At 34.1% G+C, this 60,948-nt stretch overlaps 1 long non-coding RNA gene across 1 annotated transcript; it reads right to left on the reverse strand.

Moving 5' to 3' along the window:
* Positions 1–46,616: 46,616 nt before the first annotated feature.
* LOC145286050 (uncharacterized) lies at positions 46,617–55,046 on the reverse strand. Its single transcript, XR_013869093.1, has 2 exons — positions 54,780–55,046; positions 46,617–47,507 (listed from the first exon to the last, which is right to left on the reverse strand). It is a non-coding gene; the product is annotated as an uncharacterized LOC145286050 (long non-coding RNA).
* Between the last annotated feature and the right edge of the window lie 5,902 nt (positions 55,047–60,948).

The following is a 60,948-nucleotide window of genomic DNA, read 5'->3' on the forward strand; positions in this document are numbered from 1 at the left end:
AAGGATAAGACTAGTTGCACAGAGAATTATCTGTCACCGGGGTTGTATCAAGTTTAAATAACCAACTCCTTCATTGTTTCATGCTCTATGGCCAGACAGAGGTATGAAATGTACCAAGAAAAGCAAAAAGAGGGGAAAAAAAATCTCAAAAACGACATCTTGAACCGCTGGGACAATTAAATAAGAAAATGAGATTGAAAGTGATGTCATTGACTTCAGCAGATACTTTGCTCTGAAAGCAGAGAATTCTGGTAACTTTGACTATACTGTAGAACCTCAGGATACAACATCATAAATTTGTAACAAAATACAGTACAGTATATAATACCCATGTATATAATCTAATATCATAACACCGTAAGGTGGGGCAAATACTGTAACTTGGAGCCAGAAAAACGTATTCCACATTGTAACCTGAAAATAAAATATCCTGGGGTTCTACTGTATTGACAGTCAAATACTTTGAGAAGGTCAGTCTGCGAAAGAAAATTTGAATTGGCTTAGCTCAAAGAAAAGCTTTAAACCAAAGAAGGAAAACTAAAAATGATACAAAAAAATTGAAAAAGTAGTAGTGAGCTTAAATAGTTGAGTTTTCATGTGTGTTATTGTAGAGACTTTTGAAAGTATTTCATGAAATGAAAGTAATTTTTCCTGTTGTCGATTACTAAGTTTTTTCATTTATTATATTCTTTATGCATAAAATTGTTTTGAAAACTTGAATTTTGCCTGGAGGAAGCTTTGAAAATGAACATTGAAAACCTGTATGACTGGAAAATTCATCTATATATTAATAGGATAGCGTGTGTTATTTTGTGTGTCATCACACTTGCATCCGAGTGACTCATTAAATTATGGACTTCCATTTCTTGTAATAAATAATTTTACCAAGAATTCTTTATAAGTTTCGGTTTTGATTATAGTTGATGGCACTCCAGTAATTTTTTTAAATAATTTTATCAAGAATTCTTCATTGGTTTTGGTTTCGATTATAGCTGAAAGAACTTGAGTTATATATATTTACTAGCATTTCAGCCTGGCGTTGCCCGGGTGTTTGGATGTGTATGTTGAGCAAAAAAAAAAAAAAAAAGGTGGTAGTAGGAAAGCAGGCTTGAACCCATACCGCGAAGGAGGAAAAGAATGGGAACAAAACCCTGACGTCTTTACTGTTACAACCACTGCCAAACCAGAAGTAACTTATATTTTAATTAAAGCTAGACAATCTAAAGGAGAGGATGACTTTCAAAAATATCAGCGAAAAAAGCGACTCCAAGTGCCTAGTTGAAGGTGAAGATATTAATGTTGTTAGCCAATTTTTCGATATTTGTCATCTAAAAGGTTGAACTTCAAAACAATACTCATTTTGGTAAAATCCGTCGCCTCTGTCAAAAGTTTTAGGCAGACATGCAAACATACATACATTTATATATTGGTAACTAAAATTTTCAACCCAAACCGATTAAAAAGCTCGCCCTATCTCTGAATACCCTTTATGAAAATTTCAAATGTTTAGACCAGAAATTGTCTGAGTAATTTGGTAGAGACTGCACGGGTCTTTTTTTTTTTTTTACTTTGACCCCTATTATGACCTTAAGATTTATTGTTTTGGGCTCAAATCAAGTTAAGTTAGATCAATGCCCAAGGAACCTATATCTAAAATTTCAAGTGTTTAGACCCAAAATTGTCAGGAGTTTTGTAGAGTTTTCAACGGTCAAATCGTTAAACTTTGACCCCATAACAATCAAATTTCTGTCCCAAATCTCAGTACCCTGTATATCAAATTGAGTATGTAGACTTAAAATTGATAGTTATTGCATAGGGAAATGCACAGAAACGTTCACTTTTATAGATAAGTTTCAGTTTCGATTCCAGCTTATGCACTCTAGTTATATGGATATTTTTTTTCTTTTTTTGAAATCACAACTTTATTATGTATAAAAATCGATAAAACATTAATATATACAAAATCTGCAAAAAAATAAAATATATTTAAGCATACTTTACGATCGAGCTACACCAGGTGTCCCTGATAACTTGGATAAATACTTTTGCAGTTTTAACAAAAGAGCTACAATATCGGAGCGTTCCCATTTACGCTGAACATCTATAATGCCAACATCAATATATTACATATGAATGAATCTCTTGTGGAATTTCCACAGGTCCCACTAGTTTTGAATTCATAAAACTGCATTTTATGTGAGTTACATTGAATAGTGAACTGCAAATGAAGGTAAGCAAAAATTGTAAACTTTTGGCCTGCACAGTAGTTGTAGTGTTATATTTTAGTTTTCTCTTAATTTTTTTCTTTTTAATTCTGAAAAGCTTGACTAGCATGTAAAATTGTACTCCCCCTCCACACACACACACACACAAATAAAAGCTAGATAGTTCATGATTTCAGATTTGTTGACCCTGTAATTGTGAACGATTAAAGGGTAAATGACCTCTGCCTGGAAGTAATTACATAGGTTTAAATTTGATGGATCATGTTTTATGCAGTTTAGTTTTAGATCCGGATGAAGTATCACTGATGCTATACTTTTCTTGGGTCAAATGTAAGAGAATTACCTTTTTAAGAATGTGTATTTTGTTTTTGTGAATTTGGGAGAAAGAAAATAGAAATTATCAGCACATTTAGTGACGGCTTTAATGTTAAACTAATTATGTCATTATACTCTGAGTCCATTACTTTTCTGTAAAAGATGCTGATTTAGTGTTTTCCAGTGAAACAATGAAATGTTTCAGGCTTAAGAAATGCTATGGAAAGTAAGAAATCTCGTAGTGAAACTTACCAAAACTAAATCTGTCAGCTTATTTTATTTTTTTTATATATATAATACTTGCATTGCCTACACTCTGTAGCTTTTCGGTGTTTATGGGGGAAATGGATGTGAGGAATAGAAAAATAAGCTTAGGATTAACCATAGATATATTGATTGCAAGTGATATTTTCTAGAAAAGAAAACCATCTCGTTAAGTAGATTACCTGTTAATAAGGAAACTAATGTGAATGTAATACCTAGATGAGAAATAAATTTAAAAAAGAAAAATTACTTGAAATCTCATAAAACTAACAAAGTTCTATAAATTTTAATTTTTTTTTTTTTGTAGAATTGTTAGATGTTCAAATCCCAAATTCAACCTCAATCCCATTTGAAAATCGAAATAATTCTGATTTTCATAAAATTACGTATAGTTATCTCTCTATCTATCTATATATATATATATATTATATATATAAAAGTGAACGTGTGTCTGTACATTTCCCTACACTATTGTGTATATGTCAATTTTTAGTCTACAGACTCGAAATTTTATATACAGGGTACTGAGATTTGGGAAAATCGATGTGATCGGGTTTTTAGCCAGAAATTTGGCGATTAAGGGGTCAAAGTTCAACAATTTGACCTTTGAGAACTCTACCAAACTCCTCCGACAATTTTGGGTCTATGCACTTGTAATTTTAGATTTAGGTTCCTTGAACATGGATCTAACTTAATAACTTGATTTGAGCCCAAAACAATAAATTTTAAGCGGTCATAATAGGAGTCAAAGTTTTTAAAAAAATTTACCTCTGCGGTCTCTTCCAAATTACTCAGACAATTTCTGGTCTAAATATTTGAAATTTTACATAAAGGGTATTCAGAGATAGGGCAAGATTTTTCATCAGTTTGGGTCGAAAATTTTTAGTTCAATATATAAATGTATGTCTGTTTGCATGTCTGCCTTAAACTTTCAATAGAGGCGAAGGATTTTACCAAGATCAGTATCGTTTTAAAGTTCAATCTTTCATACGATAAATATCGAAAGATTGGCTAAAAACATTAATATCTTCCCCTTCAACTAGGCGCTTTTCTACAGGGGGGTGGGGTCACTTTTTTCGCCGATATTTTTTAAAGTTATCCTCTCCTTTAGATTGTGTAGCCTTAATTTTTAAAAATGTCGCTTCCGGTTTGGCAGTGGTCGTAACAGCATAAACGTTAGGTTTTACCTCGTTCTTTTCCTCCTTTGCGGTACGGGTTTGAGCCTGCCTTCCTACTACCATTTTTTTTTTTTTTTTTTTTTTTTTTTTTTTTTTGCTCAACATACACATCCAAACACCCAGGCAACGCCGGGCTGAAATGCTAGTCAATAATAGTAACTAAAATTTTTAATCAGATATTTGTTCCAAATTGAATACCCCAAAAAGGACATTAATTTTAAGTAAATTTCTTTGTGGTAATAAAGCCATTGTCAATTTATGGAAGGAGGTATTTTCAAGACAGACTTTATTGATCAAGGATCTTTAATCTTTTTAGCTAGGAGCAAAGTGTAGTGCGTTTTGATATTACCTTTTATATTTCCTGTCCTCTGTCAGTGGAGAAATCCTAGTCTGGGGCAATTTTTTTATTTTTGTGCTAATCCAGAATGCCCCATATTAAAAACTGACCTTGTGTCTAATTCTACCATTTACGGAGGGAAGTAAATACACACCAAGGAAAATGAAGTAGGCTTCTTTCAATTTCTTATTTGTCCCTCAGTCCTCATTTTTAATGAGTGATTTTTCTGACAGTTTTCTAGGTTGGCAGTATTTTGTGCGAACAGTTGGCAGAGATGGCGGAAATTTTCTGTTTCTATGTCTATCCTTGTAGCCATGTCACTAGTAAGGGTGCTGGAGGTAAACGTTTTGTCTGGGCTGACGTTATCCACCTGATAGTCAGGGACCCGAACCTTGGATTAACCACTAAGGAGGCTGTCCTATCAGCAGATGCAAAGTACTGGGGCTGTTGTATTGCCATTTGGTGAATGGATTCTGGACCATGCAGTAGCTTCTGGTGGGGCCTCTCGATGCCATACTAGTGGGTAATTGTTACGGCTTTACCTTATCATGTGCTACAAAAAAAGAAATTCTTCGTTTCTTTTTCTCTCTTAGTTTCCCCTCTCTGTCCTGCTCTAAGTAAATCTGTCGACCTAGTCCACAAATTCCAAAATTCCATCATGACAAGTTTCAAGAAAAAATACACGATTAAACCTGGTTCTCCAACTTCCAACGTAGACCCCTACTACCATGTCTCCTTCTCCAACATCAGGGGTCTTCGTTCTAACCTTCCAGAGGTTGAAACCCAATTACAGGAGACTAAACCAGACCTTTTATTTTTAAGTGAAACTGGCATTGGACAGGCTATTTCCCTAGATGAGTTTGCAATTTCAGGATACTCTAACTTAACTTCTAAATCTGACCCCCAAGATCGCCATGGGCATGGAATATGTGCCTATATTAAAGATAGCTTTCCATGTGGGAGGGACATCTCCAGGGAAGATCCTAACTTACCCTATATGTGCTTCCGGGTTGCTTTAGCTCACACTACTGCATTTATATTTACTCTCTATCGCCCCCACAACAGCGGAGTTACTATCTTTCAAAGCATATCTGAGAAAATTGACCAAGTCCTTTCTACTTATCCTTCAGCTAACATTCACGTATGTGGAGACTTCAATGTTCACAACGTCGAATGGTTGACCCACTCAAACAAGACCGATGATGAGGGGAGGTTCTGTCATGATTTCTCCATTGCCTATGACCTCACTCAGATTGTTCAGGAACCTACCCGTGTGCCCGATAATGACGGCCAGTATGCGAGCCTACTAGACCTTTTTCTCACAACTTGCCCTGAACTATGTTCAGTTTCTGTTCTGTCGCCTCTTGGATCTTCCGACCACTCTGTTGTATCAATTAAGATAAAAATGAAATGTAATAAGTCCCCAGACGTACCTCTTCATCGTACAGTATATCGATACACTAAGGCTGACTGGGATAGCTTCCGTACATTTATAACTGATCTACCTCTGCATTCCATATTTAAAAAGGATGTGTCCTCTATAGTATTAGACCTGACGGAATGGTTAATTGTAGGTATTGACCGTTTCATACCCTCGAAAAAGTTTCAGCAAAAACCTAACAGCCAGCCATGGTTCTCTCCAGAATGTGCTACTGCTATTGCGCACAGAAATCACTTTTTCCACTGTTTCCAACGTAATAGATGTATGGAAACTAAAGCCGTTTTCAGGACTGCCAGCAACCATTGTAAGAAAGTAATAAAGAGCGCAAGATGGTTGTATGCTCAATCTGTTAAGTCCAAAGTAGCTGAGCAGCGGCTTGGTTCCCACCAGTTTTGGCAAATAGCAAACAGAATTCTGAACAGAAGCGTGTGCTCCATTCCCAACTATCATCAATGGACCTGAGTTAATCTCGTCAGCATCAGACAAAGCCAAACTCTTTGTCAAGAACTTTGCAGCTAATTCTACCTTTTGCAATCAAGGCCGCCAACCCCCAATATTTCCTCCTGTATCTGAAAACACACTATGTGATATACGTATATCTGTACGTGATGTTGGCAAGCTAATCAAAAACCTTGATTCCAGTAAAGCAACTGGCCCGGACGGTATTCCAATTATAGTACTCAAAAAACTTCAACCTGAACTAGCGCCCATACTTACAAAACTATTTAAACGTTGTCTTAAGGAGAATAGTTTCCCATCTCCCTGGAAAATTTCATCAGTATGCCCTGTATTTAAGAATTCAGGTGATCACTCATCCCCCTCTCAGTACAGGCCAATAAGTCTCCTGTGCGTCATGAGTAAGTTGCTGGAATCTGTGTTAAATACAGAAGTAATCAACCATCTCAACAAAAATAACCTTCTTAGTGACACTCAATATGGTTTCTGTTCTGCTAGATCTATAGCAGATGTGCTTACAGTTATATCTCATAGGATTAGCAAATCTCTCGACGGAGGCAACCTTTCTAGGGCAATTGCTCTTGACATATCTAAGGCCTTTGATAGGGTATGGCATAAAGGTTTACTTCATAAGATCTCTAGCTATGGTATAGCTGGAAATGTCTTCTCAATTATTAAATCATTTTTTTCTGATAGGTTCATAAGAGTAGTGGTTGAGGGGCAAAAATCGGAAGCCCACAGTATTAATGCCGGTGTCCCTCAGGGGTCGATCCTGGGCCCAACTCTTTTCCTGATCTACATTAATGATCTTCCAAATCACATCCTTACATCATTTGTAGACATTTATGCTGACGACACTACCATTAATGGTAGCACATCTAAGACAGTAAACGACCAAGTTCTCTCCAATTCTCTCTCCTCTGATCTTGAGCATGTAGTTCAATGGGGAAAGGAGTGGCTGGTTACTTTTAATGCATCTAAAACCAAGCTTCTCTCTTTACATCATCAACATTCTGATCCCCATCTGGCATCAATTGAAATGAATGGCTCTCGTCTTCAGGAGGCCTCAAGTTTTGACAAGCTTCTGGGCTTGACCATTACTCCTGATCTTAAATGGAACACGTACATCAAATCTGTTGCCAAGGCCGCTGGAAAAATGGTGGGATCTTTCTATCGATCCAGTAGATATTTCACTGCTGATGCAATTCTCTATCTATATAAGAGCCAGGTACGTCCAAGGATGGAATACTGTTGCCACATCTGGGCAGGAGCTGCTAGAAAGGACTTGTCCTGCCTTGATAGAGTTCAAAATAGACTTCGTAGCCTCGTAGGAGATGTCCTTTTCTCTTCCTTGTGACCTCTATCTCACAGAAGAGATGTTGCGAGTTTGTCTCTGATGTATCGTTATTTTCATGGAAAGTGTTCGACTGAGCTTCAATCTATGGTCCCCCCTTGCCAAACTTTCACAAGAAACACTCGTCTAGCTGTAAACACTATCAATAATTCCCCCCACTCTTTATCTGTGCCTAAACCTAAATGTAGATTCCATGAACAAAGCTTTTTTATTAGAACTGCACGCCTATGGAATTGTCTTCCGTTTTCCTGCTTTCCAGCTGACTACAATATGGTTGTCTTCAAGTCTAACGTAAATAAGTTCTTGATGAGCCGTTCCATATAAGTTATCAAATTTACCAAATTTTCATTACTAATTATTATTATATTGTCCAATTTCTACTGTACACTCTTTAACCCTTATCCTTGAGTGGCCTCTTGGCCTTGATGTGTTGATACCTATGAAAAAAAAAAAAGAAAAAGTCCAATGTGAACAAGTTCTAATTGAATCGTCCCCCTAAGTAATCCGTTACAAAATTTCCACTGTTTACTATGCTAAAATCACAATGACTAATGTATACCTATTAACCCTTATCCTCAAGTGGCCTCTGGGCCTTGATAAGTGGTGACACCCATGTAAAAAAAAAAAAAAAAGAAAAGTGATTGAATTAGAAGATATCCTTAATGACATTTACAATGCTAGCTTAAAATGAACACTGAAATTGCCATAAAAATTCCAGTCACCGTGAAAATGTCAAAGTTGACACCTTCCTAGGAAAGAAGCAATGCTACTATCATGTCTGAAATCAAACGATGAATTGCACAGCCTTTTTTCAAAGTAGACAAAGTGAAGAGTAGAAAGTTCAATATAAATATTAATCAGAAACTATTCAATAGATTATTGCTGTTAGCATATGTAGGTAATGAAACCTAGCCAGTTAATGCAACAATAGGAAATCTAATATAAAAAGGAACACATGCTTGTCATCAGTTAATATTAAAGAAAAAGAATCACTTGGATCAGACGGAACACTGGAGCAAATAACATCATCATGTGAACGGCAAAACAGATGGGCAGGTCACCTTTCAAGATATACAGACAATGGGGAAAAACCAAGTCTGATTGAGAGACGATCTCAACAGTAATTTGTGTCCTATTTGGCCATGCTAAGAACAAAAGGTGGAAGGAAACTAGGAAAGAGTGATGAATGAGAAGAAATCTAATCCGATGCTTGTTGGCTTCTAACCATTGGTTATTATATTAAACAAAATTTTTTTTTTTTTAACGTAAAATTGCCATTGGTAAATATTCTTTAAGTAAAAACAAATGTCTTAAAAATTGTATCAATTTATCTTTAAAACAAATAATCTATTACCACGAAAAATAATTTGTCAATAAAATATTTTCTTTTAAACAAATAAAACAAAAATTTTAATTGTTTAATTTACATTATTTCAAGAGATGCTCTTTTCCTCATTGTAAAACTAATTGTTGGACAAACTTATCTTTAAAAAAAAAATGTCTGGTTATGACATAACATAATATAGATAATGCCCAAGTATAGGTGCCCATTTTTTTACCTTTGGATTTTCCCTTCATGTGGGGGCAACATTGCAATACATGGACAATTTTGCATCAATTAAATTTCTATTGACTCCACGTTGACGGATTGTTGTCAATACTACAAATTGTTGAATTAGATGTGCAAATCATGTAGTTTTGTGTTCGACTTGTAACATGATGAAAGGCCATTTAAAAAATTTTTTTTAACATTTTCTTCAAATGCATCAATATTATATAATACTAAACTACTCGTGACCCATTGGATCAGTATGTTAAACCTAGCTATGAAATAGTAAGTATACAGCATGTGTTATTTGTGATGGAAAGAAAATATTTTTAACAATTAAAATGGATCCAGAATATAGTTTTTGTTACATAATGCAAACATTCTGTGTAAAAGTATATTGAAATGAAAAAAAAATATAGATATATTTCTGAGTCATTTCAACATGAAACCTAATTATACGCCCAGTGTGTGTGATTATCTTCACTCAATTTCATATGCATAATTAAAAATTGTACAATTTATTTTTATTTTTTTTATAATAAGGTGCAGCAAACTAAGTATTATGGCATCCATTCAATGCATGGTTAGGAATTAATACAGATTAGTCAAAATAATACCACATTACTCTATAAGTATGGTGGCTTTGGTTAAGAGTTACATTTCTTTGTTTACAAAGCCATTTGGCAGAAGGACGTCAAACAAATTTTAAGGTACGGATGACCAACACTTTTTTTTTTTTTTTTTTTTTTATAGCAAATATAAAAATAGTTTTATTGAAACAGTTTTTATCTGAAGTTTCATGTAATTTTTTTTTTTTTTTCACATCAAACATAAAAATAAAGCTTATAAAAAATATTGAACTTTTTTTTCTTTTTCAATCAAAAAAAAAAACAGTTCATAAATATCTTTTTAAACAAAATCTCAAAAAAAAAAGGCAAATATTTTTTTTTATAAATCATATTTTCATATAAAAAATCACCCACACCTGATGTGATTTTAAAAATAAAACAGTTTAATTTTTATTATGAAAGTTATAATTTTGTTATAAAGGTTCAAATAAAGACAAACTAAAACTTGGGTAAATTTTTACTTGGTTTCCACCTTAACATTTTCCTTTAAAATGACATTTATAGGTTCTTGAACCCGAAGCCCTGAGGCGAAGTTTGAAAATAAAATCGGCCAGCCAGACTGAGTTAGTGAAAGATGTTTGAATTTATTTAAGTAAGAACGAAATTGACAGGTGTGCACCCGGAAGTTGTCGAGCGTTACGACGACGTCAATGACCAGGTTTGTTTGTTATAAGCGAAGTAAAAAAAAGAAAACAACGTTAAATGTAAGGCAAACGAATGATGAAAACAGAAAAACGAAAATGTGAAAAATGGCTTAAATAAGCCTGTTTCGATATTAAAATTTAAAAAATCGGTGGGTACCCGGATGTTTTTGGGTGTGTGGTCGGGGGTGGATAAGGAAGTAAAAAAAAAAAAAAACGTTACGTGAAAAATGGCTTAAATAACACTGGTTCAATATTTAAATTTAAAAAATCGAAAAAAAAAACACTTAGATAATGAACCAAGGCGCTAATCAACTAAGCTAACATGACGTACATGAAATATAGTCAGTTTTTCAACTATTTAAAGTAAATCAGGTCATGACGTCATCTGACGCATGTGTAGAACTGGTCGAAAGGGCCGTTTTTGTTGACCCCCGAGAGGGCCGTTTTTGTTGACAAAGTATATAATTATAGCATTGTCTATAGCATACTACCTTTTAGGTGTTGGCAAAGTAAAGACCAAATGACACTTATCAAACCATTTGCTTTGCTTGAATAGTCATTTTTCCAATCAGAAAGCAATGTTTTATTCAACACAAATTAAAAATTTTCCATTGTTTTGGAAATTTGCAATAGCAGTTCACTTAAATAACTAATTTGTTAACTAATAATCTGATTAGATTCAAATTTTCACATAATTTGAAGGTTAGTATTTTATAAAAATCATGGTTCCATCTATATGTAAGGCCAAGAACTTATTGAGTAATGTGTTATTCAGTAATTATCAAAATTAAAAAAATAAATAAATAACATGATTTAACCTTGTATGGATAAAAAAATAAAATTCAAGTTTTTATTTGTGAAATATTTTTTTAGCTGAGTTTTTTGTCATTTTCATCTCAAACAAGGCATATTGCCATTGGGAATGTACTATTTAGGATTGTGCTTAGGGAATTGAGCAACAAAATGACTGTTCACATTACATTTAAACTCCTGCAGGTTAGTTTAGTCAAGAAAGCACAAAGTTTGGAGGTAATTTCAAAGTCTGAGTGAAGAAGCTATTAGAGTAGAAGTCTTTCCAGCATCTACGGACTTCAACAATAAAGGAGAAGGATTTTACTGATTGTCAATTTAGTTGGAAGTATATACATTGAGGGGACACAAGTGCTATTAGTTCATCATAAGACTTTCTATAAAAGTACTTGTCGAACACACGGATGTGACATTGTGGCGATGAGACAGGGTCTGGAGCTTGGTTGATAGGGCACAACCTATTAGATTTGAGATTCTTTTTTTTTTATCCTGTCTAAGAGTGAAAGACTAATGGCAAATGTTTCAGCCCAGATGTAACAACAGTACTCCATGCATGAGTAAATTGTGGCTTTGTAAAAATAAAGAATACTCTCTGATGTAATTTTCCAGTTCTTTGCAGCACCCTTGGCAACATCCTCGATGTATTTGTTCCAATTCATGTTGCTTGTGAATGTCAAGAGTTTGAAATATGTGCGATTGCAATCTGGTTAAGTAAGAAGGCTTTTTGTAATTGATAAAGAAAAAAAAAGTCTTAGTAGAATTAAATGTTATCATCCACATCCGGACCCCAGATTGAAGGTCATTATCTAGGGTTTCTTCCATTCTCATTCATTTCAATGTTATGACTAATATAGAGTGTTGTGTCATCAGGAAATACACCCAGCTGAGACAATTTTATCATGGAGGTTTTTAATATAGCTAATATTTTAATAAATTCAGTACAAAATATCAAATGTGTTTTGATTGAAATTAATAGTATAATTTTTTATACTGGCAAACTTTTTTTTTTATGCTTACGTATCACATTTCTATTATCAAATAAAAAAAAAAAAAAATGATTCAAGGGAGATAATCAGAATGTTTCAAGAAAGATAATTTATGATCCTTGGAATAATTGGAGCAAGATAAATTTGTTTATATGGTAAAGTTCAGAACCTGTCAACTTTCTTCGGTTTGCAAAAATCAGAGTGCATATCTGACTTAACCATTTTAAATATTTCTTTGTCAAATGGAAAGACACTGTCCGGAAAACCAACCAGTGAGAAACACATCTTCGAGTTGCTGTTTTTTTTTTTTTTTTTTTTTTTTTTTTTTTTTTTTTTTCCAAAGATTCTGGAAATTTTCATATTAATTAATTCAGATTTATTTTAACTAAAATTTGGCACAATTTTAAATCTTAATTAAAGATTGTAAGCGTTTTTATATTATTTAATTGGATTTCATTATTGAGATGAGTATTATTTATTAATTTTTATAAGAATAATAGTCCGCAATAAATAAAAATTAGTAAGGGTTTTTATCTTATGGCACCTAAAATTCATACTGGAATTGTCTACTCGGTCATAGGTGACAGAACAAGTTACTCTGTGGATTAAAATAAAGAATTCTATTTGAAATGATGTGCTACATTGGATAAATGAGAACAGTAGTTTGTATTATACAAATTGGTTCACATATGAAAACAAAAAAATGAAATCCAATAAAAAGTTATTTTACAAATTACAACAGTTTTCATTACTTTTATGTTGAAAATAATTCGAGTAGGTTGTTAACATATCAAATTTGAAGTTTTTTGGGTTTTTTTAATGAAGATAATCTTTAATAACCAATTATTTGAAAACATCTTTTTTGTTTTAAACCAACACAATTATATTTTAGTCTTAAAAATCCATCTTCATCTAACAGGAATTTTTTATTTTCGTAAATTTTATAGCAAACAATATTTATAGTGAGTTGAATGTCAAGATGGATGATCACCATATTGTGGAGTTGGCCATGTAGGTAGAACAAAAAGGAGATCCTGAAGTTTCAAATTTCTACACAATTCTTAACATGCCTGAACTACAATTAAATATTATGCAAGAGGTTGTGTCTAGGTAGAAAAGAAATAGACCTTCATCATATAACTGCTACATTATCTCCTGCTTAACTTTTAGCCGATAAAAACGAGACAATAGGTTGTAGCAACACGAGAATAAAATGATCAAAAATGTCTATTTTGCTGCAAAGTGAAAAGTTTTCTTATAAAAATTAACGATAGAGATAAAATTTTCTAAAAAGTCCATTGTTATTGAAAAATGTTCAAATATACCCCCCTCCCCTCAATAAACAATAAAAATTAGAAGACATATTTTTCTGTCTCATTTTGTTCAGGAAAAATGAGTCTTTGACAAGTTTCTGGGACCGACCTTCATTCCTGTCCTGAAATGGAACACATACATCAAATCTGTTGCCATGATTGTTGGAAAAATGGTTGGATCATTCTACTTCTCCGGTAGGTATCTCACTGCTGCTGCAATCCTGTATCTCTATAAGAGTTAAGTACATCCTAGGATGGCGTACTGTTATCACATCTGGGCAAAATTACTTCGAAATCGAGTAAGTGATGCCCTTTTCTCTTCCCTGCAACCTCTTTCCCACAGAAGACATTGTGAGCACATCTCTGCTCTGTCATTATTTTAGTGCTTGTCTGAGTTCCAATCTATGGTCCCCTCGCCAAACCTTCACAAAAAAAAACTCAAGTACAATCACTGTATATGGTTTTCCCTTACTCTCTATCTGTGCCTTAAACTAAACGCAGATTCCATGAATAAAATTTCTTTCATAAAACTGCCCACCTGTGGAACACTGCCCCACTGGTCTGCTTCCCAGCTGATTACAATATGGTAGCCTTCAAGTCCAATGTAAACAAGTTCTTGTTGAGATGTCTCCTCAAATAATCCAAGTTCTACCCAATCTACACCAGTAACGATTACTACACTACCATCTTACATCCATTAACCCTTATCCTCGAGTGGTCTTCAGGCCTTGATAAGTGATGACTCCTTTGTTAAAAAAAAAATCCAATTGGGATAACTAATAGTTCTAGTTGAGGGTTTTGGATAGTTCATGAAATTTTATGCAGGATTTGAACTGCCTGCACAATTGGTATTATTTGTTGCTGGGACACCATAATGCAAAATCCAGCCAAATATGCACTACAATTTCAACAGAAATATCACTCAGTGGGATGACTTCAGAACACTGTGAAAAACGATCAATACAGGCCATTAAGTAGTAGTTGTCAAGACTGACCAGCCAGGGCCTAAACAAGTGGATGTAGTTAAATTATGCATCAGAGGTACTAAAAGTTCTGAGTTGGGGCTTATAGATGTGTATATACTTTTGATCTCTGGCAGCATATATTGGAACAGGTTTGGGCAGTAATTTTGCCTCTCATATTTATCCAGGTCCCTTAAAGGAGCCAGTATATCTATACGGTGTGGGACGAAGCATCTGTAGTAATTTAATAGTCCTAGAAAGTGTTGTAGCTGAGAAAGAGAATCTGATGGTCATAAATCAAGTATGGTTATAATCTTATCAGGAATTAGTGAAATACATGAAATTGAGCTTATGATATGACCTAGAAATATAAAACTTGTGCTACCAAAGATACACTTAACAGGGTTCATCCTGCCATGGTAATGTTGCGAATGTTTGAAAAGAATACAGAGACGTATTAAATGTTTCTAAATTCACTATCAAGATATCGTCTCTGTAGTTGTACACAAAGTCTAAATTACAAACTATGTTGTTGATAAAGTGCTGCATTATTTACTGCATACTGCATTGTTAAAAATTCAAAAGGAGTGGCAGACTAAGAATATCTGCAGACTTTGGTTGCAAATCTTTATAAAATCTAACTTTGAAAAACTATTACAAGCATGCAAAGATGAAGTGAAGTCTTGAGTAATGATTGGGAACAGTTGCGGAGTTCAGCTGGTGAAAATCGCTGATAGAATTACATCTCCAAATATTTTAAAATCATGAGAAATGAATAATATCTAGCGGGTGGAATGATAAAATTGTTGCCCTAAAGAAAACAACACTACAGCTTTATTTTAAAAGTTTTATTGAAAAAAGTCAATTCAGGTAAATTAATTATGTAGTAGAGCTGACATTTATTCAATGTAGCTGCTTTCAGTCTCAATCATCACCTTGATATGGGTCTGGTATTAGCAGCATGCCTTTTTCAGAAGCACCGGCGGGAGCTCAACGGATGATAGCGATCAGGCTGACTTTGGTGTTGTGGGAGGTCATGTTGGTGATGTTCTGGATGTATGACCAAATGAAGTCCAGCAAGTTCAGGTAAGGAAGGAGTGGGGCCAGTGAGAGAAGGGAACCATGTTTTATGACTCCTTCTCAATCCAAATCTTGGTCTCTGTCATTGGCACCGAGTCCTGCTGCCACATTCATGGTCTGTCAGCAGCCACCCAATTGAACCAGGAGATCTCCACACTCTTCACTACATCCAGGTACACTTTGATGTTGACTTTCACGGCGACTTTAAAGATGTGAGGTGGCATGATGTGGCCCTCACTTGAAACCACATCAAAGACGATAATCGTGGCCTGAAATTTCGTTGAGCTGTGCCCTCAAGTGTTGAACTATCCAGATTTGCATTTTGAGGGTGCTGGCAATGGTCCTGTTGTCATCTTGGATCGGTAGAGAACATGAGTTGTACAACGGTGCATCTCTGATCTCATTCGTTAAACATTGTGTCACTTTCAGACATGATAGAAGGCTCCTATCACTCTGGGAATTTGTACACAATTGGCCAGCTAGTAGATATCTGTAACAAAAAAAAGAAAACCGGGTTTTCATCAAACGGAAATGGAATCATGTCTTTTCTAGTGTGACAATCATCATTCCATCCTGTAGTTGGGGCATGTGATTAAATTCATGCTTAGCTACCATTAATGTCCCGGAGAAAGATGACAGAAAGTATAAAAGACATGGGCAGCGGCAGTTTCAATGAAATGAAGAGTAGAATGAACAAATTTAGATTGGTTGAATCTGGAATTTAGTAACAAACGATAAGGGTCGTCAACAGAAACTACAAATAATACAGGACTAGCAAGTTGATTAGAAGCATTCCTGCTAGATAATGATAGTTTAGTATTAATATCCATCAGCTTACATTTACACAATATCCACTATCAAGCAAAAATTGTGTAGAAAATCAAGTTGGGGGCATTTGTGACTATTGACATCCATATGAAATTGCTGCATAATTGTAACTTGACCGTACACGGATACAGGGAAACAATTTACAACCTGGGGTACAACAGTTGAGGTAGGAGGTTTCTCTTTGGGACCAAATGCTACATGCAGCATCCATGTTGACTAACATGTGAGAAATGAAATCATTAACATAGAATGCAGATGGGGAGGAAGTATTCTGCTCACTTCTGACCCCCATTTTTTATCGATTATTATCTGGACCTTGATTCTGTAGGATTTCTTTGCAACGATGGGCCCGATCACTAAAGTGCGTGTAGTACATGCAAAATTTGTAGGAATCAGTATTTTAAATAACTATAATACTTTTCTTCTTATATATCTAATAACCTTATTTGCCAAAGGTTTAAGCTGTTCAACGGTACCCATCTGCATTATAAAGGTGAGAATGGCCTTTATATTAGATGGTCATCAGCAACAAATACTTGTCTCAATAAGCCACCATAAGCTGACATATCCTGATGTTGTAGGAGCTGGTTGGGATCTCAGAGTACCTTATTGTTTATGAGTGTTCTAAAATGGTGCTCTACTGACAAAGATGTGTGTCGGATTTCACACTTTTATAAGAGGTTCTTCGCTGTATATCCATGATATTTCATGGTAGCCATTAAAGTTGTTGGAAATCTGCTTAGATTTAGTTGCTTAGATTCTGAATTTATACTAATAATGAATGGCAAAAGCTGGAATAGAACAATTGTTCATTGTTGTTAGAAATAAGTATGATTCTGGATGAACAATGTGGAGAGTTTATTAAACAAATAAATTGTAAATGAAATACGAAAAGAGACAGATTTCTGAAATAAAGAACAAAAATCTTGGAAATATTCGTAAAATACTGTCTTAACTTCCTTTAGGAAAAACACGTAAAAATTAAATTTGGTGTGAGCAGTAAATTTGAAATGAAACAGGAGCAGTGTGTAAAATTATTTATCAGGCTTGGAAGCATCTGCTTATTCCACTTTGTGTTGCCTGAGAATGCCAAGCCAAACAGTTTAAATGTTAGATTCTCAGAAATTATTAGAAAGGTTTGTTACAATTGATAAAGGAGAATAGCTTTGTCTTGGTGGCATTGAAAATAACCATCCATTTTTGGTCTGATTCTACTACAGACTGGAGGTCATTTTGTAAGCATTTAGCCATTGCATTGGATATGTGTGGATTCGATTTTTTTACGCGTCAAAATTAGATCACAGTGTCATTGGAAAATGTACCCATCTGAGATTACAGCAATTACAGCAAGAAGGATGTTTATAATTTGAGTATTATTGGCTGCTTAATTTATGTACATAAACATCCACTAACCAGAATGTCTATTATCTGGAGTGGACATTCATTCTGTAGAATTTCAAGTGGTCTGCTTTCTCGGTATGAACCTTCATTTTCAAGAAGCCATTATTTTTTTCAAAGAAACTATCCAATTTCTTAGGTGGTTATTTTAGCCAAATATGTTTTGCCATTGCAGGTTTGCCACATGCAAATATGCATTCCCATTAAACGTGAAACAATATGCGTGTTTACACAATTGCTAATTTTATCTGCCGGAGAAGTAGATACAACAATCTATCGCATTTATAGAGTGAAACCACATGTAACTGGTAAATTGAAAGTCTCCATTAGAAGATATAAAACACTGTGTTCAGCTTACATCTGGAGATATAGAAAATGGACACATTGACAGGAGGAGAAGGAAAAGATGGACATTTTATTAAAATGAAAGCCAATCAATGATAGAATGATGAAAGTCTACTTTGATTTGAAACTTTACAAGTATACCATCATTTATTATTGATTCATCAACAAGTGAAACTGGTAACGATTTGAAAGTTGAATCGTACAACTATCTAAACCAATTTATCATCCAAGTCACATGTCTTGATATCTAATTGGTCACTGAGGATCTGGATAAAGAAATAGAATCTGGTGATGTTAATAAACAGAAAGAAAAATATGTATATAATGTGATAAACAGTGAATGATAAACAATTGTGTCGTTGGAGATGTAACAGGCACGATTACAGACAACAACAGCGACACTTTGGTTTATGAGTTTGAATATCTTTGGTTTATAAGCTCAGTGTTGATTGATGCAAGCATTCAACTTCCCTTCTGGCTTGTCTAATCATAGGCCACCTTTCAGGCGAGCTGAGCACACGTGATAGAAATTAATAAAAGGAGTTTAATGCAACTCTCTCTTTTCTCTTCCCAGACACAGTACCGACAACAACTCTATGTGGCTTGGACCCACCTCCAAACTTCTCTCTTGTGGTGCAACAAAATCCCCGTAGGCCTTTGGCCTTGGTTTCGGATTCAACAAGAAGATGTATAATTTATATTAACAAGAAGATATATAATCCACCATAGCTACTTTCATACCTATGTTTCATACACATATGCAAACTTTTTTCTCTTTAGATAAAACTTCCTATCATTTTCCTCTTCATCCACATTCATGGATTCATTAACACTCTTCTCATTTCCATTCTCATTTCCACTTAATGGAGAAAATTAATAAAGTTTTTTTTTTTAAGTTTAGAATGAGATTTTGTCTTTCTTTTCTAGAGATTCCATCCTTTCAACAAAACATCCAAAAAATCATGTAGAAGTCACAAGATGGCAGACTATTTGCGTAGAGTGAACGTGCATCTGTGTGTTAGTTCACTGCACAGGCCATGATCGTTCACTTGTTGTCCTCATCTGAATTCGGTGCTGGATTCTGACATTGGTCGCAGTGCCAATCATGTGGTTTTGGTCAGTGATGCAACAAAAAGATACTTCTTCCAAACAAAACTTTGCAATTTAAAACGTTTTATTTTTTAGAGGTTACATTGATACTTCTCCACCAAACGACAGATTTACAATGAGAATTCTGAGACGACCAAATCTAAACATCTCCAGGAGCTATACCAGACAAAACAGGAACAGCAGACATATGGATATTGTCGCTTCAATGACTAAACCCAAAAGGGAGACAGAAAAGGAGAGAGTGAAACAGAATGAGAGAGATTTGTACAGCAGTCACCCCACATTATATCAATGACCATGTGTTTACATCAACCAATAGTTGATCGTCCCATGGTCATGTGATTTAGGACCCATGCACTAAGGAAAAATGACCCCAAAAAGTAAAACTTTGCATTTTGTGGTTTGTAAAAGAATGGTTATGTTGTTGGTCAGTGGATATGTAGTAATCTGTAGCATGTAATAGCTCATTGATGACGATTTATCGACTGGATGTTGAGGAGTATCTATTAGGTCGATGTTGTTGCATTGATTTGGTTGAGAGTTATATAAAAGCTGACTGGTCTTAATCCTATACAGATTTTGATAGGAAACGCATTTATTAAATTGGTGATTTAATAGTTTTATTGATTCTTGTTATTTCTTTAATTGTTTTTTTCATCCCAAACAAGGAATAGTGCCACTTGGATGCAAGAGGTTATTATTTACGATTGTGTCTAACAGGAGATTGTTGGGAGTTGAATAGCATCATGTCTGTTCACATAACATTTAAAATTCTACATGTCAGTACAGTAAGGGAAGCAGGAAACACCCAAAGTCGTAAGAGAATAAAATATTAGAAAGCTTTCTGGAATCTAAGGACCTCAACAGTGAATGTGTGTGATTTTGCTGGTTGTTAGATTAGTCGGAAGATTTTGCTGGTTGTTAGATTAGTTGGAAGATTTTGCTGGTTGTTACATGAGTCGGAAGACTTTGCTGGTTGTTACATTAGTCGGAAGATTTTGCTGGTTGTTAGAGTAGTTGGAAGATTTTGCTGGTTGTTACATTAATCGAAAGATTTTGCTGGTTGTTAGATTAGTCGAAAGATTTTGCTGGTTGTTACATTAGTCGAAAGATTTTGCTGGTTGTTAGATTAGTCAAAAGATTTTGCTGGTTGTTACATTGGTCGGAAGATTTTGCTGGTTGTTACATTAGTTGAAAGATTTTGCTGGTTGTTAGATTAGTCGAAAGATTTTGCTAGTTGTTAGATTAGTCAAAGGATTTTGCTGGTTGTAACATTAGTCGAAAGATTTTGCTGGTTGTTACATTAGTCGAAAGATTTTGCTTGTTGTTAGATTAATCGAAAGATTGTGCTTGTTGTTAGATTAATCGAAAGATTTTGCTTGTTGTTATATTAGTCGGAAGATTTTGCTGGTTGTTACATTAGTTGAAAGATTTTGCTGGTTGTTAGATTAGTTGGAAGATTTTGCTGGTTGTTACATTAGTGGAAAGATTTTGCTGGTTGTTAGATTAGTTGGAAGATTTTGCTTGTTGTTAGATTAGTTGGAAGATTTTGCTTGTTGCTAGAGAAGTCGGAAGATTTTGCTGGTTGTTACATTAGTCGGAACATTTTGCCGGTTGTTACATTAGTTGGAAGATTTTGCTGGTTGTTACATGAGTCAAAAGATTTTGCTGGTTGTAAGATTAGGTGGAAGATTTTGCTGGTTGTTAGATTAGTTGGAAGATTTTGCTTGTTGTTAGATTAGGTGAAAGATTTTGCTGGTTGTTAGATTAGTCGAAAGATTTTGCTGGTTGTTACATGAGTCGGAAGATTTTGCTCGTTGTTATATTAGTCGGAAGATTTTGCTGGTTGTTTCATTAGTTGAAAGATTTTGCTGGGAACTACATTAGTCGGAAGATTTTGCTGGTTGTTAGAGAAGTTGGAAGATTTTGCTGGTTGTTAGATTAGTTGGAAGATTTTGCTTATTGTTAGATAAGTCGGAAGATTTTGCTGGTTGTTACATTAGTCGGAAGATTTTGCTGGTTGTTACATTAGTTGGAAGATTTTGCTGGTTGTTAGATTAGTTGGAAGATTTTGCTGGTTGTTAGATTAGTTGAAAGATTTTGCTGGTTGTTACATTAGTTGAAAGATTTTGCTAATTTTGACATTAGTTGAAAGATTTTGCTAGTTGTTACATTAGTCGGACGATTTTGCTGGTTGTTACATTAGTCAAAAGATTTTGCTGGTTGTTAGAGTAGTTGGTAGCTTGTTGTTAGATAAGTCGGAAGATTTTGCTGGTTGTTACATTAGTTGGAAGATTTTGCTGGTTGTTTGATTAGTCGAAAGATTTTGCTTGTTGTTAGATAAGTCGGAAGATTTTGCTGGTTGTTTGATTAGTCGGAAGATTTTGCTAGTTGTTACATGAGTCGAAATATTTTGCTGGTTGTTAGATTAGTCAAAAGATTTTGCTGGTTGTTACATTAGTCGGAAGATTTTGCTGGTTTTTACATTAGTCGAAAGATTTTGCTGGTTTAGTTGGATGATTTTGCTGGTTGTTAGATTAGTTGGAAGATTTTGCTTGTTGTTACATTTGTGGAAATTTTTTGCTGGTTATTAGATAAGTCGAAAGATTTTGCTGGTTGTTACATTAGTTGGAAGATTTTGCTGGTTTTTACATTAGTCGAAAGATTTTGCTGGTTGTTACATTAGTCGAAAGATTATGCTGGTTGTTACATTATTCGAAACATTTTGCTGGTTGTTAGATTAGTCGAAAGATTTTGCTGGTTGTTACATTAGTCGAAAGATTTTGCTGGTTGTTAGATTAGTTGGAAGATTTTTCTTGTTGTTAGATTAGTCGGAAGATTTTGCTGGTTGTTAGATAAGTCGAAAGATTTCGCTGGTTGTAACATTAGTCGAAAGATTTTGCTGGTTGTTACATTAGTCGAAAGATTTTGCTGGTTGTTAGATTAGTCAAAAGATTTTGCTGGTTGTTACATAAGTTGGAAGATTTGCTAGTTGTTAGATTAGTCGAAAGATTTTACTGGTTGTTGGATTAGTCGAAAGATTTTGCTGGTTGTTACATTAGTTGGAAGATTTTGCTGGTTGTTAGATTAGTCGAAAGATTTTGCTTGTTGTTACATTAGTTGAAAGATTTTTCTAGTTGTTACATCAGTCTAAAGATTTTGCTAATTATTAGATTAGTCGAAAGATTTTGCTGGTCGTTAGATTAGCCGGAAGATTTTGCTGGTTGTTAGATTAGTCGAAAGATTTTGCTGGTTGTTAGATTAGTTTGAAGATTTTGCTGGTTGTTAGATTAGTCGAAAGATTATGCCTGTTGTTAGATTAGTCGGAAGATTTTACTGGTTGTTAGATTATTCGAAAGATTATGCTAGTTGTTACATTAGTCGAAAGATTTTGCTGGTTGTTAGATTAGTCGAAAGATTTTGCTGGTTGTTACATTAGTGGAAAGATTTTGCTGCTTGTTAAATTAGTGGAAAGATTTTGCTGCTTGTTACATTAGTGGAAAGATTTTGCTGCTTGTTACATTAGTGGAAAGATTTTGCTGCTTGTTACATTAGTGGAAAGATTTTGCTGCTTGTTACATTAGTTGAAAGATTTTGCTGCTTGTTACATCAGTGGAAAGATTTTGCTGCTTGTTACATTAGTCCAAAGATTTTGCTGCTTGTTACATTAGTGGAAAGATTTTGCTGCTTGTTACATTAGTCGAAAGATTTTGCTGCTTGTTACATTATTCGAAAGAGTTTGCTGCTTGTTACATTATTCGAAAGAGTTTGCTGGTTGTTAGATTAGTCGAAAGATTTTGCTGGTTTTTACATTAGTCGAAAGATTTTGCTGGTTGTTACATTAGTCGAAAGATTTTGCTGGTTGTTAGATTAGTCAAAAGATTTTGCTGGTTGTTACATAAGTTGGAAGATTTGCTAGTTGTTAGATTAGTCGAAAGATTTTACTGGTTGTTGGATTAGTCGAAAGATTTTGCTGGTTGTTACATTAGTTGGAAGATTTTGCTGGTTGTTAGATTAGTCGAAAGATTTTGCTTGTTGTTACATTAGTTGAAAGATTTTTCTAGTTGTTACATCAGTCTAAAGATTTTGCTAATTATTAGATTAGTCGAAAGATTTTGCTGGTCGTTAGATTAGCCGGAAGATTTTGCTGGTTGTTAGATTAGTCGAAAGATTTTGCTGGTTGTTAGATTAGTTTGAAGATTTTGCTGGTTGTTAGATTAGTCGAAAGATTATGCCTGTTGTTAGATTAGTCGGAAGATTTTACTGGTTGTTAGATTATTCGAAAGATTATGCTGGTTGTTACATTAGTCGAAAGATTTTGCTGGTTGTTAGATTAGTCGAAAGATTTTGCTGGTTGTTACATTAGTGGAAAGATTTTGCTGCTTGTTAAATTAGTGGAAAGATTTTGCTGCTTGTTACATTAGTGGAAAGATTTTGCTGCTTGTTACATTAGTGGAAAGATTTTGCTGCTTGTTACATTAGTGGAAAGATTTTGCTGCTTGTTACATTAGTTGAAAGATTTTGCTGCTTGTTACATCAGTGGAAAGATTTTGCTGCTTGTTACATTAGTCCAAAGATTTTGCTGCTTGTTACATTAGTGGAAAGATTTTGCTGCTTGTTACATTAGTCGAAAGATTTTGCTGCTTGTTACATTATTCGAAAGAGTTTGCTGCTTGTTACATTATTCGAAAGAGTTTGCGTGTTGTTAGATTAGTCGAAAGATTTTGCTGGTTTTTACATTAGTCGAAAGATTTTGCTGGTTTAGTTGGATGATTTTGCTGGTTGTTAGATTAGTTGGAAGATTTTGCTTGTTGTTACATTTGTCGAAATTTCTTGCTGGTTGTTAGATAAGTCGAAAGATTTTGCTGGTTGTTACATTAGTTGGAAGATTTTGCTGGTTTTTACATTAGTCGAAAGATTTTGCTAGTTGTTACATTAGTCGAAAGATTATGCTGGTTGTTACATTATTCTAAATATTTTGCTGGTTGTTAGATTAGTCGAAAGATTTTGCTGGTTGTTACATTAGTCGAAAGATTTTGCTGGTTGTTAGATTAGTTGGAAGATTTTTCTTGTTGTTAGATTAGTCGGAAGATTTTGCTGGTTGTTAGATAAGTCGAAAGATTTCGCTGGTTGTTACATTAGTCGAAAGATTTTGCTGGTTGTTACATTAGTCGAAAGATTTTGCTGGTTGTTAGATTAGTCAAAAGATTTTGCTGGTTGTTACATGAGTTGGAAGATTTTGCTAGTTGTTAGATTAGTCGAAAGATTTTACTGGTTGTTGGATTAGTCGAAAGATTTTGCTGGTTGTTACATTAGTTGGAAGATTTTGCTGGTTGTTAGATTAGTCGAAAGATTTTGCTTGTTGTTACATTAGTTGAAAGATTTTTCTAGTTGTTACATCAGTCGAAAGATTTTGCTAATTGTTAGATTAGTCGAAAGATTTTGCTGGTCGTTAGATTAGCCGGAAGATTTTGCTGGTTGTTAGATTAGTTTGAAGATTTTGCTGGTTGTTAGATTAGTCGAAAGATTATGCCTGTTATTAGATTAGTAGGAAGATTTTACTGGTTGTTAGATTAGTCGAAAGATTTTGCTGGTTGTTAGATTAGTCGAAAGATTTTGCTGGTTGTTACATTAGTGGAAAGATTTTGCTGCTTGTTACATTAGTGGAAAGATTTTGCTGCTTGTTACATTAGTCGAAAGATTTTGCTGCTTGTTACATTAGTCGAAAGATTTTGCTGCTTGTTACATTAGTGGAAAGATTTTGCTGCTTGTTACATTAGTGGAAGGATTTTGCTGCTTGTTACATCAGTGGAAAGATTTTGCTGCTTGTTACATTAGTCCAAAGATTTTGCTGCTTGTTACATTAGTGGAAAGATTTTTCTGCTTGTTACATTAGTCGAAAGATTTTGCTGGTTGTTAGATTAGTCGAAAGATTTTGCTGCTTGTTATATTAGTGGAAAGATTTTGCTGCTTGTTACATTATTCGAAAGAGTTTGCTGGTTGTTACATTATTCGAAAGAGTTTGCTGGTTGTTAGATTAGTCGAAAGATTTTGCTGGTTGTTACATTATTCGAAAGAGTTTGCTGGTTGTTAGATTAGTCGAAAGATTTTGCTGGTTGTTGCATTAGTTGGAAGATTTTACTGGTTGTTAGATTAGTCGAAAGATTTTGCTGGTTGTTAGATTAGTTGGAATTTTTTGCTGGTTGTTACATGAGTCGAACGATTTTGCTGGTTGTTACATGTGTCGAAAGATTTTGCTGGTTGTTACATTAGTTGAAAGATTTTGCTTGTTGTTATATTAGTCGAAAGATTTTGCTGGTTGTTAGATTAGTCGAAAGATTTTGCTGGTTGTTAGATTAGTCGGAAAATTTTGCTAGTTGTTACATTAGTTGGAAGATTTTGCTGGTTGTTAGATTAGTCGAAAGATTTTGCTGGTTGTTAGATTAGTCGAAAGATTTTGCTGGTTGTTACATCAGTCGAAAGATTTTTCTGGTTGTTAGATAAGTCGGAAGATTTTGCTGGTTGTTACATTTGTCAAAAGATTTTGCTCGTTGTTACATTTGGCAAAAGATTTTGCTCGTTGTTACATTAGTCGAAAGATTTTGCTGGTTGTTAGATTAGTTGGAAGATTTTTCTTGTTGTTAGATTAGTCGAAAGATTTTACTGGTTGTTAGATAAGTCGAAAGATTTCGCTGGTTGTTACATTAGTCCAAAGACTTTGCTGGTTGTTACATTAGTGGAAAGATTTTGCTGCTTGTTACATTAGTGGAAAGATTTTGCTGCTTGTTACATTAGTGGAAAGATTTTGCTGCTTGTTACATTAGTTGAAAGATTTTGCTGCTTGTTACATCAGTGGAAAGATTTTGCTGCTTGTTACATTAGTCCAAAGATTTTGCTGCTTGTTACATTAGTGGAAAGATTTTGCTGCTTGTTACATTATTCGAAAGAGTTTGCTGCTTGTTACATTATTCGAAAGAGTTTGCTGCTTGTTACATTATTCGAAAGAGTTTGCTGGTTGTTAGATTAGTCGAAAGATTTTGCTGGTTTTTACATTAGTCGAAAGATTTTGCTGGTTGTTACATTAGTCGAAAGATTTTGCTGGTTGTTAGATTAGTCAAAAGATTTTGCTGGTTGTTACATAAGTTGGAAGATTTGCTAGTTGTTAGATTAGTCGAAAGATTTTACTGGTTGTTGGATTAGTCGAAAGATTTTGCTGGTTGTTACATTAGTTGGAAGATTTTGCTGGTTGTTAGATTAGTCGAAAGATTTTGCTTGTTGTTACATTAGTTGAAAGATTTTTCTAGTTGTTACATCAGTCTAAAGATTTTGCTAATTATTAGATTAGTCGAAAGATTTTGCTGGTCGTTAGATTAGCCGGAAGATTTTGCTGGTTGTTAGATTAGTCGAAAGATTTTGCTGGTTGTTAGATTAGTTTGAAGATTTTGCTGGTTGTTAGATTAGTCGAAAGATTATGCCTGTTGTTAGATTAGTCGGAAGATTTTACTGGTTGTTAGATTATTCGAAAGATTATGCTGGTTGTTACATTAGTCGAAAGATTTTGCTGGTTGTTAGATTAGTCGAAAGATTTTGCTGGTTGTTACATTAGTGGAAAGATTTTGCTGCTTGTTAAATTAGTGGAAAGATTTTGCTGCTTGTTACATTAGTGGAAAGATTTTGCTGCTTGTTACATTAGTGGAAAGATTTTGCTGCTTGTTACATTAGTGGAAAGATTTTGCTGCTTGTTACATTAGTTGAAAGATTTTGCTGCTTGTTACATCAGTGGAAAGATTTTGCTGCTTGTTACATTAGTCCAAAGATTTTGCTGCTTGTTACATTAGTGGAAAGATTTTGCTGCTTGTTACATTAGTCGAAAGATTTTGCTGCTTGTTACATTATTCGAAAGAGTTTGCTGCTTGTTACATTATTCGAAAGAGTTTGCTGGTTGTTAGATTAGTCGAAAGATTTTGCTGGTTTTTACATTAGTCGAAAGATTTTGCTGGTTTAGTTGGATGATTTTGCTGGTTGTTAGATTAGTTGGAAGATTTTGCTTGTTGTTACATTTGTCGAAATTTCTTGCTGGTTGTTAGATAAGTCGAAAGATTTTGCTGGTTGTTACATTAGTTGGAAGATTTTGCTGGTTTTTACATTAGTCGAAAGATTTTGCTAGTTGTTACATTAGTCGAAAGATTATGCTGGTTGTTACATTATTCTAAATATTTTGCTGGTTGTTAGATTAGTCGAAAGATTTTGCTGGTTGTTACATTAGTCGAAAGATTTTGCTGGTTGTTAGATTAGTTGGAAGATTTTTCTTGTTGTTAGATTAGTCGGAAGATTTTGCTGGTTGTTAGATAAGTCGAAAGATTTCGCTGGTTGTTACATTAGTCGAAAGATTTTGCTGGTTGTTACATTAGTCGAAAGATTTTGCTGGTTGTTAGATTAGTCAAAAGATTTTGCTGGTTGTTACATGAGTTGGAAGATTTTGCTAGTTGTTAGATTAGTCGAAAGATTTTACTGGTTGTTGGATTAGTCGAAAGATTTTGCTGGTTGTTACATTAGTTGGAAGATTTTGCTGGTTGTTAGATTAGTCGAAAGATTTTGCTTGTTGTTACATTAGTTGAAAGATTTTTCTAGTTGTTACATCAGTCGAAAGATTTTGCTAATTGTTAGATTAGTCGAAAGATTTTGCTGGTCGTTAGATTAGCCGGAAGATTTTGCTGGTTGTTAGATTAGTTTGAAGATTTTGCTGGTTGTTAGATTAGTCGAAAGATTATGCCTGTTATTAGATTAGTAGGAAGATTTTACTGGTTGTTAGATTAGTCGAAAGATTTTGCTGGTTGTTAGATTAGTCGAAAGATTTTGCTGGTTGTTACATTAGTGGAAAGATTTTGCTGCTTGTTACATTAGTGGAAAGATTTTGCTGCTTGTTACATTAGTCGAAAGATTTTGCTGCTTGTTACATTAGTCGAAAGATTTTGCTGCTTGTTACATTAGTGGAAAGATTTTGCTGCTTGTTACATTAGTGGAAGGATTTTGCTGCTTGTTACATCAGTGGAAAGATTTTGCTGCTTGTTACATTAGTCCAAAGATTTTGCTGCTTGTTACATTAGTGGAAAGATTTTTCTGCTTGTTACATTAGTCGAAAGATTTTGCTGGTTGTTAGATTAGTCGAAAGATTTTGCTGCTTGTTATATTAGTGGAAAGATTTTGCTGCTTGTTACATTATTCGAAAGAGTTTGCTGGTTGTTACATTATTCGAAAGATTTTGCTGGTTGTTAGATTAGTCGAAAGATTTTGCTGGTTGTTACATTATTCGAAAGAGTTTGCTGGTTGTTAGATTAGTCGAAAGATTTTGCTGGTTGTTGCATTAGTTGGAAGATTTTACTGGTTGTTAGATTAGTCGAAAGATTTTGCTGGTTGTTAGATTAGTTGGAATTTTTTGCTGGTTGTTACATGAGTCGAACGATTTTGCTGGTTGTTACATGTGTCGAAAGATTTTGCTGGTTGTTACATTAGTTGAAAGATTTTGCTTGTTGTTATATTAGTCGAAAGATTTTGCTGGTTGTTAGATTAGTCGAAAGATTTTGCTGGTTGTTAGATTAGTCGGAAAATTTTGCTAGTTGTTACATTAGTTGGAAGATTTTGCTGGTTGTTAGATTAGTCGAAAGATTTTGCTGGTTGTTAGATTAGTCGAAAGATTTTGCTGGTTGTTACATCAGTCGAAAGATTTTTCTGGTTGTTAGATAAGTCGGAAGATTTTGCTGGTTGTTACATTTGTCAAAAGATTTTGCTCGTTGTTACATTTGGCAAAAGATTTTGCTCGTTGTTACATTAGTCGAAAGATTTTGCTGGTTGTTAGATTAGTTGGAAGATTTTTCTTGTTGTTAGATTAGTCGAAAGATTTTACTGGTTGTTAGATAAGTCGAAAGATTTCGCTGGTTGTTACATTAGTCCAAAGACTTTGCTGGTTGTTACATTAGTCCAAAGATTTTGCTGGTTGTTACATTAGTCAAAAGATTTTGCTGGTTGTTACATTAGTTGAAAGATTTTGCTAGTTGTTAGATTAGTCGAAAGATTTTACTGGTTGTTGGATTAGTCGAAAGATTTTGCTGGTTGTTACATTAGTTGGAAGATTTTGCTGGTTGTTAGATTAGTCGAAAGATTTTTCTGGTTGTTACATTAGTTGAAAGATTTTTCTAGTTGTTACATCAGTCGAAAGATTTTGCTAATTGTTAGATTAGTCGAAAGATTTTGCTGGTCGTTAGATTAGCCGGAAGATTTTGCTGGTTGTTAGATTAGTCGAAAGATTTTGCTGGTTGTTAGATTAGTTGAAAGATTTTGCTGGTTGTTAGATTAGTCGAAAGATTATGCTGGTTGTTAGATTAGTCGGAACATTTTACTGGTTGTTAGATTAGTGGAAAGATTATGCTGGTTTTTACATTAGTCGAAAGATTTTGCTGGTTGTTAGATTAGTCGAAAGATTTTGCTGGTTGTTACATTAGTGGAAAGATTTTGCTGCTTGTTACATTAGTGGAAAGATTTTGCTGCTTGTTACATTAGTCGAAAGATTTTGCTGCTTGTTACATTAGTCGAAAGATTTTGCTGCTTGTTACATTAGTGGACAGATTTTGCTGCTTGTTACATTAGGGGAAAGATTTTGCTGCTTGTTACATCAGTGGAAAGATTTTGCTGCTTGTTAGATTAGTCGAAAGATTTTGCTTGTTGTTACATTAGTGGAAAGATTTTGCTGCTTGTTACATTAGTCGAATGATTTTGCAGGTTGTTAGATTAGTCGAAAGATTTTGCTGCTTGTTACATTAGTGGAAAGATTTTGCTGCTTGTTACATTATTCGAAAGAGTTTGCTGCTTGTTACATTATTCGAAAGTGATTGCTGCTTGTTAGATTAGTCGAAAGATTTTGCTGGTTGTTACATTATTCGAAAGAGTTTGCTGGTTGTTAGATTAGTCGAAAGATTTTGCTGGTTGTCACATTAGTTGGAAGATTTTACTGGTTGTTAGATTAGTCGAAAGATTTTGCTGGTTGTTAGATTAGTTGGAAGATTTTGCTGGTTGTTACATGAGTCGAACGATTTTGCTGGTTGTTACATGTGTCGAAAGATTTTGCTGGTTGTTACATTAGTTGAAAGATTTTGCTTGTTGTTATATTAGTCGAAAGATTTTGCTGGTTGTTACATTAGTCGAAAGATTTTGCTGGTTGTTAGATTAGTCGGAAAATTTTGCTAGTTGTTACATTAGTTGGAAGATTTTGCTGGTTGTTAGATTAGTCGAAAGATTTTGCTGGTTGTTAGATTAGTCGAAAGATTTTGCTGGTTGTTAGATTAGTTGGAAGATTTTTCTTGTTGTTAGATTAGTCGAAAGATTTTACTGGTTGTTAGATTAGTCGAAAGATTTTGCTGCTTGTTAGATTATTCGAAAGATTTTGCTGGTTGTCACATTAGTTGGAAGATTTTTCTGGTTGTTAGATTAGTTGGAAGATTTTGCTGACCGTTACAGTAGTCGAAGGATTTTGCTGGTTGTTACATTAGTCGAAAGATTTTGCTGGTTGTTAGATTAGTTGGAAGATTTTGCTGGTTGTTACATTAGTCGAAAGATTTTTCTGGTTGTTACATTAGTCGAAAGATTTTGCTAATAGTTAGATTAGTCGAAAGATTTTGCTGGTTGTTAGATTAGTTGGAAGATTTTGCTGGTTGTTAGATTAGTCGAAAGATTATGCTGGTTTTTAGATTAGTCAAAAGATTTTGCTGGTTGTTACATTAGTTGGAAGATTTTGCTAGTTGTTAGATTAGTCGAAAGATTTTACTGGTTGTTGGATTAGTCGAAAGATTTTGCTGGTTGTTACATTAGTTGGAAGATTTTTCTGGTTGTTAGATTAGTCGAAAGATTTTGCTGGTTGTTACATTAGTCGAAAAAGTTTGCTGGTTGTTAGATTAGTCGAAAGATTTTGCTGGTTGTTACATTATTCGAAAGAGTTTGCTTGTTGTTAGATTAGTCGAAAGATTTTGCTGGTTGTTAAATTAGTTGGAAGATTTTACTGGTTGTTACATGAGTAAAAAGATTTGGCTGGTTGTTGGATTAGTTGGAAGATTTTGCTGGTTGTTGCATGAGTCGAACGATGTTGCTGGTTGTTACATGTGTCGAAAGATTTTGCTGGTTGTTAGATTAGTTGAAAGATTTTGCTGGTTGTTAGATTATTTAGAAGATTTTGCTGGTTGTTAGATTAGTCGAAAGATATTGCTGGTTGTTACATTAGTTGGAAGATTTTGCTGGTTGTTAGATTAGTCGAAAGATTTCGCTTGTTGTTATATTAGTCGAAAGATTTTGCTGGTTAGCTGAGTCAGAAGATTTTGCTGGTTGTTAGATTAGTCGAAAGATTTTGCTGGTTGTTACATTAGTCGAAAGATTTTGCTGGGTGTTACATTAGTTGAAAGATTTTGCTGGTAACTATATTAGTCGGAAGATTTTGCTGGTTGTTAGAGTAGTTGGAAGATTTTGCTGGTTGTTACATTAGTCGACAGATTTTGCTGGTTGTTAGATTAGTCGGAAGATTTTGCTGGTTGTTACATTAGTTGGAAGATTTTGCTGGTTGTTATATTAGTCGAAATATTTTGCTGGTTGTTACATTAGTTGAAAGATTTTGTTGGTTGTTACATTAGTCGAAAGATTTTGCTTGTTGTTACATTAGTCGGAAGATTTTGCTGGGTGTTACATTTGTCGAAAGATTTTGCTGGTTGTTAGAGTAGTTGGAAGATTTTGCTGGTTGTTACATTAGTTGGAAGATTTTGCTGGTTGTTAGATTAGTTGAAAGATTTTGCTGGTTGTTAGATAAGTCGGATGATTTTGCTGGTTGGTTGATTAGTCGAAAGATTTTGCTGGTTGTTAGATAAGTCGGAAGATTTTGCTGGTTGTTTGATTAGTCGGAACATTTTGCTGGTTGTTACATTAGTCGAAATATTTTGCTGATTGTTAGATTAGGCAAAAGATTTTGCTGGTTGTTAGATTAGTCGAAAGATTTTGCTTGTTGTTAGATAAGTCGAAAGATTTTGCTGGTTGTTACATTAATCGAAAGATTTTGCTGGTTGTTAGATTAGTTGTAAGATTTTGCTGGTTGTTAGATTAGTCGAAAGATTTTTCTGGTTGTTACATTAGTCGGAAGATTTTGCTGGTTGTTACATTAGTTGGAAGATTTTGCTGGTTTTTACATTAGTCGAAAGAATTTGCTGGTTGTTACATTAGTTGAATGATTTTGCTGGTTTTTAGATTAGTTGGAAGATTTTGCTGGTTGTTAGATAAGTCGAAAAATTTTGCTGGTTGTTAGATAAGTCGAAAGATTTTGCTGGTTGTTAGATAACTCGAAAGATTTTGCTGGTTGTTAGATTAGTTGGAAGATTTTGCTGGTTGTTACATTAGTTGGAAGATTTTGCTGGTTTTTTACATTAGTCAAAAGATTTTGCTGGGTGTTACATTAGTCGACGGATCTTGCTGGTTGTTAGATTAGTCGAAAGATTTTGCTGGTTGTTAGATTAGTTGGTAGATTTTGCTGGTTGTTACATTAGTGGAAAGATTTTGCTGGTTGTTACATTAGTCGAAAGATTTTGCTGGTTGTTAGATTAGTTGGAAGATTTTTCTTGTTTTTAGATTAGCCGAAAGATTTTGCTGGTTGTTAGATAAGTCGGAAGATTTTGCTGGTTGTTAGATTAGTCGAAAGATTTTGCTGGTTGTTAGATTAGTCGAAAGATTTTGCTGGTTGTTAGATTAGTCGAAAGATTTTGCTGGTTGTTACATTAGTCGAAAGATGTTGCTGGTTGTTAGATTAGTCGGAAAATTTTGCTGGTTGTTACATTAGTTGGAAGATTTTGCTGGTTGTGAGATTAGTCGAAAGATTTTGCTGGTTGTGAGATTAGTGGAAAGATTTTGCTGGTTGTTAGATTAGTTGGAAGATTTTTATTGTTGTTAGATTAGTCAAAAGATTTTACTGGTTGTTAGATTAGTCGATAGATTTTGCTGGTTGTTAGATTAGTTGGAAGATTTTGCTGGTTGTTAGATTAGTTGGAAGATTTTGCTGTTTGTTACAGTAGTCGAAAGATTTTGCTGGTTGTAAGATTAGTCGAAAGATTTTGCTAGTTGTTAGATTAGTCGAAAGATTTTGCTGGTTGTTACATTAGTCGTAAGATTATGCTGGTTGTTACATTATTCGAAAGATTTTGCTGGTTGTTAGATTAGTCGAAAGATTTTGCTTGTTGTTACATTAGTTGGAAGATTTTGCTGGTTGTTACATTATTCGAAAGATTTTGCTGGTTGTTAGATTAGTTGGAAGATTTTGATGGTTGTTAGATTAGTCGAAAGATTTTGCTGGTTGTTATATTAGTTGGAAGATTTTTCTTGTTGTTAGATTAGTCGAAAGATTTTGCTGGTTGTTATATTAGTCGAAAGATTTTGCTGATTGTTAGATTAGTCGAAAGATTTTGCTGTTTGTTAGATCATTTGGAAGATTTTGCTGGTTGTTAGATTAGTCGAAAGATTTTGCTGGTTGTTATATTAGTCGAAAGATTTTGCTGATTGTTAGATTAGTCGAAAGATTTTGCTGTTTGTTAGATCATTTGGAAGATTTTGCTGGTTGTTAGATAAGTCGAAAAAGTTTGCTGGTTGTTAGATAAGTCGAAAGATTTTGCTGGTTGTTAGATAACTCGAAAGATTTTACTGGTTGTTAGATTAGTCGAAAGATTTTGCTGGTTGTTTGATTAGTCGAAAGATTTTGCTGGTTGTTAGATTAGTTGGAAGATTTTGCTGGTTGTTACATTAGTTGGAAGATTTTGCTGGTTTTTTACATTAGTCAAAAGATTTTGCTGGGTGTTACATTAGTCGACGGATCTTGCTGGTTGTTAGATTAGTCGAAAGATTTTGCTGGTTGTTAGATTAGTTGGAAGATTTTGCTGGTTGTTACATTAGTGGAAAGATTTTGCTGGTTGTTACATTAGTCGAAAGATTTTGCTGGTTGTTAGATTAGTTGGAAGATTTTTCTTCTTTTTAGATTAGCCGAAAGATTTTGCTGGTTGTTAGATAAGTCGGAAGATTTTGCTGGTTGTTAGATTAGTCGAAAGATTTTGCTGGTTGTTAGATTAGTCGAAAGATTTTGCTGGTTGTTAGATTAGTCGAAAGATTTTGCTGGTTGTTACATTAGTCGAAAGATGTTGCTGGTTGTTAGATTAGTCGGAAAATTTTGCTGGTTGTTACATTAGTTGGAAGATTTTGCTGGTTGTGAGATTAGTCGAAAGATTTTGCTGGTTGTGAGATTAGTGGAAAGATTTTGCTGGTTGTTAGATTAGTTGGAAGATTTTTATTGTTGTTAGATTAGTCAAAAGATTTTACTGGTTGTTAGATTAGTCGATAGATTTTGCTGGTTGTTAGATTAGTTAGAAGATTTTGCTGGTTGTTAGATTAGTTGGAAGATTTTGCTGTTTGTTACAGTAGTCGAAAGATTTTGCTGGTTGTAAGATTAGTCGAAAGATTTTGCTAGTTGTTAGATTAGTCGAAAGATTTTGCTGGTTGTTACATTAGTCGAAAGATTATGCTGGTTGTTACATTATTCGAAAGATTTTGCTGGTTGTTAGATTAGTCGAAAGATTTTGCTTGTTGTTACATTAGTTGGAAGATTTTGCTGGTTGTTACATTATTCGAAAGATTTTGCTGGTTGTTAGATTAGTTGGAAGATTTTGATGGTTGTTAGATTAGTCGAAAGATTTTGCTGGTTGTTATATTAGTTGGAAGATTTTTCTTGTTGTTAGATTAGTCGAAGGATTTGGCTGGTTGTTATATTAGTCGAAAGATTTTGCTGATTTTTAGATTAGTCGAAAGATTTTGCTGTTTGTTAGATCATTTGGAAGATTTTGCTGGTTGTTAGATTAGGCGAAAGATTTTGCTGGTTGTTAGATTAGTCGAAAGATTTTGCTGGTGTTTAGATTAGTTGGAAGATTTTGCTGGTTGTTACATTAGTCGAAAGATTTTGCTGGTTGTTACATTACTCGAAAAATTTTGCTGGTTGTTAGATTAGTCGAAAGATTTTGCTGCTTGTTACATTAGTCGAAAGATTTTTCTGGTTGTTAGATTAGTCGAAAGATTTTGCTGGTTGTTAGATTAGTTGGAAGATTTTGCTGGTTGTTTGATTAGTCGAAAGATTTTGCTTGTTGGTAGATTAGTTGAAATATTTTGCTGGTTGTTAGATTAGTCGAAAGATTTTGCTGGTTGTTAGATTAGGTGAAAGATTTTGCTGGTTGTTTGATAAGTTGGAAGATTTTGCTTGTTGTTACATTAGTTGGAAGATTTTGCTGGTTGTTAGATTAGTCGAAAGATTTTGCTGGTTGTTAGATTAGTCGAAAAATTTCGCTGGTTGTTAGATTAGTCGAAAGATTTTGCTGGTTGTTATATTAGTCGAAAGATTTTGCTGGTTGTTAGATTAGTCGAAAGATTTTGCTGGTTGTTACATTAGTCGAAAGATTTTGCTTGTTGTTAGATTAGTTGGAAGATTTTGCTGGTTGTTACATTATTCGAAAGATTTTGCTGGTTGTTAGATTAGTTGGAAGATTTTGATGGTTGTTAGATTAGTCGAAAGATTTTGCTGGTTGTTAGATTAGTCGAAAGATTTTGCTGGTTGTTAGATTAGTTGGAAGATTTTTCTTGTTGTTAGATTAGTCGAAAGATTTTACTGGTTGTTAGATTAGTCGAAAGATTTTGCTGCTTGTTAGATTATTCGAAAGATTTTGCTGGTTGTCACATTAGTTGGAAGATTTTGCTGGTTGTTAGATTAGTTGGAAGATTTTGCTGACCGTTACAGTAGTCGAAGGATTTTGCTGGTTGTTACATTAGTCGAAAGATTTTGCTGGTTGTTAGAGTAGTCGAAAGATTTTGCTGGTTGTTACATTAGTCGAAAGATTATGCTGGTTGTTAGATTATTCGAAAGATTTTGCTGGTTGTTAGATTAGTTGGAAGATTTTGCTGGTTGTTACATTAGTCGAAAGATTTTTCTGGTTGTTACATTAGTCGAAAGATTTTGCTAATAGTTAGATTAGTCGAAAGATTTTGCTGGTTGTTAGATTAGCTGGAAGATTTTGCTGGTTGTTAGATTAGTCGAAAGATTTTGCTGGTTGTTACATTAGTTTGAAGATTTTGCTGGTTGTTAGATTAGTCGAAAGATTATGCTGGTTTTTAGATTAGTCAAAAGATTTTGCTGGTTGTTACATTAGTTGGAAGATTTTGCTAGTTGTTAGATTAGTCGAAAGATTTTACTGGTTGTTGGATTAGTCGAAAGATTTTGCTGGTTGTTACATTAGTTGAAAGATTTTTCTGGTTGTTAGATTAGTCGAAAGATTTTGCTGGTTGTTACATTAGTCGAAAGAGTTTGCTGGTTGTTAGATTAGTCGAAAGATTTTGCTGGTTGTTACATTATTCGAAAGAGTTTGCTTGTTGTTAGATTAGTCGAAAGATTTTGCTGGTTGTTAGATTAGTTGGAAGATTTTGTTGGTTGTTACATTAGTGGAAAGATTTTGCTGGTTGTTACATTAGTCGAAAGATTTTGCTGGTTGTTAGATTAGTTGGAAGATTTTTCTTGTTTTTAGATTAGCCGAAAGATTTTGCTGGTTGTTAGATAAGTCGGAAGATTTTGCTGGTTGTTAGATTAGTCGAAAGATTTTGCTGGTTGTTAGATTAGTCGAAAGATTTTGCTGCTTGTTACATTAGTGGAAAGATTTTGCTGCTTGTTACATTAGTGGAAGGATTTTGCTGCTTGTTACATCAGTGGAAAGATTTTGCTGCTTGTTACATTAGTCCAAAGATTTTGCTGCTTGTTACATTAGTGGAAAGATTTTTCTGCTTGTTACATTAGTCGAAAGATTTTGCTGGTTGTTAGATTAGTCGAAAGATTTTGCTGCTTGTTATATTAGTGGAAAGATTTTGCTGCTTGTTACATTATTCGAAAGAGTTTGCTGGTTGTTACATTATTCGAAAGAGTTTGCTGGTTGTTAGATTAGTCGAAAGATTTTGCTGGTTGTTACATTATTCGAAAGAGTTTGCTGGTTGTTAGATTAGTCGAAAGATTTTGCTGGTTGTTGCATTAGTTGGAAGATTTTACTGGTTGTTAGATTAGTCGAAAGATTTTGCTGGTTGTTAGATTAGTTGGAATTTTTTGCTGGTTGTTACATGAGTCGAACGATTTTGCTGGTTGTTACATGTGTCGAAAGATTTTGCTGGTTGTTACATTATTTGAAAGATTTTGCTTGTTGTTATATTAGTTGAAAGATTTTGCTGGTTGTTAGATTAGTCGAAAGATTTTGCTGGTTGTTAGATTAGTCGGAAAATTTTGCTAGTTGTTACATTAGTTGGAAGATTTTGCTGGTTGTTAGATTAGTCGAAAGATTTTGCTGGTTGTTAGATTAGTCGAAAGATTTTGCTGGTTGTTACATCAGTCGAAAGATTTTTCTGGTTGTTAGATAAGTCGGAAGATTTTGCTGGTTGTTACATTTGTCAAAAGATTTTGCTCGTTGTTACATTTGGCAAAAGATTTTGCTCGTTGTTACATTAGTCGAAAGATTTTGCTGGTTGTTAGATTAGTTGGAAGATTTTTCTTGTTGTTAGATTAGTCGAAAGATTTTACTGGTTGTTAGATAAGTCGAAAGATTTCGCTGGTTGTTACATTAGTCCAAAGACTTTGCTGGTTGTTACATTAGTCCAAAGATTTTGCTGGTTGTTAGATTAGTCAAAAGATTTTGCTGGTTGTTACATTAGTTGAAAGATTTTGCTAGTTGTTAGATTAGTCGAAAGATTTTACTGGTTGTTGGATTAGTCGAAAGATTTTGCTGGTTGTTACATTAGTTGGAAGATTTTGCTGGTTGTTAGATTAGTCGAAAGATTTTTCTGGTTGTTACATTAGTTGAAAGATTTTTCTAGTTGTTACATCAGTCGAAAGATTTTGCTAATTGTTAGATTAGTCGAAAGATTTTGCTGGTCGTTAGATTAGCCGGAAGATTTTGCTGGTTGTTAGATTAGTCGAAAGATTTTGCTGGTTGTTAGATTAGTTGAAAGATTTTGCTGGTTGTTAGATTAGTCGAAAGATTATGCTGGTTGTTAGATTAGTCGGAACATTTTACTGGTTGTTAGATTAGTGGAAAGATTATGCTGGTTGTTACATTAGTCGAAAGATTTTGCTGGTTGTTAGATTAGTCGAAAGATTTTGCTGGTTGTTACATTAGTGGAAAGATTTTGCTGCTTGTTACATTAGTGGAAAGATTTTGCTGCTTGTTACATTAGTCGAAAGATTTTGCTGCTTGTTACATTAGTCGAAAGATTTTGCTGCTTGTTACATTAGTGGAAAGATTTTGCCGCTTGTTACATTAGGGGAAAGATTTTGCTGCTTGTTACATCAGTGGAAAGATTTTGCTGCTTGTTAGATTAGTCGAAAGATTTTGCTTGTTGTTACATTAGTGGAAAGATTTTGCTGCTTGTTACATTAGTCGAATGATTTTGCAGGTTGTTAGATTAGTCGAAAGATTTTGCTGCTTGTTACATTAGTGGAAAGATTTTGCTGCTTGTTACATTATTCGAAAGAGTTTGCTGCTTGTTACATTATTCGAAAGTGATTGCTGCTTGTTAGATTAGTCGAAAGATTTTGCTGGTTGTTACATTATTCGAAAGAGTTTGCTGGTTGTTAGATTAGTCGAAAGATTTTGCTGGTTGTCACATTAGTTGGAAGATTTTACTGGTTGTTAGATTAGTCGAAAGATTTTGCTGGTTGTTAGATTAGTTGGAAGATTTTGCTGGTTGTTACATGAGTCGAACGATTTTGCTGGTTGTTACATGTGTCGAAAGATTTTGCTGGTTGTTACATTAGTTGAAAGATTTTGCTTGTTGTTATATTAGTCGAAAGATTTTGCTGGTTGTTACATTAGTCGAAAGATTATGCTGGTTGTTAGATTAGTCGGAAAATTTTGCTAGTTGTTACATTAGTTGGAAGATTTTGCTGGTTGTTAGATTAGTCGAAAGATTTTGCTGGTTGTTAGATTAGTCGAAAGATTTTGCTGGTTGTTAGATTAGTTGGAAGATTTTTCTTGTTGTTAGATTAGTCGAAAGATTTTACTGGTTGTTAGATTAGTCGAAAGATTTTGCTGCTTGTTAGATTATTCGAAAGATTTTGCTGGTTGTCACATTAGTTGGAAGATTTTTCTGGTTGTTAGATTAGTTGGAAGATTTTGCTGACCGTTACAGTAGTCGAAGGATTTTGCTGGTTGTTACATTAGTCGAAAGATTTTGCTGGTTGTTAGATTAGTTGGAAGATTTTGCTGGTTGTTACATTAGTCGAAAGATTTTTCTGGTTGTTACATTAGTCGAAAGATTTTGCTAATAGTTAGATTAGTCGAAAGATTTTGCTGGTTGTTAGATTAGTTGGAAGATTTTGCTGGTTGTTAGATTAGTCGAAAGATTTTGCTGGTTGTTACATTAGTTTGAAGATTTTGCTGGTTGTTAGATTAGTCGAAAGATTATGCTGGTTTTTAGATTAGTCAAAAGATTTTGCTGGTTGTTACATTAGTTGGAAGATTTTGCTAGTTGTTAGATTAGTCGAAAGATTTTACTGGTTGTTGGATTAGTCGAAAGATTTTGCTGGTTGTTACATTAGTTGGAAGATTTTTCTGGTTGTTAGATTAGTCGAAAGATTTTGCTGGTTGTTACATTAGTCGAAAGAGTTTGCTGGTTGTTAGATTAGTCGAAAGATTTTGCTGGTTGTTACATTATTCGAAAGAGTTTGCTTGTTGTTAGATTAGTCGAAAGATTTTGCTGGTTGTTAAATTAGTTGGAAGATTTTACTGGTTGTTACATGAGTAAAAAGATTTGGCTGGTTGTTGGATTAGTTGGAAGATTTTGCTGGTTGTTGCATGAGTCGAACGATGTTGCTGGTTGTTACATGTGTCGAAAGATTTTGCTGGTTGTTAGATTAGTTGAAAGATTTTGCTGGTTGTTAGATTATTTAGAAGATTTTGCTGGTTGTTAGATTAGTCGAAAGATATTGCTGGTTGTTACATTAGTTGGAAGATTTTGCTGGTTGTTAGATTAGTCGAAAGATTTCGCTTGTTGTTATATTAGTCGAAAGATTTTGCTGGTTAGCTGAGTCAGAAGATTTTGCTGGTTGTTAGATTAGTCGAAAGATTTTGCTGGTTGTTACATTAGTCGAAAGATTTTGCTGGGTGTTACATTAGTTGAAAGATTTTGCTGGTAACTATATTAGTCGGAAGATTTTGCTGGTTGTTAGAGTAGTTGGAAGATTTTGCTGGTTGTTACATTAGTCGACAGATTTTGCTGGTTGTTAGATTAGTCGGAAGATTTTGCTGGTTGTTACATTAGTTGGAAGATTTTGCTGGTTGTTATATTAGTCGAAATATTTTGCTGGTTGTTACATTAGTTGAAAGATTTTGTTGGTTGTTACATTAGTCGAAAGATTTTGCTTGTTGTTACATTAGTCGGAAGATTTTGCTGGGTGTTACATTTGTCGAAAGATTTTGCTGGTTGTTAGAGTAGTTGGAAGATTTTGCTGGTTGTTACATTAGTTGGAAGATTTTGCTGGTTGTTTGATAAGTCGGATGATTTTGCTGGTTGGTTGATTAGTCGAAAGATTTTGCTGGTTGTTAGATAAGTCGGAAGATTTTGCTGGTTGTTTGATTAGTCGGAACATTTTGCTGGTTGTTACATTAGTCGAAATATTTTGCTGATTGTTAGATTAGTCAAAAGATTTTGCTGGTTGTTAGATTAGTCGAAAGATTTTGCTTGTTGTTAGATAAGTCGAAAGATTTTGCTGGTTGTTACATTAATCGAAAGATTTTGCTGGTTGTTAGATTAGTTGTAAGATTTTGCTGGTTGTTAGATTAGTCGAAAGATTTTTCTGGTTGTTACATTAGTCGGAAGATTTTGCTGGTTGTTACATTAGTTGGAAGATTTTGCTGGTTTTTACATTAGTCGAAAGAATTTGCTGGTTGTTACATTAGTTGAATGATTTTGCTGGTTTTTAGATTAGTTGGAAGATTTTGCTGGTTGTTAGATAAGTCGAAAAATTTTGCTGGTTGTTAGATAAGTCGAAAGATTTTGCTGGTTGTTAGATAACTCGAAAGATTTTGCTGGTTGTTAGATTAGTTGGAAGATTTTGCTGGTTGTTACATTAGTTTGAAGATTTTGCTGGTTGTTAGATTAGTCGAAAGATTATGCTGGTTTTTAGATTAGTCAAAAGATTTTGCTGGTTGTTACATTAGTTGGAAGATTTTGCTAGTTGTTAGATTAGTCGAAAGATTTTACTGGTTGTTGGATTAGTCGAAAGATTTTGCTGGTTGTTACATTAGTTGGAAGATTTTTCTGGTTGTTAGATTAGTCGAAAGATTTTGCTGGTTGTTACATTAGTCGAAAGAGTTTGCTGGTTGTTAGATTAGTCGAAAGATTTTGCTGGTTGTTACATTATTCGAAAGAGTTTGCTTGTTGTTAGATTAGTCGAAAGATTTTGCTGGTTGTTAAATTAGTTGGAAGATTTTACTGGTTGTTACATGAGTAAAAAGATTTGGCTGGTTGTTGGATTAGTTGGAAGATTTTGCTGGTTGTTGCATGAGTCGAACGATGTTGCTGGTTGTTACATGTGTCGAAAGATTTTGCTGGTTGTTAGATTAGTTGAAAGATTTTGCTGGTTGTTAGATTATTTAGAAGATTTTGCTGGTTGTTAGATTAGTCGAAAGATATTGCTGGTTGTTACATTAGTTGGAAGATTTTGCTGGTTGTTAGATTAGTCGAAAGATTTCGCTTGTTGTTATATTAGTCGAAAGATTTTGCTGGTTAGCTGAGTCAGAAGATTTTGCTGGTTGTTAGATTAGTCGAAAGATTTTGCTGGTTGTTACATTAGTCGAAAGATTTTGCTGGGTGTTACATTAGTTGAAAGATTTTGCTGGTAACTATATTAGTCGGAAGATTTTGCTGGTTGTTAGAGTAGTTGGAAGATTTTGCTGGTTGTTACATTAGTCGACAGATTTTGCTGGTTGTTAGATTAGTCGGAAGATTTTGCTTGTTGTTACATTAGTTGGAAGATTTTGCTGGTTGTTATATTAGTCGAAATATTTTGCTGGTTGTTACATTAGTTGAAAGATTTTGTTGGTTGTTACATTAGTCGAAAGATTTTGCTTGTTGTTACATTAGTCGGAAGATTTTGCTGGGTGTTACATTTGTCGAAAGATTTTGCTGGTTGTTAGAGTAGTTGGAAGATTTTGCTGGTTGTTACATTAGTTGGAAGATTTTGCTGGTTGTTAGATAAGTCGGATGATTTTGCTGGTTGGTTGATTAGTCGAAAGATTTTGCTGGTTGTTAGATAAGTCGGAAGATTTTGCTGGTTGTTTGATTAGTCGGAACATTTTGCTGGTTGTTACATTAGTCGAAATATTTTGCTGATTGTTAGATTAGTCAAAAGATTTTGCTGGTTGTTAGATTAGTCGAAAGATTTTGCTTGTTGTTAGATAAGTCGAAAGATTTTGCTGGTTGTTACATTAATCGAAAGATTTTGCTGGTTGTTAGATTAGTTGTAAGATTTTGCTGGTTGTTAGATTAGTCGAAAGATTTTTCTGGTTGTTACATTAGTCGGAAGATTTTGCTGGTTGTTACATTAGTTGGAAGATTTTGCTGGTTTTTACATTAGTCGAAAGAATTTGCTGGTTGTTACATTAGTTGAATGATTTTGCTGGTTTTTAGATTAGTTGGAAGATTTTGCTGGTTGTTAGATAAGTCGAAAAATTTTGCTGGTTGTTAGATAAGTCGAAAGATTTTGCTGGTTGTTAGATAACTCGAAAGATTTTGCTGGTTGTTAGATTAGTTGGAAGATTTTGCTGGTTGTTACATTAGTTGGAAGATTTTGCTGGTTTTTTACATTAGTCAAAAGATTTTGCTGGGTGTTACATTAGTCGACGGATCTTGCTGGTTGTTAGATTAGTCGAAAGATTTTGCTGGTTGTTAGATTAGTTGGTAGATTTTGCTGGTTGTTACATTAGTGGAAAGATTTTGCTGGTTGTTACATTAGTCGAAAGATTTTGCTGGTTGTTAGATTAGTTGGAAGATTTTTCTTGTTTTTAGATTAGCCGAAAGATTTTGCTGGTTGTTAGATAAGTCGGAAGATTTTGCTTGTTGTTAGATTAGTCGAAAGATTTTGCTGGTTGTTAGATTAGTCGAAAGATTTTGCTGGTTGTTAGATTAGTCGAAAGATTTTACTGGTTGTTACATTAGTCGAAAGATGTTGCTGGTTGTTAGATTAGTCGGAAAATTTTGCTGGTTGTTACATTAGTTGGAAGATTTTGCTGGTTGTGAGATTAGTCGAAAGATTTTGCTGGTTGTGAGATTAGTGGAAAGATTTTGCTGGTTGTTAGATTAGTTGGAAGATTTTTATTGTTGTTAGATTAGTCAAAAGATTTTACTGGTTGTTAGATTAGTCGATAGATTTTGCTGGTTGTTAGATTAGTTGGAAGATTTTGCTGGTTGTTAGATTAGTTGGAAGATTTTGCTGTTTGTTACAGTAGTCGAAAGATTTTGCTGGTTGTAAGATTAGTCGAAAGATTTTGCTAGTTGTTAGATTAGTCGAAAGATTTTGCTGGTTGTTACATTAGTCGAAAGATTATGCTGGTTGTTACATTATTCGAAAGATTTTGCTGGTTGTTAGATTAGTCGAAAGATTTTGCTTGTTGTTACATTAGTTGGAAGATTTTGCTGGTTGTTACATTATTCGAAAGATTTTGCTGGTTGTTAGATTAGTTGGAAGATTTTGATGGTTGTTAGATTAGTCGAAAGATTTTGCTGGTTGTTATATTAGTTGGAAGATTTTTCTTGTTGTTAGATTAGTCGAAAGATTTTGCTGGTTGTTATATTAGTCGAAAGATTTTGCTGATTGTTAGATTAGTCGAAAGATTTTGCTGTTTGTTAGATCATTTGGAAGATTTTGCTGGTTGTTAGATTAGTCGAAAGATTTTGCTGGTTGTTATATTAGTCGAAAGATTTTGCTGATTGTTAGATTAGTTGAAAGATTTTGCTGTTTGTTAGATCATTTGGAAGATTTTGCTGGTTGTTAGATAAGTCGAAAAATTTTGCTGGTTGTTAGATAAGTCGAAAGATTTTGCTGGTTGTTAGATAACTCGAAAGATTTTACTGGTTGTTAGATTAGTCGAAAGATTTTGCTGGTTGTTTGATTAGTCGAAAGATTTTGCTGGTTGTTAGATTAGTTGGAAGATTTTGCTGGTTGTTACATTAGTTGGAAGATTTTGCTGGTTTTTTACATTAGTCAAAAGATTTTGCTGGGTGTTACATTAGTCGACGGATCTTGCTGGTTGTTAGATTAGTCGAAAGATTTTGCTGGTTGTTAGATTAGTTGGAAGATTTTGCTGGTTGTTACATTAGTGGAAAGATTTTGCTGGTTGTTACATTAGTCGAAAGATTTTGCTGGTTGTTAGATTAGTTGGAAGATTTTTCTTGTTTTTAGATTAGCCGAAAGATTTTGCTGGTTGTTAGATAAGTCGGAAGATTTTGCTGGTTGTTAGATTAGTCGAAAGATTTTGCTGGTTGTTAGATTAGTCGAAAGATTTTGCTGGTTGTTAGATTAGTCGAAAGATTTTGCTTGTTGTTACATTAGTCGAAAGATGTTGCTGGTTGTTAGATTAGTCGGAAAATTTTGCTGGTTGTTACATTAGTTGGAAGATTTTGCTGGTTGTGAGATTAGTCGAAAGATTTTGCTGGTTGTGAGATTAGTGGAAAGATTTTGCTGGTTGTTAGATTAGTTGGAAGATTTTTATTGTTGTTAGATTAGTCAAAAGATTTTACTGGTTGTTAGATTAGTCGATAGATTTTGCTGGTTGTTAGATTAGTTGGAAGATTTTGCTGGTTGTTAGATTAGTTGGAAGATTTTGCTGTTTGTTACAGTAGTCGAAAGATTTTGCTGGTTGTAAGATTAGTCGAAAGATTTTGCTAGTTGTTAGATTAGTCGAAAGATTTTGCTGGTTGTTACATTAGTCGAAAGATTATGCTGGTTGTTACATTATTCGAAAGATTTTGCTGGTTGTTAGATTAGTCGAAAGATTTTGCTTGTTGTTACATTAGTTGGAAGATTTTGCTGGTTGTTACATTATTCGAAAGATTTTGCTGGTTGTTAGATTAGTTGGAAGATTTTGATGGTTGTTAGATTAGTCGAAAGATTTTGCTGGTTGTTATATTAGTTGGAAGATTTTTCTTGTTGTTAGATTAGTCGAAAGATTTTGCTGGTTGTTATATTAGTCGAAAGATTTTGCTGATTGTTAGATTAGTCGAAAGATTTTGCTGTTTGTTAGATCATTTGGAAGATTTTGCTGGTTGTTAGATTAGTCGAAAGATTTTGCTGGTTGTTAGATTAGTCGAAAGATTTTGCTGGTGTTTAGATTAGTTGGAAGATTTTGCTGGTTGTTACATTAGTCGAAAGATTTTGCTGGTTGTTACATTACTCGAAAAATTTTGCTGGTTCTTAGATTAGTCGAAAGATTTTGCTGCTTGTTACATTAGTCGAAAGATTTTTCTGGTTGTTAGATTAGTCGAAAGATTTTGCTGGTTGTTAGATTAGTTGGAAGATTTTGCTGGTTGTTTGATTAGTCGAAAGATTTTGCTTGTTGGTAGATTAGTTGAAATATTTTGCTGGTTGTTAGATTAGTCGAAAGATTTTGCTGGTTGTTAGATTAGGTGAAAGATTTTGCTGGTTGTTTGATAAGTTGGAAGATTTTGCTTGTTGTTACATTAGTTGGAAGATTTTGCTGGTTGTTAGATTAGTCGAAAGATTTTGCTGGTTGTTAGATTAGTCGAAAAATTTCGCTGGTTGTTAGATTAGTCGAAAGATTTTGCTGGTTGTTATATTAGTCGAAAGATTTTGCTGGTTGTTAGATTAGTCGAAAGATTTTGCTGGTTGTTACATTAGTCGAAAGATTTTGCTGGTTGTTAGATTAGTTGGAAGATTTTGATGGTTGTTAGATTAGTCGAAAGATTTTGCTGGTTGTTATATTAGTTGGAAGATTTTTCTTGATGTTATATTAGTCGAAAGATTTTGCTGGTTGTTACATTAGTTGGAAGATTTTTCTTGTTGTTACATTAGTCGAAAGATTTTGCTGGTTGTTAGATTTTCGGAAGGATGTACATTGAGAGGGCACATGTGTTATAACATCATGAAAGAACATTCCATTAACGTATTTGTACAAGGTGTCCAGAATTCACTGAAGTGTTTTGAACTTAAATAGATTCTTTATTTTTGATGATATCTTTCTGTAATTTTAACACAATCTAATTAAAACATCGAGAAATTAAAAAAAAAAGAAGCAAATTTCAAACAATCTTTATTTATGAAAAATAATGTTTTTAAATGTTGCCCATTTTCAGCTTTGCATATTTTTGCTCTTTCCAAAACATTATTTATGACAGATCGTAGAATCTCTGGATTGCGATTTAACTCCCTTATTTCGTTCCTGATGTGTTCCTTCAATTTAGGGTTCTTTTTTTAAGATATCTACAAAAGAAAATGTCAGGGCTAGTCAAGTCTGGAGAACGTGGTGACCATTTGACAGTGCCATAGCAAGAGATAATGTTGTCACCAAATAATTGCCTAAGAAGCTCCATGGTGTCTCTTACCATGTGTGCCATTGCCCATCTTGTTGGAACCATAATCTGGGCCTATTTTGAATTTGTGGGTGAAGAAAGTCTGTAATCATAGTCCCGTATCTCTCTCCAGTAACAGTGACAGCATTTTCGTCTTGATCTTCCAAAAAATAAGATCCATTTGGACTGCATATTGAACTCTTGTTTGGAAATCTTCAGGCCTCACGCGTTGAACAAGCTGCACTTTAAAAGGAAAGAATTTTAAACTGTGCAGAACATTGTGTAGTGAGCTTCAACATATCTCAAGTTGTGTGGAACGTCGTCAAATCAATGTTTCAAGATGTTGCTTCACACTCTCTCGCACTCTTTCCCTATTTTCATTTGTGATGACATTTCAAGGTCTGCCAGCTTGCGGAAGATCAAGTACAGTTCCTTGGTCTTCAAATCAGCATACAATGTTTCAAATTGTGTTGTCACTTGGGATATCTCTTACATGAAAACTCTTTGAGTCAAAACAATTGACCCATGATTTTGGTAAAACAATTTCACAACTTGTGTACATTGTTCAATGCTAAACTTATCCATAATTAATTTCCAAAATGTTATCTGTAAAATATCTGAAATAGAGAAAAAAAATAATCATTAATGATAAAATGACAAAGATTTTCAATTCTTCAGTGACTTTTTGGACACTGTATAAAATAGGCACAGAGATACAATATTGTGGTGATGGGACAGAGGTTGGAACTTGGCTGATATTGTGGGACTTATTAGATTTGACTCTTTTCTGGACTCTGTCTAAGAGTGAAAGACTAGGAATACTCCATGCATGGGCGAATGGTAACTTTGTAGAGGTATAGATGTGAATAATTTTCTTGCATGGTGGAAGGAGCTCACCTTCTTCGCAGCAGTCTTGGCAATGTCCTCAATATATTTGTTCCAATTTTTGTTGCTTGTGAATGTTAAGTCGAGGAGTTTGAATGATGAACTCTCAGGTAAGGTGTTATTTGTCATGGCAATCGGTGGTTGAGAAGATATTTTGTAGTTGTTAAGGGAAAGAAGCTTAGTCTTAGTAGCATTAAATGTTACAATCTATTTACTTTATTCCATTACTGATTGAAGATCGTTTTCTAAGGTTTCAGCCATTGCCTCGGATATGTGTACATTCGTTTTTTCTCATGTCTATTATAGAGCATGGTGTCATCAGCAAATATATCCAACTCGGACACAATTTTATCAGAGAGGTCATTTATAAATACCAGGAATAACAGGCTTCAGGGATCGGATCCTGTGGCACACCTGCATTAATATTACATCATGTTATTTAAAGTTATGACTATCGAGGACAACCTGGATTTTATTGAATCAAATTGTTGTTTCTTATGTACAGGCTGACAGCCTCTGAATGACTAGAAGACATTTTCATGATCATGTATTTTCTTTTAATTCTGTTGGACATTTCCTATATATTGTGGCCCTATGCCGTAGGCAGAGGATAATTCAACAAGTGTGAATTTCGAGAGTGGTCATGAAGTGCATTTCAGCATGGCTTGATAGTGAACAAAAATATACTCAGTGTACCCAACAAGTCAGGAAATAACTCCCTAGACAACACAATGGAGAAACAGGTGTAGAGTTGTTGGATGGAAATCACGTCAATCGATTCAAGTTTGAAAAAGAGTTTTAGAGCAGTTTTGCGTCGAGGTAGCCAGAGGGCAAGACATGTGCTAACAATGTGGAAACAAGAGTTAGATGAAAAAGAATTAATTGTAGTTTATATATGACTAGCCTGGGTGTCCGACTTTCCTGGGTGTTTGGGAGGGGGGTATTGAACAACAAAAAAAACTTGTAGTTGGCAGGCAGGCGTGACGCAAAGGCGGAAAAGAAAGTGGATCTGTGTGTAGGGGTGTTGGTTGAGCAAGAAAAAAAATGGAAAATTGCAAGCGCAAAAAAAATAAATGAATAGTAAGTAGGCTAAAACCCGTAACGCGCCAAAACCAAACCGTCTTACCGATATGCCTAACATGGTTGTGACGTCAGAGGCGATCGAAATAACGCCTTTTAGCGACGTCGTAAACGCGAGGGTTGAATGACTTGCAAAAAAGGTCAGTGAAAAAAAAAACGAAGATCCCTGTACAACAGTGCCCAGTTAAGGGTGAAGAAATTAATGTTTTTGGCCAATTTTTCGATATTTGACGTCCGAAAGGTTGAGCTTCAAAATGATACTGACCTCGTGAAAATCCCTCGCCTCTGTCGAAAGTTTCTGGGCGATATATATATATATATATATATATACATACATACATCATACATACATACATATATTCATACATACATTTAAAGAAACAGGTGAGATTTATATTATAGAAAAAAATTCCTTGTAGTTTATATATTATAAGAAAGAATTAACCGTAGTTTGTATATTATGAGACAATTAATTGTAGTTTATATATTATGAGAAAGAATTTATTGTAGTTTATATATTATGAGAAAGAATTTATTGTAGTTTATATATTATGAGAAAATTAATTGTAGTTTGTATACTATGAGAAAAAATTATTGTAGTTTATATATTATGAGAAAATTAATTGTAGTTTATATATTATTGGTATGCATCTAGGAATGGTTCAGAAACTTTTTTATTTGTGTCTGAACTTGAGATAGATGAGTGAGAGGATGAATTTTTATTTGTTTCGCGAATGCGTGGGGTTTGCAGGTTGTACTTGCTTCGTTATCTCTTTTTCTTATCCTGCATTTTGATTCTGTCTACCACAGTATGTGCATTTAATTTTTGATTCTTTTGGGAATGGACTTACTCGGTTATGGATATAACTTTTATTAGAATAGTTATGAGGGTGAGAAGTAAGTAATGGTTTTTTATTTGAGTAAAAATCTAAATGATTACTAGTCATTTTAGTCTTTTCATAACTTTCCCTTAACGTTACATTATGAGTGTCTGCGATTATTGCTGCTTCACTTATGCTTTCTATTTCTTTTTCATCCACATGCACTTGTGTTTCTTTGTCTACACATCGCTTAAATTCTTCTAATAAAATTATCTGATGTAATTTTTCATAATCATCATTTATCTTTTTAGCTCGAAGCCATCTATTAAATAGGTCTGTTTTTCTCTGGCAAATTCAACAAAAGTATGATTTTCCCAATTTGTTATAATTTCTGAATTTAAGTCTATATTCTTCTGGAATTAACTCGTATCCATTTAGTATCACATTTTATATTGTTTCATAATTTGGGGATTCTTCGATGTCTAGGGTAGCATATATAGCGGCAGCACGTCCACTTAATACGAACTGTAGAAGTGTTAGCCAGATATCATAGAGCCATCCTAAATTTGTTGCTATCTTCTCAAAGAGAGGGAAATATTTATCTACCCTTTTTTCATTAAAATGTAGTACGAGTTTTATGTAACGTCCTACATCGAAAATTGGATTAACGGGTAAGTTATTTGAGTTCTGGTTTCTTGTTTGTACCTCCAATCTCAGATTTTCCAATTCTATTTCCTCTATTTCGATTCTTTCTTGTATTTCTAACTCTTTTATTTCTAACTGAAGACGTAAGTTAATGTCCTCTGGTTTGGCATCAATAAGGTCTAACAGATCCCTTTTCATAAGTTCATCCTGAACACAATTTAGAATTTCTGACTTTTTCATACTAGGATTGATATTCAACTCGAAATAAGCTGCAATCTCTAATAGTTCTGTTTTTCGTAATTTGTATAAGTCTTCTTTTAATGTAGTCGAACTTAAAAATTTGTGCAAGCCATTTCTATTCTCACACGAAAACATGCATACACATTTCAAACCACGTTTCTTGTCATACACATACACACACACAAACATATGTGCGCACGTACACACATGTACATATATTCACGTTCATGTACATGCACTCACATTCATGTGCATACACACACTCGCTAACGTGCACACATGTACGCGTACACGTACGCACACATGGGCAACGTCACTTTCCCTTTAATGGAAATCCACACATGCGCAAAGGACACTGGAAACAGCTACAAAAGCAAGAGACCTGAGCTGTTTCCTTTTGTTCGATTCAGCTCCCGAGCTGAGCGGTCGACGGACCAACCGCTCCCTTTCAGGGGACATGCGCCTGTGCGCCTCATGTCACCTGCTACTATATGTGGGGCAAGAGCCAACAAACAGTACGTACACCTTACACACTTTCTATCTCCATGGCCTGGATTGACTTTCTCTCTCTCTACAACAATAGACTTTCCCTCTCATCAGCTAATAGTGAGAGACACGCACCAAACTGGATTGACTTTCTCTCTCTCTCTCTCTCTCTCTCTCTCTCTCTCTCTCTCTCTCTCTCTCTCTCTACAACAATAGACTTTCTTTCTCACCAGTAAACAGCGAGAGACGCACGGCAAACTAAACACGTGCTGTACCCTTTTCTTTCATTTGTTTCTTCATGAAATAAATCCTAGTTCGTTTAATTCAATTTAACACGTTCATTTCTTTCTCAAAACAATTCATTTTTCCTATTTTGTACAGCTGGGGAATATGTATAATATATCCACCAGTCCATTACAAATTATTCTATAGAAAAAGGCATTTTTTTTGTGTTGAATTTATTTATATATTTATTGTTGTATTACTTGTTTTCAAGTTTTATTTCTATATTTATATTTTTTATTTAATTTTTATTTATTTTTACTCACAGTTTTAATATATATATATATATATATATTGATTTAGATTTTTGGCTCTTATTTTTAACGGTTACGAAAAACGCCGTAAATTGTAAGTTTAAAATTTAAAGGATGAGGTTATCCCGCTTGTCAGAAATTTAATTTCTTTCCTTCTATATCTCCTTCCTTCTTTCCTTCCCTTTCTTGCTTTTTTTGTGTTGCATTAAGCTGCTGCTGCTGACTTAAGATCACGCCATCCATCATGACGTTTGATTGGCTAAGGGTTTTACCGCCTTTTTTTGACAAGAAATTGAAGAGCGAACAACCAGTTTCAGACAAGAATTGATGCACATAACACGTCGTTACAAATGTCTCGAGGAACTCATACAAGTCTTTAAAATGGAAATGCATTTCATTATTCAGATGAACGAATAATGAAGGTATACTGGAGTGTTCAAGAAAGATGCTCCAAAAAGGTGACCAAGCTGTAATTCTTTGGTAATGCGAAGAGAAAGAGAAAATCGATCTTTTTCAAGTTAGAATCTGATCGTGGAAAGCGACACACGTGCGGCAATTTAAATATCATCTACGAAGCAGTCGAGATGAAAGCTGAATTATCGTCATCTTAGCACTATAAAGAATTGCGCAAGCTTTTTCTAGTCTCACACAAAAACACGCATTCACATTTCAAGCTATATTACTTGTCATATACATACGCGCACACAAACATACGCGCCCACGTCCACACATGTACATATATTCACGTTCGCGTACATACACTCACATTCCTGTGTATATACACACACGCTAATGTACACACATTTACTCACATACACGCACGCATGGACAACATCACTTCCCCTATCAAAGGAAATCCACGCATGCGCAAAAGACCAGCGGAAACGACTATGAAAGCAAGAGACAAGCTGTTTCCAGCCCTTTTCAGACCAGCTTCCTAGCTGGCCGGTCTACGGACCGACCGCGTGCCTCACACCACTTGCTACTATGTGGGACAAAAAGCTAACAGACCGTATGTACACTTTATACGCTTTCTCTCTCCATGAACTGGATTGACATTTTTCACTCTTTCTCTCTCTATCTACTACTTGTGCCAGAGAACACCACTGCGTAGCTGACGGCTAACATGGCACACAGTTTAACTGATGTCAACCCTCTATCCTTTGTCTTTGTCTACACGCTTGACTATCATTCCCATTTTCCACTACATCACTCACTTCTCTTCCCACGCGCGAACAAACGATAGTGACCCGCACGTGAGATGGACACACATTTCCTTTTTCCTTCTATACTACCAATCCCGCAACAAACAATGGTTACACCCACGCAGACATGAACACGTGTTATATCTAAAACATTCATTCTTTCAACAGTAAATAAACGACACGTTTATCTATTCCAGCAATTGAGTTTTTGTTTCATTATTTTTCTTTTGTAACAGGATTAGGATTTATATATCTTAGTCCTCTACAGGATATACCTACTGAAGAGTTTTTTGCAGACTAAGGATTTTACCTAATCAGTGCTTGTACTTGGATTAATTCTTTCGTTGAAAATGAACTTTGAAAGAGTTAAAGGATTACGTGTCTTCGGAAAGGGCGAAGAGAATATATGTATATAAGATACACATTTAAAAAAAAAAAAAGATGATTATTGAACGATAACTACGCAGTAAGTTTCCATACCTTTCAAAACCTCTAATTTCTGATTTCTCTCTCGTTTATTGAATTAAGGTTTGCGCTTGCCTGAAGGACAATTCTAGGCAGCTACTTTACAGTCGAACTGGTGAACATCTGAACTTGAGTATATTTTGATAATTGAACTTTGCAGCTTTGTTGTTTTCCTTTCTCCCAACCCTCTGTGATCTTTTCTCCCTAATAAATGTTAATGCTTTCATGTTCTTGAAGTATCTCTTTGTTATTCATTTAAGTTCTGTTAATATTGCATGCTATTTCCTTTGTGTTTTCTTTAAAGTTTAATTGCTGTTCACCTTGTGGGATAACCTTCGCGGGACATAGCGAATAAATTTCCCACACGCTTGCATTTGTTTACAATATTTATGGATGCGTCCACAATCTTCGATAAGGTGTTTTTTTATTTGTAATATTCTTATTACATTTTTTTTTACTTATGCAAGTGTATATTTTTGTTTATTTATCTTCTCTTTATAATTTGTAATGATTTATTTATTTATCATTTTTACTTTTTTTTTTTTGAACCACGACAAGTTGTAACGGTTTATTATTAGATTCTTATATTTTTTTGTATAGATGAAGCATCTCTTTATTTTATTATTATTAATACTTTTTTTTGTTTTTTTTTAATTTATTTTATTTTTTATTTTTATGTAATAAACGAACGGACTACGCATTCTTTATTATTACCATTTTCAAATTGTCAAAAAATCTATGTATTAACAGACTAGAACACATTTTTTTTGTTTTGTTTACCGATTATTATATATTTTGATTCTCCCTAAAACAAATATGTTACTTACGATAGAGATTGACCAAATCTAAAATAGACTAACTGCCAAATAAATATTAGTTATGGACCGTATAAAACCTGCAGAAGATTTTTTGGTAAGTTTAACTAGCACTCAAAAATTTGTGGTCCTTAATATAATATTGATTCGGACGTAGCTTTCACATTGATGATGTTTATGATTGTTACAGATTGACGAGTCCACCATATTATTATGTTTTTTTTTTTAGGAATCGGATGAAGGAGTTTTCTAATTAACAACCCGGCACGGACGAGAACACCCACGTTAATATTAGTTTTGTAATTAAACAACCCGGCACGGACGAGAACCCCACATTCATAGTGTTTTTTTTTTAAATTAAACCCAGCATGGACGAGAGACCCACATTCATATGTTACGGTTTTTCCTTAGTCTAGGGGTATTGGAACACCACAAACATATCAATGAAAAATAAAAGAGTAAAAAAAGATCATTTGAAAAGAAAAGCAAATTTTTATTAACAAAAAAAAAAAAAAAGAAAGGCAAAATTAAAAATAGTAAAGAAAATGAATTTCAATAAGGTGTTTATAATCTATAGTGTAAGGGAAATAAATCTGTTTTCTGGTTATTTCCCTTTAGATAGAAGTAAATGCTTTTAAGTAATGTTTGTTTTTTAATCTTTTTGACATACATGCTTTTGGTCAAATATAATTCAGAAAAATCTATATTTACCAGTTTGTTGATGAAAGAGATTCTTCCCTGTATCTTGTTTGGTTCATCGGTTATTTTAACGACTCGTGTTTTCTTATGTTTTTCTTTTGGTCGGAGTTATACTATATGGTCGCCTCTCATTTGCGTCCCAATGTCGTGTTATAACTGATTATATTTTGTGGTCGTTCGCTATTTATAGCGATCATTAAAGAAGGTTCCAGAACAAAAGGTTTTTGTTCCATGTTTTGAAAATCTCCAGAGACGCTAAGAAAAATGTTTTATATTCAAATTCTTAAGTAATACTTTTTATATTATTTTATATAATCGTTTAATTAAGTAATTTATTATTTTTTATATTTTATTTTATTATATAATATTTTAAGTATTGTTATTTTGTTATAATTATTAATTATATTAATAATTATTTTATTATATTTTATTTTTTATTATATGTTATTATGTGGATAATTAATATTATCATTATAATTATTAATTATATTAATAATTATTTCTTATTATATGTTATTATTTGGATAGTTAATATTATCTTTTGTGCAATAAATCATAATTTCTTCATAGTAAGAGAAAAATGTATCATACCATGACAGAGGAGTTCAGAAAGAATCAAGGGTAGTTTTTTCAGCCACTTTGACTGGTTCATCAGACTCATAAATATAACTTGAGCATGCAACAAAATTGCTTTGCAAAGCCATTTAATTCAGGAAGTTACTCTTTTAACCGAATTAAAGGAAGAAAGAGATAAAGAAAAAAAAAAAAAATTACAAAGGAGAAAGCAAGGAACAGAACAACATGTTTATCCTATTTTTTTATATTCTATGCATGAGGAATGAAATTCTTATAAATTTCCAAGCAGCAAAACTGAAATATTTCTTAACAGTTAGTGTTAGATGTCATATGAAATAGCCAATTATGATTATAACTGCTAAATCATTTATTTTGTATGACCTTACTAATGGTTATCACTGAAGATTTAGAATGTTTGATTTTCTATTTCATCAACAATACACATGTGGAGAAACTAAATTAATTCTTAGTGCACTTTTATTAAAATTCGCTATGTATTATGTCATATATCAGAAAGTAAAAAAAAAAAAAATTCTTAAGAAAGCCATGAGAGACAAAGACATTTTAATTATTAATAGTTTGTCTACAATAGACTATAAAGACAGTTAATGAGGCAAAAATACAGTTAAATAAACATACAGTTAAATAAACATAGTTAAATAAACATACAGTTAAACAAACAAACGGAGAGAACTTGAATGCCTGCTAGACACTATCCTTGATTGTCTAAGGTCTCTCTGTACAGGGGTCTGTCAGAACAATCTGGCATGAGGATACTTTTTCCATAGAAGTAAACCCTGACCAAATATTCAAAATCACATTTTGTATTCACTGCTTAAATAAGATCTCCTCACTATGGCTACTCCACAGCTTTTCTGAGGAATGGTGCACCTTCTCCAAGTGATATTACCTCAAGTAATAGCACAAAGCTGGATACTCCACCAGACTAGATAAATTCTTGTCCTGGAATCCAGTAAGACCAAGAGACCAAAATGAAAGATATACTACAACATATGAAAATGGTTAATTGGGGAGAGGAGGATTATGTTCTCAACTTCTTTATTAACTCAGTGTTTGAGAGATAGAGAACTTTAATGGAACATTTGAATATCTATGTATCTCATATGGACTTCAAGTATTAGCCCCTGGTTGGGTGCCCCTTGATTTCTGAGAACTTCGACTGAAGTAAAATAAAACAAAAAGTTAAAAAAATTGTTCAGATAAACAGAAGAATGCATAAGTGAAAAAATGATTAAGAAAAATATGAGGAAGAAAGACATTTCATTCAGTAATAGTTTGTCTACAATAAACTATAAAAACAGTAAATGAGGCATGCAGACTATATTGTTTTTGTTGTGAAGGAACATAACTGGCTATACACCGGTTACAAACTGTATATATATATTGGACTGTTTGGCAGACAGCGGCAGACAGCGGCAGACAAGCAGTCGCAGTAAGACGGATAGTCTTACGTGTTGATTATCAGACTTTCTTCCCCATACTTGTTACTATGTACTTCTATTTACCTTAGGCGAGCAGCCTTACGTTTCTGTATTATAAATAAACCCCATTACACATACCACTCGGTGTAACTCACGTTTGTCTTTATTTCCTAAGTATTTAGGAATATAACAATGGCGACGAAAGGATGTTCTTTCTCTTAACAGAGATAAATTACCATACCAAGGACTGTGTACAATGCAAGGATTTTTTGTTTTACGAAAAAAACAAACTACACAAGGATTTTTGACCACGTGCGTCAATGAATTTAAAAATTTTTCCTACTTAAAGTAGCGAAAAGTACGGATTTTTCTTCGTAAAGAACTCACAAGAAATTATAGAAACATGTTCAAGGTAAAGTGGAATTTATATTTATTTTGACAAGTAAAAAAAAAAAAAAAAAAAAAAAAATGGTCGCAAGTTGAATTCAAAACTACACTAAAGGATTACGAGTTTCGAAAGAAAAAATATAAATACAACGACTATTGTACCATTTTATGCCACGTGGGAACGGCAGCCATATATTTTTTTTTTTTGGAAAATTAATTGTTTGTTATTGCCTTTATATAAATAATTGGAACTATTTGTCGTGGGAAGTAAGAAATATTTTGTGTATGAACTTACGTTGTTAAAAAAAAAAAAAAAAAAAAGAATTATTTTACAAAGCCTGTTGAATTACTATGGATGAACTTTGTTGAAACGTGTTGTGTCTGCATATTGCTACTAATTTACGATATACGTAAATTTACGATTTTTCTTTGGAATTATTGTGTAGAATTCGAAAAGACATTTTTGTACTAGAAGCTAACATGGAACAATTAGCAGAGTTAACTAAGGCTCTAGCCCTTAGCATCCAGGAACAGACAAAAATGACTCAACAATTTTTAGCGCAACAACAACAACAACAACAAATTCAACAACAACAGCTACAGCAACAGCTGCAACAACAACAAGAAAGAACACAAAAAACTTTAGAGGCACAACAAGAACAAACAAACATACTATAACGACAAATGTCGACACAGCAAAAGAATTTAGAAAAGCTAATTCTAACGTCGACCGGGAAGAAGACTAATTTTTCTGCCGAGGGTATTTCAAATTCACTAACGGAATTTCGTTACTCCCCGGATACTGGTGTTACTTTCCCTGCATACTACAGAAGATACGAAACAATTTTTACGAAAAGATGTTTAGACTGGACCGATGAGGAAAAAGTTACCCTGCTACTACAAAAACTGGGTACTGATGAAAACACCAAGTATGCAAATCTAATTCTACCAAAAAAACCGGAGGAGGTTTCGTTCGAGGAAACAATTAGTACCTTGTCGAAAATATTTGATAAAAGGGATAGCCTATTTCACTCTAGATACAAATGTTTGAACATTCAGAAGGCAGAAGCTGAAGACTATCTAGAATATGCTTGCACTGTGAACTGTTTATGCGAATCATTTAAATTGAATGAAATTTCCGCAGACCAATTTAAATGTTTAATCTTTGTACAAGGTCTCACAGCACCAAGGGACAAAGATATACGTTCACGGATCCTAACAATTATGGAGGCGGATCCTAACATAACATTGCAAAAAGTCACTGAAGAGTGTCAACGTCTGATTAACATAAAGAAAGACAACACTCGCATTGAAGAGAAAAATATTTTTAAGGTGCAGCAAGTAAAAAGGCAAGGGACCACAAGAAAGTCCAGGTTCCAAGAACACAGGATCCTTAAAGGATACAAAGACCCAAAGCTAAAGTGTAAATGTTGTGGTAGTTTAAGACACAACAATAAGACCTGCTGGTTTAGGAACAAAATATGTTATGAATGTGGTCTCAGAGGTCACAAGGGAACATACTGTGCCCAGAAGAAAAGACAAGGGACCGATAATGTAAATACGCTTCGCATGAATAAAGAAAAAAGCTGCGAAAGACGGAAATATGTTGATGTTCGGATAAATGGACATCTGGTTACATTGCTTCTGGATAGCGGTGCAGATATTAGTATTATAAATGAAGATATATGGAAAAGGATAGGTCGACCTGAATTAACGAAAACCAGAAAGACGGCGAGAAGTGTGTGCGGCAAAAGATTAGAGTTCAAGGGAGAATTAAAATGCAAAGTGACATTCGCTAACCAGACTCATAAATCCAAAGTGTACGTCGTACCAGGAAAGAATACATGCCTGTTTGGGGTAGATTGGATTGTCCTGTTTAATTTATGGGAGAAACCCATAAATTCGTTTTGTAACGTTTTAACTGCAGAAAAAGCAAACCAAAGGGAAGACTTCCTGAAGGATTTGAAAACTGAATTTCCCAATGTTTTTGCCGAAGGACTAGGACTCTGTATTAAGACAGAGGCAAAATTTGAATTAAAGAAAAATGCCACTCCAGTATTCAAACCTAAAAGGAATGTGCCTTTTTCAGCGATGGACGCAATCGAAAAAGAGTTGGATAGACTTCAACAACTGGAAGTCATTGAAAAAGTTAACCACACAGATTGGGCAAGTCCAACCGTGTATGTAAAGAAAAAAAATAACAGAATAAGGGTCTGTGGAGATTTTTCAACGGGTTTAAATGACTGTCTATTGGACCATAATTATCCCCTTCCGTCCGCAGAAGATCTGTTCTCTAAGCTTAACGGAGGAAAAATTTTTTCTAAGATAGACCTCTCAGATGCTTACTTGCAAATTAAGATCAGCGATGAATGCTCCAAATACTTAGGCATAAATACTCATAAGGGCATTTTTAAGCTAAAGAGGCTTCCTTTTGGATTAAAGGTTGCTCCTGCTATTTTCCAGCAAATTATGGACACGATGCTGGCAGGGTTGGAATTTTCAATGGCCTACCTTGACGATATCCTAATTAAAAGTGAAAATTTGCAAGATCATAAGAAGCATGTAAAAGAAGTATTCAAAAGAATACAGGAATTTGGTTTTAAATTGAGCCCAGAAAAATGCGATTTTTTTATGAAAAAAATTAAATATCTAGGTCAAATAATCGACAAAGAGGGTCGAAGACCGGATCCACAAAGGACTGAAGCAATTGAAAAGATGCCTGCTCCAGATTCAGTGACAAAATTAAAATCGTTTTTGGGATTAGTTCAATACTATGCAATTTACATCCCTAACATACATAATTTAAGAGCTCCTCTTAACGAGTTACTGAAAAAGGGTGTTAAATGGAACTGGAATAAGGAATGTGAATCTGCTTTCCAAAATATCAAAAGATGTCTACTGTCAGACTTAGCATTGGCACATTTCAATCCAGAAAAGGAACTAATACTAGCAACGGACGCCAGTGATTACGGTGTTGGCGCTGTATTACTTCACAAGTATGAGGATGGTAGGACAAAAGCTATCGCCCATGCTTCAAGAACGTTGGTTGCAGCGGAGAAAAATTACAGCCAAATTGAAAAAGAGGCGCTGTCGATAATATTTGGAATTACAAAGTACAATCGATTTCTCCATGGACGATCTTTTATTTTGCAAACCGACCATAAACCCCTACTTACCATATTTGGATCAAAGAAAGGCATTCCCACACATACTGCGAATCGATTACAGCGATGGGCTGTAACCCTCTTAAACTATCAGTTTAAGATGGAACATGTATCCTCAAAAAAGTTAGGACACGCAGATGCATTATCACGGTTGATCCCTAAAAGAAGCGAAAGTTTCGAAGAAACGGTAATTGCTGCGCTTAAAGACGAAAGTGAATGTACAAGTTCAATGTGTAATATGATACGTGAACTTCCGGTAACTTTCGAAAAAATAAAAAAAGAGGCAGTAAATGACATTTTCATTAAGAAAATGAAAAATCAATTGGGATGGATAAAAAAAAATAAAAAGGTAGATCAAACAACGCCTTTTTCCATCTGTGAAGATGTGCTCATGTATGGTGAGAGGATCGTAATTCCACTAACGTTACAGAGGAAAATTCTGAAGGAATTTCATACAGGTCATCCGGGCATTTCGAGAATGAAATCCCTTATGAGAGGATATGTGTACTGGCCTGGTATGGACAAGGAAGTTGAAAAATGTGTCAAGACATGCAGAGGATGTCAATTAGCAGCTCGAGATCCTCCAGTAAAAACGACGCCATGGCCAAAGAC

This window comes from Euprymna scolopes, chromosome 10 (genome assembly GCF_053919585.1).
Source record: "Euprymna scolopes isolate OS-2025 chromosome 10, ASM5391958v1, whole genome shotgun sequence".
Classification (NCBI taxonomy): Eukaryota; Metazoa; Mollusca; class Cephalopoda; order Sepiida; family Sepiolidae; genus Euprymna; species Euprymna scolopes.